Source organism: Eutrigla gurnardus (genome assembly GCF_963514095.1).
Source record: "Eutrigla gurnardus genome assembly, chromosome: 8".
Taxonomy (NCBI): Eukaryota; Metazoa; Chordata; class Actinopteri; order Perciformes; family Triglidae; genus Eutrigla; species Eutrigla gurnardus.
This window is the reverse complement of record NC_139922.1, coordinates 25,022,763-25,079,918: the sequence shown is the minus strand read 5'-3', so window position 1 is coordinate 25,079,918 and position 57,156 is coordinate 25,022,763. Positions and strand designations below refer to the sequence as shown.

Genomic DNA, 57,156 nt, shown 5'->3' with positions numbered 1-57,156 from the left:
GACTTACAATAAGTACATTTGTCAAAAGAAGGAAACAAGGAAACCACAACGAATCATTGCCGATAAAGTAAGAGCTAAAATAGAACAAGTGTTAGGTCCTCATCTGAGTAAACTAGTAGTTCAAGAGCAACAGTGCTACGATCAGAGTGCTATAGGTAAGGGGTTTTTTTTTGGGGGGGGGGGGGGGGGGGGGTCATGCTAGTCGAGGTGAAGTCTGAACAGGTGAGTCTTGAGCCTTTTTCGGAAAATGGCAAATGACTCAGCTGTCCTGACATTAGTCGGGAGTTCGTTCCACCACTGAGGCGCCAGAACAGAGAAGAGTCTGGACTTTGCTGAGCGACATTTGTTTGATTTCAGCGATGGTGGTACCAGCCGGCCAGCTGAAGTAGAGGAGCGAAGTGCTCGCTTCGGGGCATGAGGTTTGACCAGTGTTTGAAGGTAGATGGGTGCCGTTCCATTGATGGCCCTGAAGGCCAGTGTCATCGTCTTGAATTGGATGCGTGCTGCAACAGGGAGCCAGTGGAGGTCACGGAGGAGGGGGGTCACATGGGAGAATTTGGGTAGATTGAAGATAAGACGTGCTGCAGCGTTCTGGATACGCTGCAATGGTTTAATTGCAGAGGCCGGGTGTCCGGCCAGGAGAGAGTTGCAGTAGTCAAGGCGGGAGATGACCAGTGCTTGGACCAAGAGTTGCGTTGCATCCTTTGTGAGGAGGGTCCGAATCCTGCGGATGTTGTAGAGGGCAAATCTGCAGGATCGGGCCACAGCAGTGATGTTGGGGGTGCAGGATAGTTGGTCATCGAGGATTACACCCAGGTTCCTCGCAGTTGACGACGGCAATACTGTGATGCCCTCGACAGTGACCGACAGGTCCATGCGAGGGCAGTCTTTCCCTGGGATGAAGAGGAGTTCGGTTTTATTCAGGTTAAGCTTGAGGTGATGTGCAGTTGTCCAGACAGAGATGTCAGCCAGACAGTCCGAGATGCGAGTTGCAATGTGGGTGTCAGAGGACGGGGGAAAAGAGAGGAACAGCTGGGTGTCATCTGCGTAGCAATGGTAGGAGAATCCATGCAATGTGATAACAGAACCTAGTGATCTGGTGTATAGTGAGAACAGAAGCGGTCCTAATACTGAGCCTTGAGGGACACCCGTGTCCAGAGAACAGGGTTTGGACATAGAGCCATTCCATGTGACCTGAAAGGTGCGATTTGTCAGGTATGATGTAAACCAGGCGAGAGCAGAGTCAGTTATGCCAAGTTCAGCCAGAGTGGAGAGGAGGATTTGGTGATTGACTGTGTCGAACGCAGCAGATAGGTCGAGGAGAACGAGAACGGAGGAGTGGGACGAGGCTCTGGCGTCTTGCAGGGACTCGGTCACTGTGAGGAGGGCCGTCTCAGTGGAGTGAGCAGTCCTGAATCCTGATTGATTAGGGTCTAGGAGGTTGTTCAGCGAGAGATAGGATGACAGTTGGTTGTAGGCGGCACGTTCCAAGGTTTTAGAGAGGAATGAAAGAAGAGATACAGGTCTGTAGCTTTGGATGTCAGTAGCGTCTAGGGTGGGTTTTTTAAGGAGAGGCTTCACGGTAGCTGTCTTAAAATCCGCTGGAATGACACCTGAGGTGAGGGAGGAGTTGATCAGGGTGGTGAGGAATGGCAAGATGTCGTGTGAGATGTCTTGGAGAAGAGAGGAGGGGATCGGGTCGAGGGAGCAGGTGGTGGCACGGTTAGATGTAACAAGTGCGTGAACATCTTCAGAGGTGAGGGGGGTAAAGCTGGTAAGACCATCCGAGTTGAGGGTTGGGGGAGATGTCTTCTGGGAGGGAATATGTGTGAATGAGGAGCTGATGTCATTTACTTTCTTGGTAAAGTAAGTAGCAAAGTCATCGGCAGTAAGGAAGGGAGGGGTAGGAGGGGTGAGGAGGGAGGAGAACACGGAGAAGAGTTTCCTGGGGTTGGAGGCAGAAGAGTTGATCTTTGCCAGGTAGAAGGCAGATTTAGCTGCCGAAACAGTTGAGGTGAAGTCAGAGAGGAGGCGGTGGTAGTGAGTAAGGTCCTCGTGCTGGCCCGATTTCTTCCATTTTCTCTCTGACGCTCGCAACAATGATCTGCTGGTTCGCAGAGGTTCAGACAGCCAGGGAGGGGGGGGGGGGAGATGATTGCGCAGGTCGTGAGATTGGGGGACAGAGAGTGTCCAAAGAAGAGGAGAGTGAGGACATCAGGATGGAGGAGGCTTCCTCAGTAGGTATTAAGGAGAACTGTTCTGAGGATGGTAGCGAGGAGATAACAGTTGAGGAGAGAGCGGAGGGAGTGAGGAATTTCAGGTTGCGGCGGCTGGTGACCATTCGAGGCGTAGAGGGGAGGGATGTGGTGGGCTCCATGGGGAGGGAGAAAGTCACAAAGTGGTGGGCGGACACGTGAGCGGGGTAACAGAGAGTTACTTCTTAACTTCCTTGGCTCCTCCCGGTGTACTTCCTTCCTTGGCTCCTCCAAGTGTACTTCCTTCCTTCCTTGGCTTCTCCTGGTGTACTTCCTTCCTTCCTTGGCTCCTCCCGGTGTACTTCCTTACTTCTGTTGTACTTCCTTCCTTGGCTCCTCCTGGTGTACTTCTTAACTTCCTTGGCTCCTCCCGGTGTTCTTCCTTCCTTGGCTCCTCCAAGTGTACTTCCTTCCTTCCTTGGCTCCTCCTGGTGTACTTCCTTCCTTCCTTCCTTGGCTCCTCCCGGTGTGTACTTCCTTTGCTTCCTTCCTCCCTGCCTCCTCTCAGGGTGCGTCTCTGGATCTGTCTCTGCCGATGACTGCATCATGACTAACTGCTCAGTGTTTACTTGAGTTTAATCCAAACAAGCCTTTAAAACAGATTTGAGCCCTCATTCTTCTTTCTCCACTCTGATGTCACTCTACTCGAGTCGACTGTGTCTATCATCACTCTGTTCAACATGCAGCTTCTTACATCCTCACATTATTTTAAACGTTGCTGTTGATCCATTTTTACACTTGACATCTGAAGCCTTTATCTCTGTTTTCTTCAAGGCCACAAACTTCATTGACAACAGTCATTTTGCTGGAGTTTCTGGTCTACCCCTGCCTCCATGAGGAAGGTTGTTGGTCTTAAGTTTCGGATTCACCTGCTGCTTCATCACTGTCCTGACACTTCAACTAATTCCATGTCTTAAACTTACAGTAATCTAACATTTCAACTGTTCTCGCATCGTAAACCACAAATTCAACTTTCTTCAAACTAAATATCAGTAACTTTGTTCGTTTGCAGATGACACTTGATTCTCCATCCCTTACTCACTTCAGCTGCTTTACACTTCGGCTCAGTTTTTTAACACTTACATTCAAAGTACAAGTCAAGAGTCTTCAACATCGGCTGACACTCGCAACACCTTTAAATTCTTCAATTTAAACTGCAACGTCCACACGATATTTCAACACATTATGGTGTTTACACCTGTAATTTAGTAGCAAAGCTCGCACATGTTTTCTACTTCTACTTATTTCACATTTGTGACTATTTCACTTCTTCTCTTTTTCAGCCTTTGACTACATGACTTTGCTTTAACATGTTTATTCAAACAAAGCCTCCGGTCCTGCCTGTCGGCTCCGTGACTTTCTCTGCTCTGCACACTCACAGCAATAACAACAGTAAGGAGAACATGTGGTGATGCAATCTGCCTCAGCTGCTCAGTTTCCTGAGTGGAGTCCGACGGAGGGGGATTTACTGCAGCTCAGCACCAACATGCTGCTCTCTGACTTTTTATCTCCAATAAAATTGACTTTTAAATTCCTCTTCGAAGAGTTCAAAGGTAAATTTGATCCACGCATCCATGACACACACTTGCCCTCCAAGCTGCTCGAAGCTTCTTCTTTTATTTAGCCGTGATTCTGTGGCCAGCTGTTTCCCTCTGCTTCCTGTCTTTATGCTAAGCTAGGCTCACCCTATAGTTAAAAGTGGCAACAAACACATGTTTTGCTTTAACTTGTCATGATGAAGTCTGATGGCACAATGTAAAAGGCTATAGAATAATGACACCATCTGCGTTAAGAGGGGTTCCCAATAAGCCTCCTTTACTATGAAAACCTTTCTGCCACCAGGTCCGATCTCTTGGGAACACAAAGGTTTTAGGGCCCCTGTTCTTTAGGACTATGTGACAGGGTCCTGCTGACTTCTCTTTTTAAAGAGATTAGATTGAATGTGTACTTACACCTGTCGTGCTCCCGTCCATGTGTGCACTGTAGTGGGCGCATCTTCAGCAAGACCCAGCAGGTGAAGAGGGTCCATCTCCATTCCAACCCACCTATGGTCATGACCTTTGGGTCGCAACCAAGAGAATGAGACCACAGAAGCAAGCGCAGGGTGGCTGGGTTCAGCCGCATGCTGTGTTCTGTGATTGCATACAAAGTCAATGTAAAGATGCAATCAAAATAAACTCCAGCAAGAAGTGTCTCTACATCCTCTCAGTGTTGAGATCATCATCCTGTCATCCTGATGTTGCTGAATCCTAAATGGAGGAAGCCGATGTTGTCTCTTGTGTCTGTGGTCCCCCAAAGGTCTACTATAGTAGCCCACATTAGTCCAGAGACCAGACCAGACTATGTGGAGAAACCAGAGACTGTCTGGTCCCCCAGAGGTCTAGATAGTAGCTCTTATTAGTCCAGAGACCAGACCAGACTATGTGGAGAAACCAGAGACTGTCTGGTCCCCCAGAGGTCTAGATAGTAGCTCTTATTAGTCCAGAGACCAGACCAGACTATGTGGAGGAACCAGAGACTGTCTGTGGTCCAAACAACAAGGTCTCTGCTGTATTTATGTCTAGATGACCTTATTTGGAGTGTTGATGGAGCGGCTACAATGTTAGCGTAGCCTAGCAACCATCAACCAGACTCCATTGAGAAAACCAGCGTTTTAAAAGTAGTTATCTTGTGGTCTTGCAGACAGACCTAACAAAGCATGACTCAGCACTTTTTACTGATCACCATCATGATGGAGTTATTTCATTGTAAGGCCTCTGTGTTCACAATGCACGGGTGAGGCAGAATGTAGCATGGACTTGGAGCGATCCGTACTCAGACCGAGTCTTTCACATATGTGCAAAACCTGCTGACTCATCACTGTGAGTTTGTTAGAAGAGCTGAAAGTGACAAGTGCACTAACACAGATCCAGATCTCACATTAATACCAGAGAGGAAGCGAGATAAAGACACTGACATCTGCAGCTTTATATAATAATCAGAACAGAAACTGATCAGGGTTTGTGATGTCACCGACATGTGGCTCCACTCGAATCAGGGACTGACTGGACACAGATGGGTCCAGGAGGCTGCTGCCATGTTGGAGGCTCCTGATAGATGGTCCCATAGTATCCATGGATGTGGACCAGCACAGACTGGGAAAAGCCAATCCTGGTGGACTGACACAACGATAATTAAATGTTTCCCTGTACAGATTTTCCTCCACACAGATATCCTCCCAGAGATCCCCTACCATGAAACCAGTGAGACCAGTAAAGACCAGAGACATACAGAAAGCAGTGAGACCAGTGAGGCAAGAATAACCAATAAGGCCAGTGAAATAATTTCAACCACTCCACCCAGTGCAAAAAATGTGACCAGTAAATCCACTAAACCCAGCAACACCAGTGAGAATACCAGCAAACCGATTGAAACCAGTAACTCAGCCAGTGAGATCCCTGAAACTAGTGAAAGCAGTTAGACCATTTAAACCAGTTACACCAATGATAAACGGGTGGCATGAGTGACTGAAAGAAACTAAACGAAAGCAGTAAAACCACAGAAAAGTGAAACCAATGAACCCAGCAAAGACCAGTTTATCCACTGAAACCATTAAAACCAGTATTCCCAAAGACTTGACAATGAAGCAAAGAATCATGTGAGATTACTGAACTGGTGAGGACCATTAAAACCATTAACACCAGTAAAACTCAACCCATGAATCCAGTGAGAAAATATTCAAAACTGAGACCAGTGAACCCAGTAACACCACTAAATAACCCAGTAAGACCAGCAGAAACGCACATAAAAGTAGCGACACCATGTGAAAACAATGAAAAACCAGTGAACCCATTAAGACCCCAGTGAAACCAGTACCCTTGGTTCTCTGAGCAATGGGCGAGGTTCAGAGTCAGGTTGTGAAGCTTTGACGTCGTCTCCAAGGAGCGGTCGACTTCCTGTACCCATGACATCACCACCGAGCATGTGCAGCAGCGCCGACAGGTCCAGGAACAGATGATGATGATGGTGATAATGGGAGACACACACACACACACACACACACACACACACACACAATAAGCTGGTCCGCTCAGAAGTTGCATAATGTTAACATTTGGCTCGAGGCCCCCAAACTAATCATACTCTGAAGAGGGTCCACACCCTGCACACACACACACACACACACACACACACACACACACACACACACACACACACACACACACACACACACACACACACACACACACTCATCTGTTAGCCATTAGCAGCCAGTCAATGACAGCAGACTCACATGGGCTGGGCTCAGTGCACTCACACACAATCACATACTATTCATATGATGTATGGATCTGTGTGTGTGTGTGTGTGTGTGTGTGTGTGTGTGTGTGTGTGTGTGTGAGCAGCTGTGAGGTATGCAGCATTTACAGCTCGGCCCAGTTGAACATCGGTCCCAGTATCACTGGAGGGGAATTCCAGTCAAATCTCCTGCTTTATTATTTCATCTCCTTTTCCTTCTTTATTCTCGTCTTGTGTCTTTGGTTCTGTCTGCTTCTCTTCTTCTCTGGTTCAGACGTTTTTCACTTTGTTCACGGGAAACGCCTCCCCAACGCTCTTTTACAAAGATTCAATCTGGACAACACTTACATTTCAGATCTCAGAGGATCTTTGACTTTGATCAAACATCAGTTTGGCCGGGTCCAGAATTGAGGGCTGGAGGGTTGACGCAGTCTTTGTACACACACCGGGAAGTTAGCTCTGCACAAAATTGTTTGATTTGGGCTCATCCAGCTGTGGTGAACCAGCCGACGTGAGTCTTGCTAGATCCAGTGAATTCAGCTTGGTGAATTCCACCGAGCACCTCTGGACGATGTCGTGATGATGTCATGAACCCGGGCAGGACGGTGTTTGGTTTCCTGGTGGATCTGGGACTTTAATGTTTACAAAGCAGCAGTAGTGGTGATTTCAGCCATGATGGAGGAGACCTGGTTGGCAGGGGGGGTCTACGTGGAAGGAAGCCCCGCCTCCTCTCTGCTGCATCCAGCCGACGTGAATAAACACCAATGTTCATGCGGCCAATCTCATGGGTTGAAAATGCACTTTGCTTGACTCTGCAGACACAAAGTAGAACTGCCTCAGACGATGATGAAAGCTCGACCAGCTCTCTGAAGTTTTCCAGAGTCTCTTCTCTTCTATGGCGACGTACTTCTGAGTGGAACAGGAGGACGTTCTCTGGCTCTGATTGATGGATGGATGGATGTCATGATGCCGTAGCATCTGGGATGTGATCCAGAGGGGCAGCGCAACATACTCGTTGTTGAACATCTCAACAACAACACATCATCTCATATCGTCCTGAGCTTCACGCGTCAGACGGACACCAACAAATGAGAGGGGGAGCAGATCGGCCGCCGGACGCCGCTGTTATCTCCGTGGACGTCCTCTCTGACGGATCGCCCCCCTCGATCCCACGTTACATCGTTCAGACTGGAGCTGAGTCTGAAGGGTGAAGCAGACACATAGACAGTAGCCAAGCTGGATGATTAAAGCAAAGGGGGCGATGCTGGTCTGTGCTGATATGTTGTCAAGATATTTTTGCTAAAGAAACATGAACAAATACAAAATTCAATGCAAATGTGGTTTGCAGAAAACTACGTCAGTATTTCTGTCAGTCCGGCTGAACAAACTCCATCTTTTCGGGTCCACTCTTCCCTTTAACTTGGGAAACAACCAATCAGAGCTGAGGAATTCTGTGAAAATGGTCAAACCAGGCACCGCTGATCAAATATGAAGATTCTGTTACAGTGTTGCTGGTTTTCCCGCCTCAAATGTATTACATTTTATTTTTTTAGTGAACTGTTTAGCTGTAAAATGAGAAGGTTTGTGACCCGGACGCTGCGACTCCACCCAGCCAGTCTCACATATCTGTGACAGGATGTGTCGCGGGTCATCTGTCCTGTGACTGTTATCCTTGGGTTTTTACCGTCACTGTTTAAAGAAAGGCCGATAACTCACAAACTCTAGTTTTACCTGGAAAGAGTCACAAAGGGAAGAGGGTGATTCAAAGTTTCCCCGTCTCTTTGGCTGGTATCTGAAAGGTGACACAAAGTCAATGTTTTTATTTATTTTTTTAGCTATTTTAAATGTCCGGTGCCAAGAACAAAAAGGAAGAAGGAAGGAAGAAGTTACAGTGTTACTGTTTTTCATTCATGTACCGTTTGAGGCTAGTTTGAATCTCATTAAATCAAGTTTTCATCCAAAAACTTATTTGCAGGAAACCGGTAAGAGAAAATTAATAAACCTGATTCCCTTGAGTGCAAAATAATTAAAACATTTTTTGAAAGGGTTTAGATTTAGAAAAATAAAATCAGTATTCTGGTGGAGCTACTTGAACTCGTACAGCAGCTGTATTCTTGAGATATCATGAGAGAATCCATCTTGTGGTTCGGGGAGCCTGGTCTCCTAAAAATGAACTTCGCATACAATGAAACTGCATCGTGAATTATGTTTCCATGGAAACGTATTTTGTTGATCATCAGACATTAGTGTCAAAAGAGTCCTGGAGGTCCACATTGGGAGGAGGTCTGGGTTGGTATCTGGGTATTTTATTTTATAACACAGAGATGACACCCAAGCAAACATGGACGCCGCGCTGCCTGTGATTCACTGTGATTGAACCCAGATTTTATTGTGTTATATGGTGTCAAACACACACACACACACACACACACACACACACTCCCTGCAGACCGACAAAACATGAGGTCGGTGTTACGACGCACACGGTGACCTACAGGACTCAGTTTCATAGAGACACACACACACACACTGAGGAATGTGTTGTACAGTGAAATGTGAGCCTGTGGGTACAGCTGGGTGTGTTATGATGTGATGTACTTGGCTGAAAGAATGAAAACACAGCTTTAATTACATCTGTGCCACACACACACACACACACACACACACACACACACACACACACACACACATACACGGGTAAATAATTATCTAAATTATTGAGTTTTATAAATGAGTTTCTGCTTCTGTGTATGTATGTGTATTCTCATTAATATGCCATCTTATGACTACACAGTTAGTAGTAGTATTTGTAGTAGTATTAGTAGTGGTAGTAACAGTAGTAGTGGTAGTACTAGCAGTAGTGGTGGTAGTAGAAGTAGTAGTGGTAGTAGTAGTAGCGGTAGTAGCAGTACTAGTAGTAGCAGCAGTAGCAGTGGTAGTAGTAGTAAAAGTAGTAGTGGTAGTAGTAGTAAATAAATGTCATCCCAACTGACAGAATAAAAAGGCACAAATGATACATCCGACTGAAATAAATTAGTTTGAAAGTAGTAGTAGTAGTAGTAGTAGCAGTAGCAGTAGTAGTAGTAGTAGTAGTAGTAGTAGCAGTAGTAGTAGTAGCAGTAGTAGTAGTAGTGGTGGTAGTAGTAGTAGTAGCAGCAGTAGTAGTAGTAGTAGTAGTAGTAGCAGTAGTAGTAGTAGCAGTAGTAGTAGTAGTGGTGGTAGTAGTAGTAGCAGCAGTAGTAGTAGTGGTGGTAGTAGAAGTAGCAGTAGTAGTAGTAGTAGTAGTAGTAGTAGTAGTAGTAGTATTGGTGGTAGTAGTAGTAGCAGTAGTAGTAGTAGTGGTGGTAGTAGTAGCAGCAGCAGTAGTAGTAGTGGTGGTAGTAGTAGTAGTAGTAGCAGTAGTAGTAGTAGTAGTAGTAGTAGTAGCAGTAGTAGCAGTAGTAGTAGTAGTGGTGGTAGTAGTAGTAGTAGCAGCAGTAGTAGTAGTAGCAGTAGTAGTAGTAGTGGTGGTAGTAGTAGTAGTAGTAGTAGCAGTAGTAGTAGTAGTAGCAGTAGTAGCAGTAGTAGTAGTAGTAGCAGTAGTAGTAGTAGTAGTGGTAATAGTAGTAGTAGCAGCAGTAGTAGTAGTGGTGGTAGTAGTAGTAGCAGTAGTAGTAGTAGTAGTAGCAGTAGTAGTAGTAGTGGTGGTAGTAGTAGTAGTAGCAGCAGTAGTAGTAGTGGTGGTAGTAGTAGTAGCAGTAGTAGTAGTAGTAGTAGCAGTAGTAGTAGTAGTGGTGGTAGTAGTAGTAGCAGTAGTAGTAGTAGTGGTGGTAGTAGTAGTAGCAGTAGTAGTAGTAGTAGCAGTAGTAGTAGTAGTAGTAGTGGTAGTAGTAGTAGTAGCAGCAGTAGTAGTGGTGGTAGTAGTAGTAGCAGTAGTAGTTGTAGTAGTAGCAGTAGTAGTAGTAGTAGTGGTAGTAGTAGTAGTAGCAGCAGTAGTAGTGGTGGTAGTAGTAGTAGTAGTAGTAGTAGTAGTAGTAGTAGTAGTAGCAGTAGTAGTAGTAGTGGTGGTAGTAGTAGTAGTATCAGTAGTAGTAGTAGTGGTGGTAGTAGTAGTAGTAGCAGCAGTAGTAGTAGTGGTGGTAGTAGTAGTAGCAGTAGTAGTAGTAGTAGCAGTAGTAGTAGTAGTAGTGGTGGTAGTAGTAGTAGCAGTAGTAGTAGTAGTGGTGGTAGTAGTAGTAGTAGCAGCAGTAGTAGTAGTGGTGGTAGTAGTAGTAGCAGCAGTAGTAGTAGTGGTGGTAGTAGTAGTAGTAGCAGTAGTAGTGGTGGTAGTAGTAGTAGTAGCAGTAGTAGTAGTAATATTCCACTAATATTCGCTGAGAGACGCGACTTTCTTACGTCAGCCAAAACTCTTTGGTTTTTCATTTTCTCTTCGAGGGATTACCAACGTCCCCATGCACTCTGACATCACACAGAAGCAGCCAATGGGGACACACTGGAGTTGTCAGGTGTCCCGCTGCGTTGATTCAGTCTTCAGTCAGACGTTTAAACAGCCTCTGATCAGACCAGTGTCAGTGTTACTGGGCCTGGGGTTTATCCCAGCCGACGGATGGTTTGTCGGGAACGTGTTACTTACAGATGGGACAGCTGTGACTCCTCCCTGCCCGCCATGTGGTTCCCCGTCTTCATCCATCGCAGATTTCACGGTTTCTTCGTGGTGTGGTTCTGCTCTTTACAGGCCGCCCGGCAACAACAAGAGAGCCATAAAAACAAGGAAAAACATGCAAGTTAATTTTTTTATTTTGGAAATACTCGTTGGAGGGACAAAAAACAAAAACTTGAGGTTACCCCCCCAAATGTCTTTAAGATGTTTCTCACACACAGCGATCGGTTGTCTGGGTGCAACGGGAAATCCTCCCCCTTTAAACAGACACCTATGGGTGAAAACCCATAGGTGTCAACAGAATGATGAGAGGGGGGCTCCGATTGGATGGACACCTGGGTCAGACTCAGCATATGAGGTGGTGCAGCTGCTATGAAGGTGGAGCAAACGCATAAAGACATTTCTCGTGATTCAGAGAGCCGTATCTCAATCAGCTGGTCAGTGACTCACACCAGACCTCCTCACATTTCAACAAACCCTTCAGTGACAGAGAAAGAAAAACATGTTATACTACACCTTGTTTTTTCGTGCGTTCCTTTTACGGTTTACGTTATTTTAACGTTTCAGCGAGAACCTGAAAGCGACTAATGCATGTATGTAATACATGAAATAATCACTAAATTCGTGTTCAGGGACGCATATCGTCCATTTTCTCGGTGCTTCAACATCAATGTCAACGTTGGTTTTGTCGTTTAAAGTTTACTCTACGTTAGTTATTTTAAGCCCAACCATCAAGTTTTTAACATAAGCAAGGCAATTTTAGTTGTATAGCACCTTTCAACAACAGTGCAATTCAAAGTGCTTTACTAAAACATTAAAAGCATTACAGAAAAAACATTAAAAAAGGCAATAAAATAAAAATAAATACAAAATAAGTGAGATCGTTTCGTAGCTTAATGTCATCCCAACTGAAGAAAAGGCACAAATGATACATCCGACTGAAATAAATTAGTTTGAAAGTCGTGCTGAGCAAAACTAAAAACATAATTGTTGTGTCTAATGTGGACACTATAAAGTATGTTTTATTTTGTTTGTATGAGATCGTTCGGATCATGTATAGTGTATTCTAATCTAGCCTTTATATTATAGATTCTACAGATTTTTCTCCTGTAATAATCAATTCCCAATTTGGGATGAATAAAGTCCACCCATCTCTCCCATCTATGACATACGTTCAAATGACAGCGCCCTCTAGCCGCCACAGAAATGATGAACTTGAGGAAGTCGTGATAAAGCGGTAACGTTGACAAAGAGGAAGTCCCGACAACAACAGGATCACTTTCCGTTTTCCTTAAAACCTACAACTGTAGTGACAAATTAAGCAACTTGTTCAGACCATTGGGGAAAAAGCAAGAAATATATTCACATATATTATATTGAAATGCACTCCCAATGCTGCTCAGAGTAATCTCAGTCCAACGGCGGCAACGTTTGACAACAGCGAAGTTCTATCATCGCACCGTTTACAGGATCTCACACAGCATGTATGAAGTCTCATCTATCAGCTGTACGATCACAACTTCCCCGACGCATCCATCCTCACCAGGAACGGGCTCAGGCTTGTAGAGGCGTGTTACCCGCTTTCAACATGCACGCCTTGAAGTAGCGAGTTTTAGCAGGAACATTAACAGAGATGCAGCCACTTGGTTCATCTGGCCTCGTGTTCGACGTACATATGAACATGTGCTTATTGTTTTAGATCAAGTCCGAGCCAACAGGGGCCTTTGGATGTTGTGCCAATAAAGCAAATTGAAGTTGAAGAAGGGGAAATGAAAGAGGGGGGGGGGGATATGGAGAGGCTTGGGGTGGGGGGTGCGTACCAGTCAGTGCACTGTGTGAAACGTGAACTGTGTGTGTGTGTGTGTGTGTGTGTGTGTGTGTGTGTGCAGGGGAGGATCCTCTCTCCCTTAAAGCGTCGTCGCAAACAGAGATCAGCAGAGCTGAGAGAGAGAGGCACTGAGGAGGGAACACACACACTTTAAAACACACTCACAAGTGACCTATTGTACACACACACACACACACACTTAGCTGGACTCTGGACTGACTGCTCCAGGATAAATCCCCTCAGGACTCTTGTTTCCCATCATGCACCACCAGTGGAGGGTCTCGGAGCTCCAGGAGGCCCCCTCCGTTCAGCGGGGGGTCCCGACCCGAAGGACTACAGAGGACGGAGCCTCGCGGGGCTTCCGGCCGAGGAGTGGCGCTCCTCTCTGGGCCTGGCTCCTGCTGGCGGCCCTGCTGGTTCCCGGAGCCTGGAGCTTTCTGAACGAGGAGCAGGAGGAGCTGCTGGTGGAGCTTCACAACCACTACAGAGGACAGGTGTCGCCCAGCGCCTCGGCCATGCTGCCCCTGGTAAGGCTCCTGCACTTTTATGGCACCAACCAATAGGAAGATGGAAATGAGGCAAATGACACACAGGCAGGAGAATCTGTGGAGGCTTTGGGTTTTATGTGCACATTTATGGGACTTGTGGGTTTTTATGTGTGAAGACACTCATGCTTCCCAGAGTTTCCCTTCATTTTATTGGCTCGTTAATGGGAACTCTTTTATAACGTTATACAAATGTTGTTTCAGAGGCTTAACATAGCAGAGAAGAAGAAAACCGCAAAACACCTGTCATGTTTTGGGACGTTAACTGGTAAAAAAAAAATGACCTTAAACACCAAAAATGTTGGTGTTGACCTTCAAAAGGAATGGTTCAAGAGGTCGAAGGTCAGACCTGCAGTGTTTGGTCAATACCACAGCAGTCAGAGCTTTACACTGATGCTGACGCAGCTCATACTCACTCAGCTAGACATCGATTACAACACTTTGATTGTGATTATGAGATTATGCGTTTGTGTTCTGGAGGACAAATGGGGAAACACGGCATTAAAAACCGAGCATCATCCACATTAACGCCTGAACACAGCTGCTCCGTTTTCTGCACAGCGTTAGTTGGATCACGACGCGTTCTCATCATTCTAACCCGAAACATACGTTTCTCTGAGTTCCAACCATGAAGTCACAGTTCATCGGCGGCTCCAGGCATTAATTAATTCAGGCAGGCGTCCACCGCAACACAGAGACTTCCCATTTTCATCAAGGCTCTGATATAATTGATTCAGATGAGTTACTGCGAATTGTCCGGACCTGCTGGTCGTCTAATAAAAGGCTGAGATCATTGCATCACATCCACTCGCTTTGTTTTTTCAACAAAACATTTCAGAGAAAATCAGTGTCAAATTTCATAACTTTGTGGTTTGGATCGGTGAACGTGTTAACGACTCTTGGGAAACGACTTAAAGAGACAGTGTGCAGGAATTACTCCCATCTAGTGGTGAAAATGTATTTTGCATTCAGATGAATAGTGCTCTGTTGCAACTACGGTAGCCGTTACGTAGCAACATGTCATCCAATACCACTTCACCAGTATTCTTTCAGGTGATGAGGTTGATATTTCAAACAAAACATGTATAAGTTATTACTTCTCGAGCAAGAGAGTGATTAATGTTGCCATGTTTTTATTGTTTTTTTGGTAGCCTTCCATTACTATGTCGTAGCCTATTGCATCAGCTAACAACTAGACACACAACAAACACAAAAGAATGTTACTAAAGTACCCGGGATCCCCGGGATTAATGCATCAGGGGTGGATGAAAAACGTAAAAGTCACTGTCCGCCCCAGTACAAAACAAACAAAACAAAACCAAAACGAAAGCTTGAAAATGTCAAACAGAAGTTTTCAGTGATAACGAGCAGCAAGCTGTTGACAGCGAGCTGTGATCGTAACCCTCCGACGTCACAGACCGGTCATTATACTTGGAAACAGGCGCTGCTGTCAAGTCTCACTAATGTGATTTTGCAGCACCATGAATCAGTCATTGAGTCTGGGGATGAGCTGATATGTGCAGACCTCAGCAGGTCACTCTGAAACCATCTGCAGGGAAAGAGGGAAGAAGATCAAATCAGCCACTTTATAAGAAGTAGAATGCCGAATCATCGTCGGCTCTGGAAATGTCTCAAAGGCTTGAAATTGATGTCTAATTGACAAACATCCCGAGTATGAATCTGTTCATCTTTCCTGTAACTTTCTACTTTTACACATAAGACAAATAATTAATGAATCCTTAAAAACACCGGCAGATCTTTCAATTAGCATGACATTTTCACATCGGTCCCATGCCAGCTCCAACAACTGAACGCAACATCGTCCCTTCGTCGCTTCGCCATGACTTCGCAATTGGCTCGGCAGCGACATGGATTGGGGCGGTTGTAGCTCAGAAGCAGAGCGAGTTGTCCTCCAATTGGCAAGATACTGAACCCCAAATTGCCCCCCCAAGGGCCATTCCATCGCCGTGTGAATGTAGACCGAGTGTAAATCGCCCCGAGTGGTCGGCGAGCGCTCTGCCTCAGAGGTAGATCGAGAGCCAGTCATCCTCCAATCGGAAGATCTGTGAATCCCAACTCCTCCAGTCTGCATGGCAACGTGTCCTTGGCAAGATACTGAACCCTCGTCCAGGCTCTCTGCTACGACAAGCTGGCTAACGGCTGTGGCTAATGGTTAGCTGTGGCTAACGGCTGCTTCTGTGTTCTCTTCAGTGGGGCTCCTCCCACTGGGGAGAGGCTCCTCCCACTCTAAGTAAAAATACCCAGAGTTCATCATGAAGCTGTGGCAGGCCGACCTAGACTCTAGACTCACTGATCACCAATACTGGATGAGTCACGAACACGAGGATCATGGGAGTTTTCCTTTTGCATCAAGCAGCTAAATAGCCGTAGCGTGGCGTGTTACAGTGCGACATAGTTGTTTTTGAATAATAAAAATAGTCTGTATTGATATTGACGGTTGTAACCTTTTACTCCCATAATAAACAGAATATCTCATGCTAATATGCATGTTGTAAAGTTAATAGAAGAGAAACAAAGAGACATTTGTCGAGTGCAACTTGAGAACGCTGCTGCATAATTTATGAATATGAAAACTCAACAAAGTGAAATCAAGATGTTTCTGCAAAGACTAAATATGTAAGATACTTTTTTATCTTCTAAAGATGTTCTTGGAGACGTCTGTCCACATTTCACTGTAATCGTCTCCAGCTGCGGTTGCTCCTCCGGTCCCATTGTGCAGTGCATTGTGGGAGAATAGTGTCCGTCAATGGCACGCTAAAAAGTACAGCGGTCTCTGAGTTCACTGTACGCCTTCTGACAGGGGACGGGTGTGTCTGGGATGGCAGGATGAGGTCTGGAACAGATGTTGTGGTGAAAGGGAGGAGGGAAATGAGGAGGGAGGAGAGGAGGGGGAGGAGGAGGAGAGGGAAGGAGATGAGGAGAGGAGGGGGAGGAGGAGAGGGAAGGACATGAGGAGAAGAGGGAAGGAGATGAGGAAGGAGGAGAGGAGGTAAGGAGATGAGGAAGGAGGAGGGGTAGGAGATGAGGAGGGACGAGAGGGAAGGAGATGAGGAGGGAGGAGAAGAGGTAAGGAGATAAGGAGGGGTAGGAGACGAGGAGGGAGGAGAGGGAAGGAGATGAGGAGGGAGGAGAGGAGGTAAGGAGATGAGGAGGGAGGAGAGGGGAGGAGATGAGGAGAGGAGATAAGGAGGGGTAAGAGATGAGGGGGGAGGAGAGGAGGTAAGGAGATGAGGAGGGAGGAGATGAGGAGGAAGGAGAGGGAAGGATATGAGGAGGGAGGAGGGGTAGGAGATGAGGAGGGGTAGGAGATGAGGAGGAAAGAGAGTGAAGGAGATGAGGAGGGGTAGGAGATGAGGAGGGAGGAGAGGGAAGGAGAAGAGGAGGGAGGAGAGGCGGTAAGGAGATGAGGAGGGGTAGGAGAGGCAAGGAGATGAGGAAGGAGGAAGCACAATAATTCACTAACACACCACCGTTTGCCATCTTGTTCTAATTATCTTTGTTTTCTAGATTTTTGTGTCCCACTTCAGCCACATCTTGATTTTATTTCTCTTCACCAGTCAGCGGCCTTCCCTGTACGGTGGCCGTTTAAGGACATCATACAGTCACACTTCACTCACATTAAACTGTTTAAAGATGGACATAACCGTTTGCTCACATGCTAACGAGCGCAGAGGATTTCCTTTTTTTTCCCCATTCTTTTCGTCCGATAGCTGGACATCTCTGCTTTATTAGACGTGATAATAAACAACTAAATACCCCGAAATCAACTCTGTCTCCAACAAAACAAAGTTCCCAGACAGCTAAAATTCACTCTCAATTACGTTTCCAGTGAAAGTGTTTTCTTGAATGGTCTCAGTTTTAAACGTTTTGAAACACGCGATTAACGAACAAAACAAAACTCTACAAAACTACAAAGGTTTGAGGCAACACAACTGCTTGGTTCGGTTTAGTAAAAAAACATCATGGATTGGATTAAAATGACTATTAAATTGAAATCAAACAAAAAGGCAAAATAAAAGTTGCAGTGTCCATGGACTTGGTGTCGTTAGCTTGTTACCATGCCAACCACACCACGTCATCAAGCCACGTTAACATTGCTCTTTCAGTTTCCGCCCAGTCGCCAGCGTAAAACGTTCAAACGTTCAAAAAAGACGTTTCTGAACTAAAAACACATTCCTATCTTTCACGCGTGCATATCAATTTAACTGGTGTTTCAAAAGTAGAATCTCAATTATGTTTACGCAAAAAAACGTCTCTTTTTAGTAAAAGGCCGAGTTTTTCGGGTTAAAGCGTGTTACCTTTGGTTTGACGCGGGACACAAACCGAGGCCTCCTGGGTGAGAGTCCTCCTCCCCACGCAGGCTTTCATGAAACAGATTTGTGATGCATCGAATACAAACGTAATCAGGGACAAAAATAAGTTCCCTTACACAGTTTGTTTTGTGGGAACTATGTGCAATAATGTGAACTCAACTGTTTACGATTATATTTTTATATGTATATATTTTTACTGTTTACTTACTCAGTATATCTTATAACTAGTATTAACTTTTACTATAGTATTATTTGTTGTTGTATTTTTTTAATTAAAACTTGAGTTACTGATGCCTCAGCCCTGCTGCTGTAACTCCTTGGGACTAATAAAAGTATCATCTTATTTCATCAACTCACTAAATAATTGCCAAGTATTTGTATTTGTGTTTGTATTGTGTATTTGACTATGGACCAACGAGGGCTGACCGGCTGACCTCTAGACTCCATCTCTGAGATATGAAAGACTATTTTTAAAGTTTTCCGTTCATGAGGGAACATTTTGTGTCTCTGTTGGAGTTCCAGGTGAATCTGGAGGGCAGGTCAGGGCCGGCTGCTTGTTGTGGTTTGCTCAGTGGACCAGAGAGAAGCTGCTGCTGCTGGTTTTAACTCTTTAAGGAAGTCATTTTGAATCTCACTCTCACACACACACACACACACACACACACACACACACACACACACACACACACACACACACACACACACACACACACACACACACACACACACACACACATTCAACAGATATAAGTAAAATGTCAGTCTGCACACATCAGAGCATAAATAGTTTTTTTATTTTTATTTTTACTTTATGTTCTGACATTTTACTTCCATATATGTTGAATATACAGACATGGTGATCACCTGATGGTATTGGATGGTTGTCAATGAGCTGCACAGGCTTGGACTAAGAGCTGGTAGAGAAAACCTGAGGCCCTGATTGGACGTCTGCATCCAACGAGTCGTTTAACACTGTGGCGATTAGGATTCCTCTGAATCTGAACCTTCGGTTTAATTAGCAGAAAGGAGTATTTCAACATCGAACAGAAAGACGACTGCCCTCAATGATGAAACCACGTTGGATCATCAAACTTTTAAATAAGCTGAAAAGCACCGATGAACTTTCTTTTTACAAAAACTGAGCTGAGCATGAATTCTCCAAAGTATCATGTGATGCGTTGCACATCCTCGGGTAACGAGTCAGCAGGAGGAAATTAAATGCAAAGACGGAGGAAGCTAATCTGTGATGTTGCAGCCCCCTCGGGTGCAACAGTCCTCCAGGAACATAGTTCATTGTTGGCCCAATGCTTTTCAATATTGCACATATAGACGGTGTGCATGTTGGCCATCGGCTACGAGACAATGAACACGCACCATTAGTAAGCATGCGACGTTACTTAGTCGGAGGCAGGTTGACATCGTTAGCGGATCGTTACCTTTAACATGTCGACCACATTAAAAAAAAGAAACCAGAAAGAGGCTGAGTACCAGCTGAGGACATTTCAGCCCGGGTTCCAGGAACAGACGGGTGTTTCCCTCTGCAGACTCCAGACTCCAGCTGATAACATGAGTGTGAAGAGGAGGAACGCAACGGGGAAAACGTCCTGGACGACAGACGGGCAGGGAGGGAGAGAGGGAGGGAGGGAGGGAGGGAGGGAGAGAGGGAGGGAGGCGTTGAGCAACAGACTGTTGGGAAAGAGACTCGGAGTGGGAACACAATGTTTAGATAGAGAGAGAAATTAAAATTAGCTAGTGAATGATTGTGTGTGTGTGTGTGTGTGTGTGTGTGTGTGTGTGTGTGTGTGTGTGTGTGTGTGTGTGAGCACCAGGAGAGGTCTCAGCCTGTCTCCGACGGTATGGAAGCCCCGCTGGGACATTTCCATATTCATGTTCTTCTTTGTTTTTCTGCTCAATTGGAAGAACAGAAAGAGAAATAGAATGAGATAAGGGAGGATGGAAGGAAGGAAGGAAGGAAGGAAGGAAGGAAGGAAGGATGGAAGGAAGGAAGGGAGGAAGGATGGAAGGAAGGAAGGGAGGAAGGATGGAAGGAAGGAAGGGAGGAAGGAATGAATGAAGGGAGGAAGGAGAAGAGATGGATGAGAGACGATGATGAGGCAAGAAAGGAGGATTACTAAAGAGATCCGGAGATTAGAGGATGGAGAGAAAGTGAGGAATGAGAAAGGGAGTGTTGTAAAGTTTTGACAAAGATGAGAACAGGAGGAGGAGGAGGAGGAGGAGGAGGAGGAGGAGGAGGAGGAGGAAGATCGGGGTGTTGAACTGGGAGGAAGTTACAGAGACAGATTTATGTTTTTGTTGTAGTCTGCAGAATGTAACGACGACCTCTCCAGTTGGAAGATCAGAAACATGGACGAACACCAGCAAAAAAACAGTTTGACCAGCTCAGATAAATCTGCAGTGAAACCAATTTGGTCAGTTGAAATGAAACAGAACTGCCAAACCAGTTCAGACATACCGGTTTCACCAGTGCAGATGTAAACGGAGGAACCAGTCTGACCAGTTCAAATAAACTAAAACATTAGAAACATTTCCTACATTAAAATAACATTTTAAAAGAAAGGTTAACAAGGAATTAGATATTTTCCTAGATGAAAATTTGGGATTTTTTTCTCTCATAAATGTCGACTTTCTTGTAAATATACCACATTAATCTCAGTATATTAGCCCCTCCTCCAGTTACGTAGGTATCATGCTGGCCCCAATACGCCGCTGTAGTAAACCTTCCTGCCGTGGTTGAGATTCTAAGAAAACAGACCAGTAAAACCAGTCCAGCAGAGGAGGAATGTAACCCTCCTCAGCAGGAGACTCTGGATTTCATCATGTGTACAGTTACTCTGCTGATGCTGGAGATCAAAAATTAATAAGACTAACCCAGAGGAAACATTCTCTCAGCAGCTGGATCAACGCTCTAGTTACATCACGACTCTGCTTCCATCACGGAGGAGGAAAAATGAAAGTGAACACGCGAGCTCACCCAACTGACTTATAAATCTGTGTTCAACTAAACAGATCAGCTGAAAACAAAAGTCTTCATTGTTTACGGGGACAAACGGATCCAGAACGGCACAAGGGGAGTTTATCAATTATATTAAGATAACATTTTAAAATGAATACATTTATATTCTTTGTATTTACAGTGTACGTGGAAACCAGGGTCACATGACTGAAGTATTTGAATGCTCGAAACAACATATGTGCAAAAAACGTCATCAAAAGTAATTTAAAGAGATATCCAGGCATTATAATAAATATATATTAGATATTAATAATAAAAAGTGTGTTAAAATACACACAAATACATATAGATTACATATTTATGCTTACAATAAAATATGGTATGTTCACTTCATTAAAAAAAGCCAAAATGTACACATATCACAGCGTATTGAGGGGTCTACTTTCTGGGATCGTGGAGGGATCTCTGTGTAAAAAGGCCTTGTGTGTATGTGTTTACATGTAAATGACAGAGACAGCAGCTAACTGATACTGTGGTTAGTTCTTCATCTGTGAGACAAAGAGAAACAAAAGTCAGCTGTTCACAGACCAGATGACCTCCAGTATGGCCGACAGAGGTGACCATGTGTGTGTGTGTTTGTGTGTGTGTGTGTGTGTGTGTGTGTGTGTGTCTGAACAAACGTGTGTGACCCGAGTGTCATAATACGAACCAGATGTTGAGAGCCTGGAGAGAGACAGGAATGTGAAGGAGACCCCTGACTATTGTTTGTGTTGCGTGTCATCACTGAACAAATACACACACACACACACACACACACACACACACACACACACACACACACACACACACACACACAATATTGTTCATTCTTTCCGTATCTTAGCAACAGTGAAAGATGTCAGTCTGCTCCGCCTCATCAGGAAATAAAAAAAATATCTTAAATCTCCATTGTTGTTATTGTCAACCAAACAAACATGTCAGTCTGTCTCTCAATACAGTCTGACTTCCAGTCTGTGTAAATCTTTAAAACCACAATTATAGTTTCATAGGTGGTTTCCTAACAGAGCTGCTCACTGTAGTTTTAAATCAATAAAAAAACACAATCTTTGTTGAGATAAATTCACTGCAGGTTGAGGAAAACTCAACAGGTTAATGTACAACTCACTGTTTATACCATGTCGTTATGGGAAGATACTAAATGGTTGTGTTTTCTTTAATTAAAAGTCACGATATTATCTGATAATCATCTTAAAATGGCCGTTAAACATCCAGGAATCACTTTACACTTAATAAACACATCTCTACCATGATAATGACCATATTTATGATTATCCTGACAACTCACAGTGATTCGGATGCGTTGACATTTCCTGAGGCCGGCGGCGGCGAGGTCGGAGATCTGGCTGTTTGTTGCAGCCTGTCAGACATAAACATACACAAACATCAGCAAACAGAATCTGCACGAGGAAAACATTACAAAAACATTACAACCCACAGAGCAGTGCTCACGTTTTAACCGCGTCAGTAACGGGCCTTCACACAGGAAAACAGCAGGTGAAGACATTTCATTAATGAATGTTCGGCTCCACCCAGTGGGCCGTGGCGGCGAGGCAGCTACACCTGTGCTACTCCCCTATATTTAGGGCTGCGTCATAGTTTCGGCATCTACGCCGTGATCTTTGCCTGCTCGAGTCACATGACAGGATGTGCAATGTTGGCAAGTTAAGTCAAACACGCTACAACTCCCATGATCCTCACGATCCAGTCTTAGTGGTCAATGATCTACTGTCCAGGTCGGCCCGCCTCACTTTCATGATGAAGCCACTCGACTCCTTTGACGAGGAGTTGCCGGTCTACCGCTGCCTCCATCAGGTAAGGAGGGTTGACTTCCTGTCAGGATGTCACACCTGGAATGAAGCACGTTAACCAATGAAAAACTAGCAACAAGTCTCCAGTTGAAGTCCACTCTCATCCACATGCCAAAGTACATATTTGTCATATTAAAAAGTTTGCAGTCCATGTAGCAGAACGGAGTAAAACCATCTGGCGTGACGGGAGATAAATACGTACCACGGGCCGGTGTCACGTTGAGAGGTCAGCTGACTGGACGGGTGGGGGATGAGGACTTCCTATTGGAGGAATAAAGCTTGCAGAGCATCACCTCCCGGTTTTATCTGTACGTGAAGGAAACAGGACATAAGTCTTCTTTGGTTGGTTGAATGAAGTCACGATGATTTCCTGACGCAGTCGTGTGACCTTGGCAGTCAGGGTCAAACACAACGTGTTGTTTCTTTACTTTCCTTTTTCCTGCATGTCATCTGCACATTTCCTTGTTATGATATTAAGTGTCATCTTGTTTTTCAAAAATATCGGAAGGCTGACGAATTAACTTCTTAATGTCTCAGAAAACATAATCTGTTCACCAAATAATATAGTATTATTATTATTATAGGATTATACAGATCAGATTAAAGAGGGGGGAAATGAAGAGTTGCTATTGCATTACAATTCATTAAATCTCATGAAGCTAATTTGAAAGTTAATTAACATGAAGACATGAGGCTCCCTCCCTCCCTCTGTGTGAATGTTTGCATCTCTTGTTTTCCCAACAAGATGATTCATGACAGTAAACATATAAAACACAAGTGTTTTATGGTCTTCATTCCTGATAATCAGCTGCACCCACAGGAAGAACTCAAGTCTGGAAAATGCTGCATTCAATTATAAGTTGGAACAAGGGAATTCTCAGTTGGGGTTTTATTAAAGCACATTTTAAATGCTTTACTTTCACACCAGTTTTTTTTTTTTTTGGGCGTATTCTGTTCTCTGTAACTTCCATTGGTTCTCTGCAGAGATGGGATCCAAGCCTGCAGTTGCTCGCAGAGGGCTACGCTGCTAAATGCATCTGGAACCACAATCCAGAGCTGGAGGACACCGGAGAGAACCTGTACGCCGGCACCGGGGCCCTAGACCTCCGGGAGGCTCTGGAGAAATGGTTTCTGGGTGAGTGTGTAGGGTCTGTTTGTAGAACCAAACACACTCCATCTCCAACAAAGAGCAGCCCGAATATAAGTTTCAGCACAGAAAAGTTAGTGACTAGCAGCCAAATGTGTGTTGGAAGGAGACCAAAACCAGAGCTAAAAGAGAGAGAATACTAGTCATCAGGTAGACAAACAAAATACTGTTAATACTGTACCGTACTTTACACTTGTACTTCACTACATTTAAGGGAGATATTGTACTTTTTCCTAGTATGACGCTTTAGTCATTTAGGTTTGGACCTTTACTCACCGCTTGGTTTTATCATGAAATATCTATTTTTCTGACTTTAAATGTGGTATTTTCATAGTGTGGTATTAGTACCTCTACTTTTCCCACCACTGGTTGAATCTATCATCATGTATGTATGTATATATATATGTGTGTGTCTGTGTGTGTGTGTGTGTGTGTGTGTGTGTGTGTGTGTGTGTGTGTGTGTGTGTTGTATGTAACGGATTCCTGTAGAACATCTGGACTATGACTTCCAAAACAACAGCTGTGATGAAGACAAGATGTGTGGACACTATACACAGGTCAGATACAAATACATCAACGTACATATTTATACACACGTTTGTATCTATGGACAGGATGTGAACTGTGTGTGTGTGTGTGTTACAGATGGTGTGGGCAGACACACACAGAGTCGGCTGTGCTCTCCATCTCTGTAACAACATGGAGGGTCTGGACTGGGAGAGGGTCTCCTTCCTGGTCTGCAACTACTACCCAGCGTCAGTACTTCCTTAACTACTACTACTACTACTATTATTACTTCTACAGTGTAAGTACTACAGTAGGGTCTGGACTGGGAGAGGGTCTCCTTCCTGGTCTGCAACTACTACCCAGCGTCAGTACTTCCTTTACTACTACTACTACTACTATTACTTCTACAGTGTAAGTACTACAGTAGGGTCTGGACTGGGAGAGGGTCTCCTTCCTGGTCTGCAACTACTACCCAGCGTCAGTACTTCCTTTACTACTACTACTATTATTACTTCTACAGTGTAAGTACTACAGTAGGGTCTGGACTGGGAGATGGTCTCCTTCCTGGTCTGCAACTACTACCCAGCGTCAGTACTTCCTTTACTACTACTACTACTACTACTACTACTACTATTACTTCTACAGTGGAAGAACTACAGTAGGGTCTGGACTGGGAGATGGTCTCCTTCCTGGTCTGCAGATTTGTCAGTACTGCTATTAGTAATACTACTATTTCTACTACAGTATAACTACTACATCACTGCCACTACTACTACTACTGCACTGCAAATACAGACTACAGCATTACAACAACATTATCATTACAACCACAATTAATTTGACTACCGATGCTGTGATGTTCCACTACTACTACTACTACTACCCTATTATTAGTGCCACCACCACAACTACTGCTTCTTCTACTATAACTAGTATCACTGCTGGTATTACTAGTACTCCAACAACTATTTTGACTGCTGGTAGTACTCCAGTCCTACCGTTACTACCACAACCACTACTGCCGCTGCTGGAACTAGAGCTCCCCCTTGTGGACTGTAACATTCCTCATAGTGTTTGTGTGAACACGTATGAACGTATGTATTTTACTGTACTTAGGTTCATGTTTAGTATGTTGAAGGAGACGTTTTATGTGTCACTGCAAGAAGGAGAAATTAAAATAATGATTTTAACCCCCCTCCCCATCTAATCTATGGCTCGTCTCCTTTCAGACTAAAGAAAACATCCAAAATACACATGTAGCTGTTTATTTTACTACTTTGTCTATTTGCATTGAATTACTGTGAGTATCACCTTCACGGTGATATGTATTCTTAACCGTATTCACCTGTAATCCGTGTGTCTTCAGAGGGAACTTTGAGGACCAGAGGCCGTTCGTTGAAGGCGACTGGTGCTCCAGATGTCCTGAAAACCTCCAGATGTGTGAAAACAACCTCTGCGGTACGACACGCCTACATTTACTTCAGTTTTCATTCTCTCCTTCACGTCGGCAGCACAGAGGGACGGATTCTCCGAGCAGATTCTCCTGTAATTAGATGAGTTTAGCAGAGTAGCAGAGCTCTGAACGCAGCTGTTTCTTGACCTTCAGTTTTATGTTTCCATAAACAATAATTAGTAACAAAACTCTTCAATTGTTCATTGGCACAAATTCAAGCTGCAAAAAGACAAAAAAAAATTATTCCAGATAAAAGATGAGACCTTATCCAGATGTGTACGTACACATTCATTTGTGGTGGGAATGACCAGAGACCCCACGATATTATCACCATCTTATTTTGTGATATGCTTAAGTATTCTGATAACAGGTAATGTAATTTATTTAATTGCAAATGATGCAGTTTGTCAACATCTGTTTGACTTAATAACATAAATTACATCTTTGTTTTGACCAACTTCCTGTCAATCAGCTGACTTTAGTCCATTTACTGAAAAATAAATTGTTAACAAAAGGTTTGAGTTGTATCTGGAATATTAATGGTTTATGCTATAAAAAAATCAATACATGGCGTCCGTGTATTGATACAATATCACCATGTTAATAATATCGCAATACTATGCTGTTGGGATACTTCCCCTCCACCCCTGATACAACATTTAGGAAACGAGAGATTATGTCATGTATTTAGAACAGCTTTTAACCTATGATTAATGTTTTTAATACTGTCTATTGTACATTTTTGCTATACTTCTGTTCTAACCCCTGATCATTGTTTCATATTTATGTTGTTTTGTTGTTTAACCCATGTAAAGTGTCTTTGAGTATCCTAAAAATCACTTTATAGATAAAATGTATTATTATTATTATTATTATTACTTCTTGAAAGTCATCTTTGTGAAACAATCTGAGATAGTAAGGAAAATAATTTTCATCTGTTGCACGTTTACTAGTCGCTGACACAGAGGAGGACGAGGACGAGGACGATGAGGAGATGGTTTTTCCTCCTGAAGCAACATCCGATCCCTCCCTCCAGCCAGATGTTGAGGAGAAGGTTCCTCCTCCTGAAACAACTGATACTTATGTCCCGCCTGCCACCACCACCGTCACCACCGCTGCTGCTGAAGCTGCTACCACTACTCCCAGTATCCCCACCACCACCACCACCACCACCACAACCACCACCACAACCACCTCTGAGGATGCCCCACCATCAGCCACACCTGCCCCAGGCACCCGCCCTCCAAAAGTCCCCTCAACAACACTAGAGAAGGAGGAGGAGAAGAAGAAGGAGGAGGAGGAGAGAAAGAAAACTATAGAAAAGACGGAGGGAGAGGGAAATGTAACACGAAAAAATAAATTTCCCAAGGAAATTAGTGCGACCGGTGCTGCTTCAGTATCCTCACCGTCTCTCCTGTTAGCCTGTCTGACTGGGATCCTGACTCTAAGGCCGTGGTGGTGAGGAGGCGGAGGAGGAGGAGGAAGAGGAGGAGCGTTGATTGCACATCACCTTGTTAACCCTCCCCGTGGTAACAAACACTTCCCCAGCTCTCCCCCTGCGGAGTAATATGGGTCAATTAATAAATCACACTCATAAAAAATTTAAAAAACAGCTGCCATGTTCACAACATCTGCATAGTCTGGTCCGAGATCTGGGTCAAGTAACGAGTGCATAACCTGCGTGGAATACAACAAGGAGACTGCCAGAAAGTGACCACACACTGAAGTAAAAAAAGTGTTGTTTTGATGACTGTTTCACCGCTAACGGAGGAGAAAAAAAAAGGCTAAATGTTGCTCCTTCCCCTTCAAGTTCAGATGGATGTCGGTATCACAAGTGTTCAGTACTGAGCTGGAGTTGGGACGTGTTTAGCTTAGCTTAGCATAAAGACTGGAAAGCAGGGGGGAAACAGCTAGCCTGGCTCTGTGACGGTTAGCATTCAAGCATAATGTCGACTAGCTATTTCTGACGGATGTTATGAAACGATAACTTCACTATATTTCAACCTGGACTGTATTTTTGTCGAGCTCACCATCAACGTACGTCCACTAAAAGTGCTTGTTGTTGCCAACGACAGGAATAAAACCCTCTTGGCGCAAAAACCGGCCGGTGTAGCTCTGCCCCCCACCCGTACCCCCACCCCGGTGCTGCCGCCGTCAGCGAGAAGTCAAGAAAGAAAACTACATGGCTAATTTGGTTAACCAATCAAATACCAGATATTTATTTTCACACTGCTTTCAGCCAATACTTTCTTGGATCAATTATTTGTTGATTACTTACCAGTAGATAATGTGTAAAACAGGGATGATATCAAGAAGAGGAAAAAGATTAAGTAGAAGTTAAAAAAAATTCAAAAAATCCCATTCAAATCAGCCACTTCTTATGTTAAAAATATATTAAAAATAACCACTTTCAACATGTTCCAACTAAATGTATAATTTTCTGGACAATGTATTGTAATATTTGAAAGTATGACCAATGAAAAAAACAGGAGTAGTAACATTACAAAGCAGAGAGAGCTGAAATTAGTCAAATTACAAAAAACGTAAAGCTCTTAAATTTAACACATGGCCGTGAATTTACCCTAAAAAGGCCTATCTCCCATTCTTCATCCCGCCTACAACGCTCTGAGTGGTTCAATTGATTCTCCCAAATGGTGGAAAGTCATTGTTGTGGACCATGTTCACCTGTTTCCCCCTTGCTCCCAGTCTTTGTGCTAAGCTAGGCTAATCGTAGCGTATTTGATTTTTCTCATCTCCAACTGTTAGTAAAACTTCACACAAGTGCCGTTGTTACTAATGTTCCTTTAATGCAAATCGAGGATGAAAAGTCCTTTTTTTTTTTACCAGAGTGGGTGTTAAAAGTCCAGCGTGATGCTGTGACTCATTAAAACACTGAAGCTTCCGATAATTCACAAAGCTTTTCAACCACGAATGTGTTTCATCATAGATGCTAAAAAAAAAAAAGAAAAAAAAAAAGAAAAGAAGAAAAGAACTATTGTTTGCTTGTGACGTTTTAAAACGTTTTAATGTGGAAACAGACCAGAGGTGTTGTGCTGGGAAGCAACCGGGCTGAAGTGCTGCAATGAGGTCAGTTAGTCACCGCGAACAGCAGCCGATCCTCTCAGGTGGTCTCCTCTCAGGTCGCCTCCTCGCGCTCCTATGTGCAGGCTGACGGCGGTTTTTAAATATACAGAATCATCTCAAGTGTTTGTAGTTTTTAGTGAATGCAGGAGAAACGACTGCTGACAGTCTTTGTTGTGTTTCCCCTCTGACGACCCTGCTGCTGCTTCTTCATCTTCTTCTTCTTCACAATATATATCTAGTGCATCATATACTCTCTCAGACTGGAGCTAAAACTGGACGGAGTCTCTGCTACGCTGTCTTAGAAAACAGGAAGGTAGCCTAACTATCTTCAATACCTTTAACAAAGATTGCTGTAAATGTCTTGTATATAAGATTAATAAAGAAATAAACTGTATTTCCTCCTTTTTACAATTCAATGTGTTTTGTGTCCATTTATTATTTGAATCTTTGTTTTGAGTCACAGAACCGATTTCCAGTAAAAGTAACCACAGTGTATAAATACCGTTACAAATCAAAATATACTTAATTTGATAACTTTGATAAAAGTACTCTTTATGCGGAATAACTTATATTGTGTTATCATTATTGATGCACTTTGATCCACTTTAATGGTGGAAAGGTGGAGCTCATTTATATACTGCTGGGTAGTTTAACCTAAAATAATACATCATTTATTAGTTCAGTATATGTTGTTTTAATAATGGATCTGTAAAATTAAAGCTTAAATAAATACATTAAAGTTAGCAATTTCCCTCTAAAAATAACATAATTATTATCAATTATTACGAGTTGTTATCCTTAAATAACAATATATTAACAGGCTATTAAAAAATAAGTAGTGACCATATAATACTAGGGGAAAAAAAGAAGTGATTGCATTGCTTTTACCTCAAACCTCGTACTCTTCAGCGTTTAACTTCATCAACGTTGCAGGTGTTGGTGGTTTGTTTTAGCTCATGTTTCCTGAATCGTGGGAATGGAGGGATGAAGAGGAGGTGGAAGACCTGAAGAGAGAGAGAGAGAGAGAGAGACAGAGAGAGAGAGAGAGAGAGAGAGAGAGAGAGAGAGAGAGAGAGAGAGAGAGAGAGAGAGAGAGAGAGAAGAATGAAAATTAAAAGTTTAACAAGAGGTGGAAATAAAAAAAGCAGAAAATACAAATGTGGAGGAGGGAGAGTCGAGAGAGAGGACAGAGAGATTTAAAGTGAGGGAGAGTTGAAATATTCATTGCTCTCAGGCTATTTCTGGTGCTACATTACTGCATTAAGCTGTGTGTGTGTGTGTGTGTGTGTGTGTGTGTGTGTGTGTGTGTGTGTGAGTGTTGGTTGCATGCTTCTCTGCAGCTTTGTGTTCTTCTATTAAAAAGATCTTGTCTGATTGTATTTCTCTCTGGCTCGTCACTTTGTCTCCTCCATCCATTTTTTTTATTTCAATTCTTGCACGACTTAGTGTGTGTGTGTGTGTGTGTGTGTGTGTGTGTGTGTGTGTGTGTGTGTGTTTCTGATGGAAGGAGATAGTTTGGATTTTGAGGGGAAGCCATCAAAAGGGTTTAATCATCTCTGCTGTGTTTGGAGATTTCCTTATGATCCTATCAGGTATTTTAATGGATCGTTATCTGCAAAAATAAAACCGATCAAAATAAATTAAAAGAACCCGACTGTGTCTCCACTTCCAGCCTGCGAATGTTGCTGTACTGCTGACAGTCGGCCTCTACAGTGCAGCACATGTGACTCTGAGCCCTGACTCACAAGACTCTGTTGCAGGTTCTGAATTATTGACTTCAGACTTGAAGTGGATTGCAGCGTTAGCATCCAGGTGTCAGAGGCCAACAGTGCTATTTGAACCCAGCTCAGGCCCGAACTGTTGTGTGTGTGTAACCTACTGTCAACTGTGCTTAGTGTTATCAAAACTAACTAAATAGGCTAGATTTGTTGTCTGAACCTACACAACCTGAGTGAAGACAGAAAATAATGAGCCAACTTTCTCACAGGAATCAAACCCAGACGCTCCAACAAAACCTGAACGATATAAACATTTCCTCTTTAAAATGATGCTACTATTACTCCTAGTAAATCTTTCAAGCAGAAAGGGAATGGACACGCAGTGGGCATGCAGTGAATAAGCAGTGGATATGCAGTGGACATGCAGTGAATAAGCAGTGGTATGCAGTGGACATGCAGTGGACATGCAGTGAATATCCAGTGGACATGCAGTGAATATGCAGTGAAATCTAGTGGACATGCAGTGAATAAGCAGTGGACATGCAGTGAAAATGCAGTGGACATGCAGTGAATATCCAGTGGACATGCAGTGAATATCCAGTGGACATGCAGTGAAATCTAGTGGACCTGCAGTGAATAAGCAGCGAATGTGCAGTGGGTATGCAGTGAATATCTAATGAATGTGCAGTGAATAAGCAGTGGACATGCAGTGGACATGCAGTGAAATCTAGTGGACATGCAGTGAATATGCAGTGAAAATGCAGTGAGACACAGTGGACTACTGCACGGCCTCTGGTAACATGTTGAAGCGATCAATGTAAAGCTACAAAAGGAGATTGTACAAGAGACAGAGTTGATAAGACTACATAGAGAGAAAGTTGGAGGACAGCAGAGGAAAGTGAGTGAAGGAGAAACAGTCAGAGACCATTAACAGTGACGTGGCCTCTGGCTGCCCCGACTCACTTCCTCTCTCTCACCACGTTTATCTGACTCTCTCATCTCTAAGCAACCCTCCACTACTCCTTCTGGACCTTCTTGCTCTTCTTATTGTATTTGATCTATGTGAAATAAACATTACATTTCAGAAAAAAAACTCAAAAACAAATTGTCTTAATTGTCCTAAATGTCGCCTGAATGTCCAGAATTCTGGTGACTTTCATATATTATGACTGAGGTTTCATTAATGCTGTCACCTGTGGAGGTGGAACCACAGAGAATCCCCATGGCTGCAGCTCTACGGACCATTTTAGCCTCTTTGAGCTCCTGGTTTTGGTTTTGGAGTTGGTGGAGGAGACCAAACACGGAGCTAAAAGGGATAATATTGGCCTCATATTTTAACATCAGGCCAGACAATCACAAAGATTCCAAATTAATTATGATGTTGCTCTGTAGCTGCTTAACATGTGACCAATGAAAGAAATGACTGATGCAGCGCTGAATTTGGTTCAGATTGCTTTGTTCTATAATCTATGTTGTGTTCATATTTATAGCCATAACTCTCCATCTTTCCTCATCACCAAAACAAGTATTGTCTTGCTTACTCGCCCTGATAAATTAATGGAGCAATTGATTACAATTTCTTTCTTGAAAATTCTTGAAATCCCACATTATTTAGGTTCCATGAATGGGTTTTTGAATTTCAGATCAATGTTCTTCATGAATAGATTCATGTTGTTCAGCTGAAAGGTTTATTTCACCTGATGACAATATGAAAGCTACAGCAGTAAAACCAGCACACAGCCACACATGAACGAGGATGGGTACCAGCACACAGTGTGACTGATGAACACCGATGCTTGTTATGAATGGAAATCACCAATCACATAAAACATAAAAAGCAAAATCACATGGTAACACACGATGTGTCAAAACACACACAATAATATCAGCATCAGTCGAAGCGGAGGGTAAAGCGCAGGAGGAGGAAGGCGCTTAGAGACGGAGGGTGACGAGAGAGAAAAGGCAGCGTGAGAGCAAAAAGGATGGATCAGAGAGAGAGAGAGAGAGGGAGGTGAAGAAGTGAGAAACCCTGAATGGATGCTGAAAATGATGCTGCCCTCAGCCAATCAGAGCATCCGCATCCCCTCCTCCTTGCATCCGGGCTCTGTGATTGGCCAGCCGGAGCAGCACTCCAGAGATACAGAGAGAGAGAGAGAGAGAGAGAGAGGGCGAGTGACAGGAGGATAAGAAAGAAGAAGAAACTGTCAGATGAGGACGGCTCTGTCCTGCTCACCTCTATCTCTCTCTTTAAGTTCCTCAGTAGTCTCTCTACCTCTCTCGCCCCCCCTTCTCTTTCTCTCTCCGTCTCTTTGCTGCCATTCGTTCGCCCGTGTTGCTTTGTGCTTCCTGAGAAGAGAGAGAGAGTCACAGAGAGACAGAGAGCTTTAATGCGATGGACCTGCTGCCCACCGACCGCTATAACTGCTGCTGTTTACACCGCGGCATCATGGGAGCTGTAGTTTCCCGGGCAGCACAGCAGGAGGAGGACAGCTGATTAGCCGGGGATTGTGGGTTATCAGAGTTTGGAGATGTGAGCTGGTGGACGACCGAGGCTCATCACACTCTCTTTCTGCTCTCTCTCTCTCCTTCCTCTCCGCTGCAGCTTCCCTCGTCTTCTCTTCTCCTTCATCCCTCCATCTTTCTCCTCTTCTCATAAGTTGAAGCTGCTCCGGGAAAGTCAGAATGGGTTGTCGTCTCAGTCGGACCAAGGTGAGTGAACTTCTGCAGGTGTGTTTTAGAGAGAGGAGACGGGTAACACACACACACACACACAGACAACCCAGATAGTACCAGTGAACGCTAACAATAGCTGAGGGAAAAGCTCTGATGACTGAAGGCTACTATCTGTGTGTGTGTGTACAAAAGTGCTTTAATTGCATATGACGATTTAATGCATGCTTCTTCATAGAGGCTAAGCCCCGCCCCTTCCTGTCTCCACCATCCACATGCTGGAAAAAAACATTATTTGTCTCTTTCTCGTTACCTACATTTATTACATTTCTAATCCGCATGTTGCAGATTTGAGTCGAGATATTGCTAAGCGTTTATTGCTAATTGTTTCATTGCATTTACGTGGCAAAAAAAAATCTGCAACTAGAAAACAGAAGTCCTGATGCGTCTTACTGGAAGACCTGCAGCTGCGAGAGTTCAGAGTCGGAGATTGAAGCTAAAATAGTTCAAATTAAATTGCAGTAGCTAATTAAGCTCACTAAGTATATTTATAACAATATATGAATTTGTAGTGCACTTTTCATTCAAAGAATCTCAGAGTGCTTACAACAAAAAATAAAATAAAATAAAATAAACATAAACACATCACAAAGGGGGCGCAATTTAGCACTAAAAAAACGGTTTTCAGGACCACAATATGTAGAATTCAAATACTTTTCATTAAAATGTCACGGTCTAGACCTGAATCAAACACGACTGAATGCAAAGATACGTTCGTTTTCAGCTGGGTTCAGTTACTCTTTAGTTTATGGCCAAAGGGTATTTATTTTGTATTTATTCGAGTAAAGGCAAACACATTGTTCCGTTTAAAACTCTCAGATGTGTCCCCAGATAACATCTTGGACTTGAATGCAGGGCAGAAACTGATATTGATCTACTGATAGGACATTTCTTTTTAATTTTTTATCCCCAATGAATGAAAGCAGCAACAAGCGGAGCATGACTGCCAGCAGTGACTAATCTGCAGCAAAGCAAGCAGATCACTGTCAGAGGACAACTCGGTTCTCTGCTCTGTTATTCCGATCAAACGGCAACAGCGACAAATCACCAAGAGTGTGTGTCGGCTCCATCCGTCGCTGGGAGGTTTTTTTCTTGGAAAGTGTGTGTTTGTCCTCGTTACCGAGCTGCTCTCCTCGTCACGCCGCCGAGACACATCTCGGTAATTGATGTCTGTCGACGCTCGGAGACGAGAGCATTTCCACGCCACCTTTCTTTTGGCCGAACGCCTCGGTGAGCTCGTCTGGCCTCGGAGCCCGTTAGACACGCGGAGCCGAATAATCAGCAACGGCGATGGATGTTTTCTGGCACGTGTTCGTCTTTATTTATCCGGCTACACGTGTCAGAGGAGGGTTTTATCCTGGATGCTGCCATGCACGTAAACAAACACACACACACACACACACACACACACACACACACACACACACACACACTCTTGACAGAGCGATCATAACTGGATCTGATGGCTGCTGGAGGACGACAAGCATCACTGTTCATGTCCATCCGAGGCTTAGTGTGAGGACTGGACCACGGCCTCCGACCGAGGACCGGACCACGGCCTCCGACTGAGAACCGGATCATGGCCTCCGACCGGACCACGGCCTCCGACTGAGGACCGGACCACGGCCTCCAACCGACGACCCGGCGTATCCCAGGATTCATCAACGATTGGATTGTAAATCAACGTGGTTCGGTGGCGGGAGACGCAGCAGAATAAAAACTCTCTCATCCTGAAATATAAACCATGAAGCACATCCTCCATCACAATATCAAATAACGTGAATAAACTCTTAGCCGCATATCTTCCAAACATTCAGACATCAAAACGAAAACCTTCAGATGCACAAATCAGGAGAGAATCAACACTTCTTTCTCTCAGAAACACTCTCGCAAGATCTGGCAACTTGAACAGCCCTAGCTAACAGATTTATGTGATGGTATTTATAGCTGTTAGCTACGATGGCATATTATGAAAAAAAATGGAGCCGAGAGGGGGGGGGGGGGCAATATTCAGAGAAAAAAAGTCGCAAATTTGCAAGTTTATTATGATGCTAACAACCCCCAAGACCAGATGTTTGTCGTGGCTATGACAACAAGTGAAAGGCTACCGCTAGCATCTTAGCCCAACCGGCCTGATCAATAAAACCCCCAAGAACCCAAACTTGCGAGTTCATTACGATGCTAACAACCGGCATCTATGCTAGCTAGCTTCCCGTGAATGTACGTTAATTTATGTTTCTGATGAATCGAACACAACATGTGACAATGCCTCGTTAAGGTCCTTAGGGTGATGATGTGTTTATTGATCGGGGCGGTTGGGCTAAGTTGCTAGCGGTAGCTTTCATTTGTCAGACTTTTTTTCTCTGAATATTGCCCCCCTCTCTCGGCTACAGTGGCCCGAATATGCTGTCGTAGTTAGCTGTGTGAATATGCAACTGCTACCTTCAATGCAGCTGAATGAATGAATGAATGAATGAACTTTGAAAAAATGATTATATTAATATCCACCAGACCGGAACGCAGCATGTTCTCTTTGAAACAATACGCTGAAACTATAGAAATGCAAAAATTCATGATTCACAGTCTGTCATAATGATAACCTTCATAATAATAAAAATTATCCTTCTGAGACACTGATGAGCAAAGTTTCTATTATTATATTTACATCTACGGCTGACACTTCTGGATGCCGACAAAAGAAAACGTGACTCACTTTCACACCTGATGCCTGAAAACAACATCAGATTCAGAATCAGTTTGCCTAATAAGCATTCATGTCCTGTTGTTGATTATCTTACATACATTCATTTTTCATCAGATAATTCATGTAGATATGAAGCCAATCAAATCACTAACGCTCTCCGGTGTTAATACACTCAACAAAAATATAAACGCAACACTTTTGTTTTTGCTCCCATTTTTCATGAGATGGACTTAAAGATCTAAAATTCATTCCAGATACACAATATTACCATTTCTCTCAAACATTGTTCACAAATCTGTCTAAATGTGTGATAGTGAGCACTTCTGCTTTGCTGAGATAATCCATCCCACCTCACAGGTGTGCCACATCAAGATGCTGATCTGACATCATGATTAGTGCACAGGTGTACCTTATACTGCCCACAATAAAAGGCCACTCTGAAATGTGCAGTTTTGTCTCACAGCAAAATGCCACAGATGCCACAAGCATTGAGGGAGCGTGCAATTGGCATGCTGACAGCAGGAATGTCAACCAGATCTGTTGCTCGTGCATTGAATGTTCATTTCTCCACCATAAGCCGTCTCCAAAGGCGTTTCAGAGAATATGGCAGTACATCCAACCGGCCTCACAACCGCAGACCACGTGTAACCACACCAGCCCAGGACCTCCACATCCAGCAGGTTCACCTCCAAGATCGTCTGAGACCAGCCACTCAGACAGCTGCTGAAACAATTGGTTTGCATAACCAAACAATTTCTGCACAAACTGTCAGAAACCGTCTCAGGGAAGCTCAACTGCATGCTCGTCGTCCTCATCGGGGTCTTGACCTGACTCCAGCTCGTCGCCGTAACAGACTTGAGTGGGCAAATGCTCACATTCGATGGCGTCTGGCATGTTGGAGAGGTGTTCTCTTCACAGATGAATCTCGGTTTACATTGTTCAGGGCAGATGGCAGACAGCGTGTGTGGCGTCGTGTGGGTGAGCGCTTTGCTGATGTCAATGTTGTGGATCGAGTGGCCCATGGTGGTGGTGGGGTTATGGTATGGGCAGGCATCTGTTATGGACGAAGAACACAGGTGCATTTTATTGATGGCATTTTGAATGCACAGAGATACCGTGATGAGATCCTGAGGCCCATTGTTGTGCCATACATCCATGAACATCACCTCATGTTTCAGCAAGATAATGCACGGCCCCATGTTGCAAGGATCTGTACACAATTCTTGGAAGCTGAAAATGTCCCAGTTCTTGCATGGCCAGCATACTCACCGGACATGTCACCCATTGAGCATGTTTGGGATGTGCTTGACCGGCGTATACGACAGCGTGTACCAGTTCCCACTAATATCCAGCAACTTCGCACAGCCATTGAAGAGGAGTGGACCAACATTCCACAGGCCACAATTGACAATCTGATAAACTCTATGCGAAGAAGATGTGTTGCACTGCATGAGGCAAATGGTGGTCACACCAGATACTGACTGGTTCTGAGTCCCCAGACCCCCAATAAAGCAAAAAAATGCACATTTCAGGGTGGCCTTTTATTGTGGACAGTCTAAGGCACACCTGTGCACTAATCATGATGTCAGATCAGCATCTTGATGTGGCACACCTGTGAGGTGGGATGGATTATCTCAGCAAAGCAGAAGTGCTCACTATCACACATTTAGACTGATTTGTGAACAATGTTTGAGAGAAATGGTAATATTGTGTATCTGGAATGAATTTTAGATCTTTAAGTCCATCTCATGAAAAATGGGAGCAAAAACAAAAGTGTTGCGTTTATATTTTTGTTGAGTGTATATTTATATATATATATATATATATATATATATATATATATATATATATATATATATATATATATATATAATATTACACATGAATTCATATTTTCAGTGAATCTCAATAAAACATAAAAAGCAGCACATCAACTGCTGGACCTGGTCTACCTTACTTTAACACATAACTCAGGGGTCTTCAACGTTTTCAGGTCAAGGACCAAGGCCAAGGCCTATAGAGACCCAGTGGAGGGACCCCCAAGGCCTACAGAGACCCGGTGGAGGGACCCCTAAGGCCTATAGAGACCCGGTGGAGGGACCCCCAAGGCCTATAAAGACCTGGTGGAGGGACCCCCAAGACCTATAAAGACCTGGTTGAGGGACCCCCAAGGCCTTGAAGACCTGGTGGAGGGACCCCCTATTACATATTCTATAAAACTGTGTTCCTTATTGAACCAATAATAATGTGTAGTGCAGCCTATAGTTCATGTATAACAGTTCTTTGTAATGATGGATGGATACAATGCTAAGACATTAAAATAATAATTATTGACAGATTCATATTTTAATTATATTTTGGCATTTCAACATCACAATTTCTCAACATAATATTAAACAAACAGGAAGATTTATATTTGCTTAATATAGGTTGTATCCATGTTAATGTGTATTTTTGGACATATTTTAATTTTTGGAAGAAAAAAAGTTTGGGATCAAATAACTTCGGCGACCACCTGCAGTAACTCTGCGGACCCTCTAGGGGTCCCGGACCCCCTGTTGAAGATCTTTGACGTAATTAGTCTAAAATGATTCCTAGAAGTTCACGTAGGAGGTCTGGGTGGTGGACGGCTCAAAAAAAAAAACCCAAAACAGAGTTTTTCACCCTGGAGACAAATGTGAGTGTCCCGATGTGTCACTGAACCCGTGTGGTTTCGTGTGTGTAGTTCGTTAACCTCGTGTTTTAAACACCAACCGAACACCACACAGAAGGAAGTGTGCGTCTTCATTGTGTTGACCTGCTGAGAGAACGTGGGTCCATGTGGGTCTCACAGGGTCCCAGCATGACTTTACTTGGATGTGAAGATTGTTTTTTTAAAGATAAAAAGGCTCCTGGTGCGGTTTTGTGAAGCTTGCAGCCTCTGACACGATCGTTTCATTTTGCATGCTGACTGTGAGTTTGTGCCGAGGACGAGGAGTGTCGCGTTTTGCAGAGTTTTGCACTTTGAGTGAAAATTGAGTAAAAAAAAAAAAAAAAGCTGTGAGAGAATGAGAGAAAGGGATGCTCGAAGAGAGAGAGAGAGAGATCAGTCTGCGTTACTGTCAAAGTGCACTGGAGCGAAAACACACATCTCCAGGGAACAGCACATCACTCTGTGTGTGTGTGTGTGTGTGTGTGTGTGTGTGTGTGTGTTAGTGCATGTATGACTGTGTGTAGCAGGTTTCCACATGTATGAACTGGTGTGTTTATGTGAATCATCTTTCTGTATCTGTGTGCTTTGTGTTTGTGTGTGCGTGTTTGTGTGTGTGTGTGTGCATGTTTGTGTGTGTGTGTGGCCCCAGGCTGTGCACTGACAGTGTAAAGACTCCAGTTCTGGTCCAGGGGTGATACTGCTGCTGGATCCTGACCTACATCAGGCCGAGTCTCTCTAAACGTCGCTGCAGCTCAACTTTTCACAGGAGACGTTACGACTCAAACCGCCACAGTTACAGTTGCGTTGCCACGCCGACTCAGCAGACAGACAGACAGACAGACAGACAGGATGACAGAATGGTGACGCAGTTACTTTTTACATGTGAGAAGCTCTCGGGTTCTTCTGAGCTTCCTGCTGTAAACCAACATGATGGTGGATTCTCAGACTCTGGAAAACAACTTCCCCCGATGATTACGGACATTCTTTTTGCATTAGAAGTTTTCTCAAATGTTATGTTTAAATATGCAAATTAGCAACTCACTATAGTTTGTGATGTAATCGTTTTCGTGTTCAGGGACGCAAAAATAAAACGTCAGTGTGAAGACAATAAGAATCCTTTGTCATGGTGGATTAAACTCAACTGAGAGGTGGGGGGGGGGACAGGACTCAGACCACCAGACCGTGTTGGAGAGTCCCAGAGTGTTGTTGATGTTTTTCATGACGGTTTTCATAAACGTAATGATGGTTTTGTTGTCTAAACTCAACTGTACACAGTTATTTCAAAATCATAACCATGATGTTTTTCCTAAACTTTACGAAGAGGTTTAGTTGCTTATAATCTTTAATGTAGCGTAACGTCGTCCTGACTGACAAAAAAAAAATACATTAACAACTATACTTCCATTGAAAAACATCAGTTTGAAAGTAGTTTAAACAATGCAAAATGTGTGTCCATGCACACGAATCAGTAGATTTAAATGTTGCGATTGTTTCACAATGTGCTGTGAGACTGTGCTGTAATGTGACGTTATCTAACGGGAACTTTTGGTGAATTGACGACGAATCTACAGACGAATAGACAAATCAGTAAATTTAAATTTTGGTCTTGAAGAAGACTCATAATGGAAGATAAACTCACCAACATCTCTACATTGATGTACTGTTTGTTTGCACCACTGCTGAAGAAGAAGCTCGTCCAGTGTCCTACAACCTTAAAGTTTCACGCTGCAAACTTATTTGGTTGCACCCGTCCGACTGAGCCATATACAAGAAGTCATTAAGCAAAGTGAATGCTATTTTAAAATACTGCACAAGGAGGGTCAAGGGTCTGCAGAGTGTATCACTACAGCAGCTGTTTGCACTAATTAACTCACCTTCAGCCAGAATTTAACAGAAGCACTGATGGAGCTGCTGGTGAGCTGGAAAACACACGAACCTGCACAGTGCTGATCTCCAACTTATCATTTGTTTTTATATAAAAAAAGAGTGTGAATCATACGCCACATTATATAACACAATTGTACTCCCGAAAAATTTTAGAAACCACAAGAGCCGACTGACCTTGCATCGGAGGCGAAACTCCCACTTTCCCACTGTGCACGTATGCTGCCGTCCTCCTTCATGGATGCTACAGATAACACTTGAATGTTACACAGTAGAAAAGGGACGATATCTATCTACGTCTAATTATATCGCACATCTTTGAAACAATTGATGCTTCTTTGAGAAGTCATAAATATATATTCCTTTTCACAGATGGAGCCAAATTGCAGTAGTATGTTAAAAATATAACTACTACCAGGCTGCATGTGCATCTATAATATGTGCACATTTAATGTTTTTCTTATTTTATGGTCATTTCAAGGTTGGTCATGTGACTGGTACAAAAGAAAATGGCCAGTTGTTGTCGGTTGTTATGGTGACAACGGGCGTAATGAAATAGTAGTATTAAAGCATGATGGAATTAGCACGTTAGCTAACTAGCCACCTGTCTGTTTACCTAACTCCAATGGTTTAATGTTGCACTTGATACATAAAATGAGCCAAACAAAGTTGTCATAAGTTGTTATATTTTACTCATTTAACGGTACACATCTCTAATCCTATTTTATTTCCATGGTCCAAACTCTGATGTGTTGGTTTTTTTGCTCTCATCAGGCTAAGACCCGCGAACCTTCCCATCGCCGACACCGGGAGGAGCTGCACTTTGTGGACGAGTATGGCCAGCCAATAGCTATGCAGGTGGAGACAAGGAGGGGGCGGAGTCACAGGAGGCGGCGGTCTCATTGTGCAGTTGAGGGCAATGCCCCGACAGAAAGACACTGGGAGGCCCTGAGAGTTATGGGACTGATGGAGGTTGAGGGGGGCCAGGGAGACGGCTACAGTACAGGGTAGGTACTCTCCTGCAGGGCAGCTGATGGGGGGGGAGGGGTTCTAGATTAATTTGGGACAACGACAGAATAATGTCACCGGGTTGTCCTGGGTAAAGGCAGGTAAACACACATAGGCTTCTGAGTTTTTAGCCATTGCTTTTCTTATTTGTGTGAGTATTTAACATGTTTTAGTATTTTTACATTAAGTTGTTAAGTCGTTTTGAGTAAATGCAAGCAAATAAAGAAAACAATAGTAATGCCAGTACTACAAATAATTATAGAAGACTACAGTTGCATCCACAAAACACAAGCATATCTGCGTGAATATATTGGCAATCGCCAGGTGTACCATTTGAGCACATTGCCCAACCCTACATTGCAACGTGGTAGAGAGGATTTAATTTTGCTAGGCGGAATAAATATTGTCAATTAGATCATACTTAACTAGATTTAAGGAGAATGAAAGAAAGAAAAGGTTAATCTCTGGTTGGTTGGGAGAGGGGTACAAAATTGGAAGTTTTGTAAGACTTTGGAACCATGTTAAAAGTTTGGGATTAGGGTAAAATATTGTAATTGGGGTTAAATGAGTAAGAGTGGGGTAAAAACTTGGACAAGGGAATAATTTTGGAAATGTCAGGAATGTTTGGAACTAGTGTCAAAGTTCCCCATGGTTAAAAGATTTTGGGATCAGGGTGTAACGTGTAAAAACAGAGAAGAAGTTCGGTAGACGGGTAAGAATTTCGGAATGGGTGACAACAGCTAGGAGTGCTGTAGACGCTTGGGAGTGGTCTGACGTTTACAGGCGGTAGTGAAAGGTATGAAAAGAAGACTTCTACTTCAGCCTATTGATGACTCAAATGGAGGGACAACACTTTTAACTCGAGGGTTCAGTTTGCAAGGTCAGCATGATGTTGCATTGGGTCTCTTGTTGCTCTGATAAATATTCATGAGTGGAAGGTCGTTCTGCTGACACAGCTGTGAGGGCAAAACTGTGATTAAACATGTGGATGAAGAAGAAGAATTATTTGAGAGGAATTAACATATTATGGATCGTACCATTTGCAGTCATGCACATCTGAACAATACATATACCTACATTCTCTCTCCCTTATGAATTCACTTTGATATCACCTCCTTACACGATATGACCCAATCATTTCCTCTACACAGGCCTTACTATGGTCACATGACCATGTCACCTGACCTGTACTCCACCAATAGTCACATGATGATGTCGCCTGATGTCTATCCTCCCAATGGCTACCTGCCCCACTCATCCAATGACCAGCAGCTGGGAAACAACTACCTCCCCAGTGTCTCCTACAGCTTAGATCACCTGGACAGACTGGACTACCAGGTGATTTATTCTGAATTCATTGTGTCCTTATTTGTTCTACGGATAACTGTTATGTGCTATAAAAGTTATTCTGATCTCTTTTCATCTATTCCAGGGTCCAGAAATGTTGCCCTACCAGCCTAACTCAGAGAGCTGTCTGATTGGCTGCTACAACACAGAAGAGACTGAGGCAAATCATTTCCCCAGACAGGTCGCTAATTTCAGTGATTTGCATCACTGCTGTTTTACTCTTTCTGCACCTCATAAGCTGATTTGATGCATCCTTTGCACTTTAAATCAATTCAAATCATCTCTTTCTGTCTTTTCAGTCCGACTATCGGCCTCCTTGGCAGTCTGATCGACTTCTGGGATACCTTCCCCTCAGTGAGCTCGACAGTGGGCTGGGATGTGGCCCAGACAGCCCACACCACCGTTTGGCACTCTCCGAGGCCGAGACGGACGCTATGTCATCACTGCCAGGTCACACCCCTTCCTCCCAAGGCTCCTCCTCTTCCTCCGAGTCCCTAATCTCCTCAGAGCCCAGTGACTCCGGGTTCCACAGCGTCAGCACTGGGGAGCACAGACGCCTGCATAAGATTCATGGGAGCCACGCCCACCGTCAAACTCACCATCTCCGCTCCAGCCATTCCCCTAGAGAGCAGAGAGGACGCTGGGATTTGGAGTCTATCCCTGAGACGACTCCGATGACTCACTCTGGAGTGCCTCAGGCATCCCGCTGCACTGTGGGTAACAGCACGACCACAACGGTCCACTTCCACAGAGCTGAGAGGAGTCCGACCTTACCTCGCCACCGCTCACCGCCTTCCCCTTCCATGGGTCAGTAAAGATCTGCATATCATTCCCTTACACTATCAATCCTATGCCATATAGAGAGGCTTCCGGTGTTCCTCATCAGATGATATTTCGGAAAAAATGTACTTCGTTGTGTATACTCGTGCTCATGTGACAGTGGTGTAGTTAGTTTATAGCCTTACGTTAGCTTTTTACTTCTGGCAATCGCATTCACCATTCAGAATCATAAAAGTGGTGTTTATTTGGGAAGATTAGCTTGCTGAACAAAATGTCTAGGTATCAAAAAATGTTGTTTGCCACAGAGCACATTTTACTGCAATGGTCCAAAATGGTGCAAGACAGGAGTGCCCCCGCCAGGTGGGCAGCAGCACAGGAAAACAATGGTGTTGTGGCGATGCAGGAATGGCTAAATGGAGATTCATGTGGACCTGATTATTACTTTTTGTCTGCAGGTTGTCGTACTGAGCCCTGCCAGCGGAGGGCGCTGTGGTTGGAACAGCAGCAGGGAGCAGCCAGCATGGTCGAGGCTCCAGGGCGGAGTCAAACAATAACAGACTTGAGTGAAGGACAGCGCCCCCGCAGGGCCAGTCACCCCAACATGGCCGATCCAGACACGCTGAGAAACAGTCTCCACAAGAGCAAACCAGCAACAGCCAGCAGTACAATGGGGCCCAGGAGCAGGGCCAGTTATCCCAGTAACTGGCCCCCCACCGGTCACATCAGCTTAGACAGAACCAGTCTGACCAATCATCAGAATGCATTGAGACACAGCCAGGGCATGAGCCGGAGCAGAGAGGAGTCCCTCTCTAAGAGTCCTGGATCTGGCTCCAGTGGAGCGTCGGACTGGCGTGGCTTTCAGACCCTCGGGAATCAGCCCCACGGTCATAAAGTTTCCTCGGTTCCCTTCTACAGCACGCTGGGAGCCCCGCACCACAACCCTCACTCTCCACCCTCCCCCCGCTCCAGACTGTCCAATCAGAAGTCAGTCAGGAACCAGCTGCTCAGAGCGCGAGCGTACCGATTGGCCAGAGAACGCAGCGAGGTGACAACCGACGAGGAGGTGCGAGGAGACGGGGAGAGGCATGGCGAGGAGGACGGCGAAGACGGCCGGTGGGCGGGGCGATACTGGAACCGGACGGAAAGGAGACGGCACCTTGCGTTGTCGCGGCAACACAGAGAGAGGAGAGGAGGAGGCGGGGAGGAGCAGGCAGGGGGACAGCAGGGGGCGCTGTCATCTCAGACTGTGCTGGAGCTGAGCCACATGAAGCAGAACCGACTGAGGAACAGCAAGCTGCTTGATGATTGGACGACTGTGGAGGAGCTGCTGACTCACGGGACGCGAGTGGAGAGCGACAGTCAGCTGTGTCCCAGCCCTCTGCTATCGGTTACTACTGTCTGACCGGGAAAACGCACAAAGGAAGCGTTTGCACAAAGCCACCCAGTCTTGGGGAGGACCACCGGTCCTGGTTTCCTCACACCAGAAGTTAACGGCTGATTATCATTAAGACAACGATGATTGGTCACTTGGAGGGTTTGGCGTTAGTTCGTCCTGTGATTACTTACAGACTCAGTCTTACACTCTTCAAGAAAGCTCAGCTACCTTCTTCTAGCTACCGTACTTCTCAGTACGCCAGATAAAGATTTAGTATGTCCAATGCAGTATGCCAAAAATACCAGCATGTTTTTCAAGATGATCTGACCCAAAAAACAGTGCTGTACTATGTACTTTGTAAGGGCAGCTGCAGTATGTACTACAAGTAAAAAAGTAAACTCAGAAAAGAAAAAGTTGAGACGACCTAAAGCATTCAACAAAGGCATATCGTTTCGTAAGAAATGGCTACAAAGGAATCAACCACACAGTCGATTAAGAACCAAAACAAAGAATAAAAGGGGCCAAAAGTTCCAGAGTTGGTGTTTACCCTCAGTGGGGTTGGCAATATAGCGTTTACTTGCATTACGACTATGAAATGTCAAAAATAATGTATATTATGTGCTTAAAAAATGGGCCACAATCTTAGTGCATCTGGATCTCTGGAGTGGGGTTATTTACTGTCGGATAGGATAGTTTAGACTAGAGCCGAAATGATTCTTCAAATGGGTGAAAAAGGATCAGAACAATGAGACCAAAGCTTTGACTGGGACTCCAAGACTACAAACAGAAGTGTACAGCGAACTTACCGACCCTGGAGAAAGACTGAATCTGGTCCGAGAACACTCCGAGAGCATCTGGTCTGCCTGCTATAGAAATGAGTTTCTGCAGGTTTGGACACTAACCAGCTGCATGAGCTTCAGACTCAGTGACGGACTCGCTGGATGGACCAGCGGGACTCTTCACACACCAGACCACCAGCGACCGGTCGTGTTGCCTTGTGTAAAAAGTGTCTCCATCTCCTTTTTCTGCTTTTTGCTGCCTTTGTTTTCCGTCTCTGTGCCATGAAATGTGAAGGTTGGCGGCGAGCTGGTAAGAGGACATCAGCACTTTTATGATTCCTGAATCCTCTGAGTCGCCGTTGTTCCTTCTCAGTCCGGTTTCTCTGGGTGGTTTACCGTCTAAATCCCAAACAGACTTGCAGTGTAAATGAACGAGACGCTGTAGATAGGAAGTCTCCATGCAACTGGGTTTCTAGATGGGAAGACTTTGAGTCAGTTCCCAGTACTCTACTACGTTTTGTTATTACAGCAGTAGAAGTGGATTAAGACACAAAATCACTCAAATGATCTTTAAAGGAATCATTCAACGATAGTTGGAGAGGTTTTATAGCCAATGTCATGGTTACCCTAACACTGTTAGCTGGAGGAAAGTGACAACACATTAAAATGCTGTGTTTTTTTAGGTGCTAGAATTGATCTCGTATACATTTTAAGGTGATAAACTGTGATTTCAAGGAGCTACAATATCGGCGAGGTGTTTCAGGGATGCTACTAGCTTAGCATTCTGCTAACCTCCTCATGGTTCCATGGCTGCTGAGCTACAGCAGGATATAAACTATTGGAGAGATGAAGAGATGACACCCGGCTGCTGGGCTTTAACCAGTGTAGCACCAAAGCATGGTGGTAGGTAGCAAACCAGCTAGCCTGCTAATTCAACCATGCTTTCATGCTACACTGGTTGCAGAATGGGGGGACCTCAGCAGTGGGCTGCTAGGAGACTACTTTGCCACTAATGACCGGGGTTTAAAACACAGAGAAATCCAGGTTTTATTTTTCCCAACACGTCCCGTCAGATTCTTTAAAAATCCCCCCAAGGAGTCCGTCAGTAAATATCTGTTATCTTGTCACGTACACGCTAGAAACCAACCTGGGACCCGGAGATCGGGGTAAAAGGTCACGATGTCATAATGTGTCAAAGCGTTCAATGCAATTTTTGTTAAAAAAAAAATACGAAAAATGTTAATTTATTTTCATATTCTTGAAAATAAATTAGAGGTTTGGAGAGAAAGAAATCCTGAAGAGAGGGCTGGACTCGTCAAATGAATACATTGAAGAATTTGATTTAAGAATGTGTGTGTGTGTGTGCTAGAGAGAATATAATGTTTGATACTAACTTGTTAGTAGTTTTTAGCCAAAGATATTGTGTAACTTTGGTTTGTGGACAATCTTAGAACAACTATCACTGTACGACGTAAAAGTATATTTTATAATCATATTAGTTTTTTATATACATCCTCCTTTACTTTGCCTTCGGTAGATTCGATTCTTGCTTTTCACCGACGTCCCGCCGTGCAAGTGAACATGCGTAGATGTTAGCGTTAGCATAAAGAAGCTTTATTATTACAGCGTAAACCTAGCATGCTAACTCCTGATTAGTACGGAACAAAACATTTCAATTGTTGCCTAAAGTGTCATAAGTGCAGATGTTATTGTATCCTGTATCTTTTGTTTTAAAAAACATATGAGAGGAAGCTCTTAAACACGCACACTGGAACAGCTGAGACACTAAACACAATGAAATGAGTAAATTTCAGAGCCAGTACTTTATCACTTGTGCTTGAGTAAAGAAGTAGAATCAGTACTTCTACTTTTACCAGTGTATTCCTGAACATATGTATCTGTACTTCTACTTTTACCAGAGAATTTCTGAACACACGACCTCATATAATCTAATGTGATGAATTAAACTAGTGGCTAATAGAGAAACTCCCATTCTCAAAAATAAAGGGAAAAAAAGAAAAAAAGTAAATATTATGAAAATGTGAAGTTGAGCTGAAATAAAAATGCTTTTAAAACCCTTTTAGATCACGTCCCCGGTCATAAAAAGCCAATTTTTTTAATGATCTCAATATCAATTTTTTTTTTGTTCCTGTGAAACAAAAATATGAGCTGGTACCAACCAATGACATCATTACATCCATCAACCAATCAGTGCGAGAGAATCCAATCAGCGTTATGCCGTCCTGCCTCCTGACATCCTGTTTCACTCAGAAATACGTCACTGTATGAAGATAGAGTCTCTGGAAACAGAAGGCACCTGAGATACAGGTCTTCAGGTGGATCTGGTCCTGGATCTGTTGATTTTAGCACAGTGTCCAATAGTCAGAGGTCCAGTTGTGGGACTATGTCCTTCAGTCCGACATGCTCAGGTTTGTGTCTGTACGACGTCATGGAGGGAGTTTGTGTGTGTGTGTGTGTGATGACACAGGAAGGGACTGTTTCCTGCACCCTGTGACCTCATGATGTACCAACTCTGAATCATGAGGTTTCTGACGGACGAGCAATCATGTAAAACAGTGTCAGTAAACTGATTTAAGCATCCTTGTTGTGAGTTTATCTTTCTGTTGTCAAGCTCCGGAAACACCGGCTCCTACATCTCCCAGAATGCACCAGGGCAATTCAAGCTCTGCAGTTTCAGTCTGTAACGCAGCCTTCCTGCCGTTGTCTTTTCTGAGCTTGAACCGAAATAACCGAAATTACATCATGATGACATCATCAGGGTAACCACACCCACGACTTTCACTCCATCCAGTGTAAAAGTGTAAACGAGGGCTGAAGTCTAACTTTTGGCATAACTTTTGTTTTACTGCACAATGCGGTCATCTTTCTATATGAAACCAATGGAACGCGGAGATGTTGCCTCATTGTCTACAGAAAGAAGATCCCTGTGGTCGGTTATTTTCTTAATGATCGTTGAGGAACGCTTTAATTATCTTTGGGGGAAAAAAATCACCAAATATTTAATTTCTTAGAATTTTCATCCATCCATCGTCTAACACTTATCCTGCATTCAGGGTCGTGGGGGGCTGGAGCCGATCCCAGCTGACATTGGGCGAAGGCAGGGTACACCCTCTTGCCACCCGGGACCCTCTTGCTGTGAGGCGACAGTGCTACCCACTACACCCCCGTGCAGCCTTCTTAAAATTTTCTTCGAATAAAATGACCTTGAGAGAACAGTAAATATCCATTTTCATAAATAAGTATCTGTCCATACATCATTCTCCATAGAGGTTGATTTCATTTTCAGCTGACATTCGGGTTGTCACGGTAACACTTTCTGGATTAAACAATCAACTCACTTGGAATTTATTAAACGGACGTTTGACAGTGACAGCTTATCAGGCTACGTAAGAATTATTAATATTCATTTTGTGTTGATCTCCTTGAATATTTGAACAACACCAATAATGTGTAAAGGATGAGGAATATTATGGGCTTTCTTCTGAATTACGGCTGAAATCTGTATGAAGATTTAATTATATTTACAGTCAACAATGTCCAGTTATTTTTTTATTAATTAATTAATTAATAATAAAGCCAACACTGTCAGCCATGTTGACTCTCCAGGCCTGCTCTGTGACCGTTGCCATGGCGACCGGTGTTTCCACGTCAGCTGATCTGTCAGCTCTTGGCCTTGTCACCATGGTGATGTTTTGTGGAGGATGATGGGACTTATTTCCAGCTCACGCTTACTTGTCAGCCTGTGCAGAGAGAAGCAGCAGCAGCTGATCTCTGAGATCTGGTCTCAGGTCTGAGATCTGAGCTCAGGTCTGGTCGCACCGTCGACAGGATCTACTTGATCCTCCGTCTGCGTGACGTAATAAAAAAAAAAACCTCAACTCCGAGGAGCCTCATGTTGTTTTTGTACGCGAAAGTGAAGTGCGTCATCGCTCCACTGTGGAGCTGCAAAACGGCGACCTCTGCTGGCCGCCAGGTGGAACTACATTACAGGTGAAAGTGAGCGACACTAAATAGAAAGAAAGGAACAGCAAAAAGGTCACGGTTGACTGAAAATGTGACGCCTCTTTTTGTTCAAAATGGATGTCACCATGATGTTGACTAATTATTAATATTATTAATTAAAATGTGTCTCCAGTTCTGAGATTGGGTTCTGATCTAATAAACAATTTATATTATTGGTACAGATGGTTATATAAAAAGTAACCAGCTAAGTGCAAACATGAAGAAATAATGAAAGAGAAAAGCTGAATTTGTACAAATTTATTGCATAAAATAGAGTTGAAAATATACTGGTATATTGCTGTATGAAGCACGTCTGATATATTTCCACTGGGAGGAAGTGAAACGTCAAGTAAATGAGTTTGAGTTCGGTTCACAACAAACCCAAAACAAAAAGCAAGATCATTTTGTAGATGAAATGAATGAAATGAACTCATTGTGAAATTAAGAAGTTGTTTTTCAAATAAAAAACCCCACTAAAAATGCCTTTTCAAACAATAAAAATATGAAGATTTCTCATCGTGTAAACTTTTATTCAGAGTAAAAACACACCAAAAAAAGAGCATGCAGCATTTAAATGAAAGCACTTAAAAAAGGCCACAGCTCAAAGATGTAAATATAATTTTTTGGGAGAAAAAAAAAAAGATGTTCAAGAAATACAAATGTAATGTAACTAAACATTTAGTAAAATGAATAAATATGAAATTTAAATGACAACGGACATAAAAAAAATACCTAAAATAAAAACAAAACATTGACATTTTTGTAATTTGACAACAAATGCAACTTTGTATTAAATAGGGGGGCCGTTTATGAAAATGAGGGGGATCAAAACATGTAATATTTTCACCAACTAGATTTTTAACAGGAAGGGGCGGGGCTTAGTCTCTATATATAAATGCAGCCATTTATGATTAAATGCCGTTTAAAATGCCCGACGCATATTCACCCAACTTTCTCCTAAACTGTGGGCTGAGTTCTCAGTGGAATAAAAGCTGAATATGACATGATCATGATGATGATTAGTGTTACTGGGCATCGTGTTTGTCGTGCTTTAGGCCGTCCACGTGACACCTGAACCAGAACTACGTTACGGAGACTGTTTCCAGTCAGCAGCTTGTATGTGATCACAGGATTAGAGCACAAATCTGAACATGTGCATAATCTCAAATAATCTGCCAGATTCATCGCTCTCTAATGTCCAATTCACACCAAACACAAAGCTGATTATTATTCTTGCAAAATTTGCATCATTCACCTATTAGCTCCTGTCTAGAAGACCTTATTTGGAGTGTTGTTGTTAGCGTAGCCTAGCACCCATCAAACCAGAATCCATTCAGAAAACCAGCGTTTTAGAAGTAGTTATCTTGTGGTCTTGCAGACAGACCTAACAAAGCATGACTCAGCACTTTTTACTGATCACCATCATTATGGAGATATTTCAACATCCTTTTCATCTGGTTATTGATATTAAATCACAGATAAATACTTTATTCTGGTTCCTCCAGCTGTGGTAAACCAGCCCACATGGGTCTAGATCCAATGAAATCCAGCTCTGGATGATGTCATGATGATGTTATGAACATAGAGACAGGGCGGCGTTTGGTGTGAACTCAGCATTAGTTTCCCCTGTGTGAAGTCATTAATGTGCTACCGACTTCCTCTCTTCCCTTATTAAATCACTCGTTTGCTAAAATCAAATCTTTTATCCCTTATCGTCGTCTCCAGGACCCCAGACATCGGGACCAAATCCACACAAAGACAAAGAAAAAACAGCAACAACATAAAGCTACAGATTGCATGCTGAAGTAGTGAGTAAAAGTGATGATGTAATGCCTCTTTAACGTTGTAATATGACACAAAAAAGCCTCATCTAAACTGTTTCACTTTGTGTAAACACCCCAAGACTGAATTATGATTCAACAAAAGTGCAACAGAATGTTTCCTCACATCTGAAAGTGAGATATCCAGTAAATAGTCCGCATTCAGAAACATTCTGAGAATAGTTTCATAAAGAAAAGTGCTATAAAAAGGGTCGATCATCAAGAACTGATGAGTTGATGATCGCTGTTTGTTTTGTTCGTATTTCAGTCTGGCCGCTGGTTTCACGTTATCCCACTGACCAGCAGGTGGCAGCAATGCAACAGGAAACAGAGCAATATACCGATAAAAGCAGGGAAGAAGAAGACGTAGTCTCCATCCTCTGCGTCCCAATAATCATAATGTCATAATATTCAATATGCAGCATGTCCCAATACATAGTAGGTAAAATAACCTGCAGCATCCGGTCGCATTCTGCAGAACGCAACGATGCTGAACGCAGCAGATATCTGTGCAAGGGGTCAAAGTTCAAGGTGCCATGGTTACGAGGAAACTGTATTACAACTTAATTTACCCCAAATATTCGTTTTTTACAAATTTATTTTTCCAATTAATACATCATAATGTGTGACAACGCCTCGTTAAGGGTGACGATGATGTGCGGTTTGACACTTTATAAACTCGCAAATTTGGCCATAATTTAAAATTTTTTCTACTTAAAAATAATTCTGGTAAAGTCGGACAGTTTTCAGTTTAGTTTGAAATTAAATTGGGATCTTTCTCTCTAAGCTTGTAGCCAAAATTAGAATGACAACAATAAACTCACACAAATAAAGAAATTTACAGCCCAAACCTTTCCTCACCGGCACTTAAACCAGAATCACAGGAGGGAAACCTTTAAGACCAGAACGTTTCTGTCTCTCAGGGCTTCCGTAGTTATTTCTCATAACCTGGCAAATATATTTCCTCTTTTGAAACTTTTTTCCTAATTGTATTCCGACTTTCCCCCCGTAATTATTTCCACTTCTATTCTCTAGATTGAACCGTTCTTCCTCACCGTGGCGGCAGCTCTAGCCCTCGCTCTCGCTCTCCTGCAGGATGTGTTTGACCAGAAACTCTTTAATGGTGGGCTGATTGTCCACTAGCCCCGCCCCCTGCTCCTCCAGCTGCTGCAGAAGCTCCTCCCACCGACGCTTGTCCCTCCCCGTCTGCCACGACAGCCGAACCACCACCCGCAGCAAGGGCAGCAGGAGGGGGTGTGGCCTGTCATGGTGCTGCGGCGACGCGTCGGGCTTTTCAGTCGGGGGGCGGGGTTTGTCTTGGAGTGGGAGGGGCCTGTCATCAGTGTCCTCGCTCCCAGCGGGCGTGAGGACACGGAGGGCGTCGTCACAGTGATCCCGGGCCTCCTCCAGCTGGTCCACTTCCTGGAAGCAGCTCGACAGCCCCACCAAGGTGAAGAACCAATGGGAGGAGGCCGGGGGAGGGGCATGAGCCTGGTTGTCATAGTAACCAGCCCAGCCCAGTTTGTGTTGCAGTCTCTTGGCGTTGAGCAGCGGACCCAAGGCCTCCTGGTAGCGTCCCACCCTCAACGAGACACAAAAACCTCATTTATTCTGGATCTGGTTCAACTGGTTACTGTCACTTTAAATGGAGGCGTTCAGGCTCTCTGCCCAACGGAGGACATCAGAGCACCACAACACAACTTCCACGGTATGCTTTCATCTTTACGTCATAGTCAAATAAAACTCTTCTCTCTTATTTGTCGGCTACATGAATTATTAATTCATTATTATTTTTATATTTACTCCATGTAAACATTTTTTTTTTTTTTACTAGAGAACTAAATAGCATTCATTTAACTCCGGCATTAATCATTCACTTAAGAATTGTATAGTATTTTTCATACCATAATATATATATTGTAGAATATGTTAATTATTTTTTGTGCAAAGGTTGATCAGTGATTTTATAAAATAACCTCCTGATTATGTTACTATTTTATTGTTGTTAAGGTATTTCATTTATAGTGTTACGACTGGAGAACGTCTCGTGAAGGACGTCTCCTGGAACCGGGTTCCTGTTGGTTACCTGATGAGCAGCTGTCCCGTCTGCAGGTCGCTCAGGTAGAAGAACTGTCGCACACACAGCGCCGCCCGCAGGCCAGACAGGGAACACAGGTGAGACAGGTACTGCTCAAACGCTCGGCTCCGCTTGGCGATCGTCTCCGCCGTGAAGTTCCTGCGCAGCTTCTTGCCTGCGGAGAGACCAAACAGGAAGTGGTCAAGTTTGTGTTGTAAACATAATCACATAACCTCAAAATATAGACGACTTTTTAAATAATGAAGAAATACATTTTAATGTGTTATTCCATCACATTTCCTGACGAGAATTGAGAATTCTACTTACGTGGGAAACAGACACGCTCCATCTGGTCTCCGTGGTTACGGCGCAGCGTGGCGTGGAGCCGCTGGAAGTCGGAGTACCGGCGGGTGATGATGGCTGGCGTCTTGTCGCTGCCGCCGGACTGGATCACGTGGATGGTGTACAGCTGGAATGAGACAACATGAAGACTTTCACATCCACGCAGGGACACACGTGAAAGCTCAGGCAGGGTTCCTCCACCTTCTCCAGAGTCAAACTCAAGCACTTTATTCTAAATCCAAGCACTTTTCAACACTTGAATGTTAGTGTGGTGTTTTCAAGGATTTCCAGCACCCACAAAGAGCAGGTTGAGGTGCTGCATTTTTTTTCCGCAAAAGAGCGGATTTCTATTAACATTTTTTTTCTATCAAAGAACAAAGTAATAGTTCATCGGAATATGAAAATGAATATTCGAATGTGTCCGGTCTCACCACGTATTTGGAGGAGCCGTCGTGCACGGTGCTGGCGTCGGTCACCTCAAACAACAGGTTGTCGGCCGGCTGCTTCCCCGCGGAGGCGGGACTTCCTCCTCCGAGTCCTCGCAGGCTCCTCCAGCTCTCCTGCAGCTGCCGCGTGAGCAGGAAGGACGCTGACGGGCCCACCGGAGACGCATCCACGGGACTGGCGTCTACGAGAGAGGGGGGAGACCAGGGTCAGGTGACCAGGGTCAGGTGACTAGGAGGCATTTAGTGCCGTTAATCTACCCAAGTCTGATGTGACTGTAATAGATTAGTGAGTATTTAATGACGCGTATAGCAGAACGCCATCTCACCCGTGCTGCTGAGCCCCTCCTCCATCGACTCTCCCAGGAAGTCCGAGTCACTGTCCAGCCCCGACCCGTCGCCCTCGCCTCCTTCCTCCGCTCCTCCTCCACCGGCGCTGTCGAAGCACAGCATCCCTCCGAGTCGATCGGTCACGCACTCCTCTTCCTCCTCGAGCTCCGCCTCCCAGCTGTCCTCTTTGAATGCTTCCTCGTCCTCCTGTCCACCTGCAGCCGCTTCCTGCTCGGGTCCCGCCCCCTGACCATCTTTAAACAGCGAGCGCTTCAGACGGTCGAGAAGCCGAGACGCCATGACGCCGCCGCCAGCCACTGCAAAATGGGGGGGGAGGGGCCTAAAGAGACAACAGGGGAACAGTTACAACGCAGCAGCTAAAGGCTCAATAATCATCAACGCATCAGATGAGTCGGCTCCATCTCCTTCCTCAGCTATCTATCTATCCATCCATCCATCCATCCAGCTAACCAGCTAACCATCTATCTAACCAGCTAACCATCTACATCCCACACCGACCCGGCGGTGGGCCGACCCAGCTCCGGTTACCGAGGCCCGACGGCCTTTCCGAATGGAAACCATGTCACACATTAATAATGCAGCGGCTTCCCTAAGTCATGGCATGAGATGTTATTGTCCTCTAAACAACCAACATGATGTTTGGAGACAGCTTTTTACAGAAGGACCACAAATGAAAGGAAAACTAATTCCACTAACAGATCCACAGAAATATAATCACCAACTATTTTCATCATCTGTTCATCATCAAAAATCATTTTTTCATGCAGAAATGTCAGAAAATGCTGTTTTCAGTCCCTCAAATATGGAGATCTTCTTTTCTCTGTGTTATATCATATGAATACAACACACATTTCAAGTTGTCACAGCCATCTCTATGTGTCTCTATGAATATAAAGCACCCTGTAATATGTAGATTTATTTTATATTAAGTATATTTATATCTTAATGTCATTTTTTGTTTTTAGCTGTATGTCTATTTCTGTACATTGATTATGTGTGTGTTTACATACTTAATAAAAATAAAAAATACCCCCCCCCCCAAAAAAGGAAGAAGCGAGAGAAGAAGAAGTAGGACTTTACGAGGCGTCCGTGAAGGTAGCGCACTGATCGGTTGAGTAGGAGAGCTGCTTATTAAGATAATAACTTTAATGGTGATCGTAAACACACGGTTTGAATTGAATGTGGAAATAACGGTTCGTACCGTTAGCTCAAGTTAGCGAACAAGCTTACAACTCTCTTTAAAATCTCAGCTAAACGTTAGCTACAGTTAGCACTCCCAGGGGTGGGGGGGGGGGGGGTTTGGACAGCCCACCCGCCGCTTGAAGCTCACTAACTCACCTTCAGCACGGTACATTTAAAAGTTTAAATCTCTTCAACCGGCCGTTTTTTAAAGTCCCGTTCTGTTGCGCGGCTAAGGGCTAAAAAAAAACCCGCGTCACCGCGAAGTTAGCACACGAGCTAACAAGTTAGTTAGGGAGAGTTTATCTCGATGACTCACCCTGGGCTTGAAGCCGACCGTCTCCCCCTCCCGTCAGTCCATGTCAGCGGCGAAGTGTGGCGGTCGAAGCTCCGGTGGAGGACCTCAACGCCGTTCCTCTGCGGTGTGGTCGTCGGCGTGGACAGTCAGTAGCAGCGGCGGCACAGCCGACTCTATCCTGGAACTATTCCCCCGCCGCTGCCCGCAGGAGGATGAGGGGGAGGTGGGAGGAGGGGGGACCCGGGGTGGATGTGGGACAGCAGCCATATAAGGGCAGTGCAGTGCTCCAGAGCGGCCGGCAGGGGCGGTGAAGGACGCTTTCACACGGAGGTCCTACATTAGTTGTTTTTCTTTTTTTCCCCCCCTTTATTGAACATACCACAAACATACACAAGTAGAGGAAAACACATACCATACAACAATCCTTCAGGAGAAAAAAACTAAAGAAAACAAAACAGAAAAGGTTGGATTCATACAAAGTAAACATTGTTCAATTCAATTTTATAAGTGGGAGCATCAAAATATAGCCTACAACCAAAAGTACTCCGAATGGTGCATACTATAACTAAAGTCCAAATAAACAATAAAAAAAGTTAGAAATAAAAAAGGCAAAAATCATAAATATAAAAAAGAAATTCACAATAAATTAAATACGAATTAAAAAAAATATGTCGGATTTTTTTTTAAATGAAAA

The 57,156-nt window shown here is 43.9% G+C and overlaps 3 protein-coding genes across 4 annotated transcripts; 2 read left to right on the top strand and 1 right to left on the bottom strand.

Moving 5' to 3' along the window:
• Positions 1–13,125: 13,125 nt before the first annotated feature.
• On the top strand, positions 13,126–29,346 carry LOC311017509 (uncharacterized protein). The gene is made up of 6 exons (XM_084015897.1): positions 13,126–13,527; positions 23,706–23,856; positions 24,358–24,425; positions 24,514–24,623; positions 25,742–25,833; positions 26,782–29,346. Exons 1-6 carry the CDS (start codon positions 13,261–13,263, stop codon positions 27,288–27,290), a joined length of 1,197 nt encoding a protein of 398 aa, XP_083872023.1. The 5' UTR covers positions 13,126–13,260; the 3' UTR covers positions 27,291–29,346.
• Positions 29,347–32,990: 3,644 nt separating this feature from the next.
• On the top strand, positions 32,991–48,027 carry LOC311017507 (uncharacterized protein). The gene is made up of 6 exons (XM_084015895.1): positions 32,991–33,339; positions 41,415–41,647; positions 42,800–42,986; positions 43,081–43,176; positions 43,295–43,802; positions 44,231–48,027. The coding sequence occupies exons 1-6, from the start codon at positions 33,313–33,315 to the stop codon at positions 45,175–45,177; spliced, it is 1,998 nt and encodes a 665-aa protein (XP_083872021.1). The 5' UTR covers positions 32,991–33,312; the 3' UTR covers positions 45,178–48,027.
• Positions 48,028–50,201: 2,174 nt separating this feature from the next.
• Positions 50,202–56,855, bottom strand: snx21 (sorting nexin family member 21). 2 transcript variants are annotated; one of them, XR_014597635.1, is made up of 7 exons: positions 56,484–56,855; positions 54,964–55,304; positions 54,623–54,819; positions 54,177–54,318; positions 53,859–54,024; positions 52,514–53,354; positions 50,202–52,482 (listed from the first exon to the last, which is right to left on the bottom strand). XR_014597635.1 is itself a non-coding variant. In XM_084015896.1 (6 exons), the coding sequence occupies exons 2-6, from the start codon at positions 55,262–55,264 to the stop codon at positions 52,841–52,843; spliced, it is 1,320 nt and encodes a 439-aa protein (XP_083872022.1). In that variant the 5' UTR covers positions 55,265–55,304; positions 56,484–56,855; the 3' UTR covers positions 50,202–52,840. The 2 variants fall into 2 exon arrangements, 1 of the variants encoding a protein (XP_083872022.1); XM_084015896.1 differs by having other exon boundaries at positions 50,202–53,354.
• Positions 56,856–57,156: the final 301 nt, after the last annotated feature.

What these genes read in the sequence shown, in the direction of transcription:
- LOC311017509 (XM_084015897.1), top strand. Translation starts at nt 13,261, where the DNA reads ATGCACCACCAGTGGAGGGTCTCGGAGCTCCAGGAGGCCCCCTCCGTT. An exon ending in CCTCGGCCATGCTGCCCCTG is followed by an intron (nt 13,528 to 23,705) that starts GTAAGGCTCCTG and finishes GGTTCTCTGCAG; the next exon opens with AGATGGGATCCAAGCCTGCA. An exon ending in TCTGGAGAAATGGTTTCTGG is followed by an intron (nt 23,857 to 24,357) that starts GTGAGTGTGTAG and finishes GGATTCCTGTAG; the next exon opens with AACATCTGGACTATGACTTC.
- LOC311017507 (XM_084015895.1), top strand. Translation starts at nt 33,313, where the DNA reads ATGGGTTGTCGTCTCAGTCGGACCAAG. An exon ending in TGGACAGACTGGACTACCAG is followed by an intron (nt 42,987 to 43,080) that starts GTGATTTATTCT and finishes CATCTATTCCAG; the next exon opens with GGTCCAGAAATGTTGCCCTA. An exon ending in ACCGCCTTCCCCTTCCATGG is followed by an intron (nt 43,803 to 44,230) that starts GTCAGTAAAGAT and finishes TTTTGTCTGCAG; the next exon opens with GTTGTCGTACTGAGCCCTGC.
- snx21 (XM_084015896.1), bottom strand. Translation starts at nt 55,264, where the DNA reads ATGGCGTCTCGGCTTCTCGACCGTCTGAAGCGCTCGCTGTTTAAAGAT. An exon ending in ACGGCTCCTCCAAATACGTG is followed by an intron (nt 54,319 to 54,622) that starts GTGAGACCGGAC and finishes GTCTCATTCCAG; the next exon opens with CTGTACACCATCCACGTGAT. An exon ending in ACGGGACAGCTGCTCATCAG is followed by an intron (nt 53,355 to 53,858) that starts GTAACCAACAGG and finishes TGTCTCGTTGAG; the next exon opens with GGTGGGACGCTACCAGGAGG.